This window comes from Xenopus laevis, chromosome 6L (genome assembly GCF_017654675.1).
Source record: "Xenopus laevis strain J_2021 chromosome 6L, Xenopus_laevis_v10.1, whole genome shotgun sequence".
NCBI lineage: Eukaryota > Metazoa > Chordata > Amphibia > Anura > Pipidae > Xenopus > Xenopus laevis.
The window spans coordinates 625996-698084 of record NC_054381.1 but is presented as its reverse complement, the minus strand read 5'-3'; the positions used below and the strand labels follow the sequence as shown (position 1 = coordinate 698084).

The window sequence follows — 72089 nt, the reverse complement described above, 5'->3', positions numbered from 1 at the left end:
TTCACTCTCTCATCAATCGCGTCTAGACTACTGTAACTCTCTTTTAATTGGCCTCCCCTCCAGAGGCTGTCACCTCTCCAGTCCATAAATGAACACTGCTGCGAGGCTCATACACCTCAGCAACCACTCCTCCTTTTGCCTCGCCATTCTGTCATCCCTGCACTGGCTTCCGTTACCTTTCAGAATCAAATTCAAATTAATGACATTTGACTTTCAAAGCACTTCACAACTCTGCTCCACCCTACATCTCTGAACTCATCTCTATATACTCACCACTCGCTTACTACGCTCCTCTAACTGCCCTTTGCTACTCAACTTCTTCTCTCATTACCTTCCTCACATGCTCACATTCAAGACTGCAAGGGCTGCACCCCTCCTCTGGAACTCTCCTCACGGTCTGTCCGACTTTCTCCCAACCTTTCTGTTTCAAAAAATCTCTGAAAACGCACTTCTTTCGAGAAGCCTACCCTCACTCTGCTTAACTACCAAACGCAAACACCACATTTTCACCACTTAACTCGATCTTGCCTACTCCCACACCTTGTGTATTACTCCCTTTCCCTTGAGACTGTATGCCTATGCATAGGGCCTTCCTCACCTTTTTGTACCTGTATTGACTGTGATGTTTGTTACTCCATATATTCTATATACGTAATTCATGTGATGTAGTTGTATAATCACATTTACTTTACAGTGCTACGCAATATGTTGGCGCTATATAAATACATGTTAATAATATATAACTGTGTAACTATGTACCTATATAACTGTTGTAACTGTGTAACTATGTAACTATGTAACTGTTGTAACTATGTAACTATATAACTGTGTAACTATGTAACTACGTAACTGTGTAACTGTGTAACTATATAACTGTGTAACTGTGTAACTCTGTAACTCTGTAACTATGTAACTATGTGACTGTGTAACTATATAACTGTGTAACTATGTAACTGTGTAACTATGTAACTGTGTAACTGTGTAACTATATAACTGTGCAACTATATAACTGTGTAACTATATAACTGTGTAACTGTGTAACTATATAACTGTGTATCTAATATAACTATATAACTATGTAACTGTGTAACTATGTAACTGTGTAACTGTGTAACTGTGTAACTATGTAACTATGTTACTATGTGACTGTGTAACTATATAACTGTGTAACTATGTAACTGTGTAAAATATGTAACTGTGTAACTATATAACTGTGTAACTGTGTAACTATATAACTGTGTAACTATGTAACTGTGTAACTATATAACTGTGTAACTATATAACTGTGTAACTATGTAACTATGTGACTGTGTAACTGTGTAAACTATGTAACTGTGTAACTGTGTAACTATATAACTGTGTAACTGTGTAACTATATTACTGTGTAACTGTGTAACTATATAAGTGTGTAACTATGTAACTGTGTAACTATATAACTGTGTAACTATATAACTATGTAACTATGTGACTGTGTAACTCTGTAACTGTGTAACTATGTAACTATGTGACTGTGTAACTATATAACTGTGTAACTATGTAACTGTGTAACTATGTAACTGTGTAACTATATAACTGTGTAACTGTGTAACTATAAAAACTGTGTAACTATGTAACTATATAACTATATAACTGTGTAACTATGTAACTATGTAACTATATAACTGTGTAACTGTGTAACTATGTAACTATATAACTGTGGTAACTATGTGACTGTGTAACTATATAACTATGTAACTATATAACTGTGTAACTGTGTAACTGTGTAATTATATAACTGTGTTAACTATGTAACTATATAACTATATAACTGTGTAACTATATAACTGTGTAAACTATGTAACTATATAACTGTTAACTATATAACTGTGTAACTGTGTAACTATATAACTGTGTAACTGTGTAACTGTGTAACTATATAAACTGTGTAACTATATAACTGTGTAACTGTGTAACTATGTAACTATATAACTGTGTAACTATATAACTGTGTAACTGGTGTAACTGTGTAACTATATAACTGTGTAACTATATAACTGTGTAACTGTGTAACTATGTAATATATAACTATGTAACTGTGTAACTGTGTAACTGTGTAACTATATAACTGTGTAACTATAATAACTGTGTAACTGTGTAACTATGTAACTATATAACTATGTAACTGTGTAACTGTGTAACTGTGTAACTGTGTAACTGTGTAACTATGTAACTATATAACTATGTAACTATATAACTGTGTAACTATATAACTGTGTAACTATAATAACTGTGTAACTGTGTAACTATGTAACTATATAACTATGTAACTGTGTAACTGTGTAACTGTGTAACTGTGTAACTGTGTAACTATGTAACTATATAACTATGTAACTATATAACTATGTAACTATATAACTTGTTAACTATATAACTGTGTAACTGTGTAACTATATAACTGTGTAACTATATAACTGTATAACTGTATAACTGTGTAACTATATAACTATGTAACTGTGTAACTGTGTAACTGTGTAACTATGTAACTATATAACTATGTAACTATGTAACTGTGTAACTATATAACTGTGTAACTATATAACTGTGTAACTGTGTAACTATGTAACTATGTAACTGTGTAACTATGTAACTGTGTAACTATATAACTGTGTAACTATATAACTGTGTAACTGTGTAACTGTGTAACTGTGTAACTATGTAACTATGTAACTATGTAACTATGTAACTATATAACTATGTAACTATGTAACTATGTAACTATATAACTGTGTAACTGTGTAACTGTGTAACTGTGTAACTATATAACTATGTAACTATGTAACTATGTAACTGTGTAACTGTGTAACTGTGTAACTGTGTAACTGTGTAACTTTGTAACTGTGTAACTATGTAACTATGTTACTATGTGACTGTGTAACTATATAACTGTGTAACTATGTAACTGTGTAACTATGTAACTGTGTAACTGGTGTAACTGTGTAACTATGTAACTGTGTAACTGTGATAACTATGTAACTATGTAACTGTGTAACTATGTAACTATGTAACTGTGTAACTATGTAACTGTGTAACTATATAACTGTGTAACTATATAACTGTGTAACTATATAACTATGTAACTGTGTAACTGTGTAACTGTGTAACTATGTAACTATGTAACTATGTAACTATGTAACTATGTAACTGTGTAACTGTGTAACTGTGTAACTGTGTAACTATGTAACTATGTAACTATGTAACTATATAACTATGTAACTATGTAACTATGTAACTATGTAACTGTGTAACTGTGTAACTGTGTAACTATATAACTGTGTAACTATGTAACTGTGTAACTGTGTAACTGTGTAACTATGTAACTATGTGACTGTGTAACTATATAACTGTGTAACTATGTAACTGTGTAACTATGTAACTATATAACTGTGTAACTGTGTAACTATATAACTGTGTAACTGTGTAACTGTGTAACTATATAACTGTGTAACTATGTAGCTGTGTAACTATATAACTGTGTAAATATATAACTGTGTAACTATGTAACTATGTAACTATTGACTGTGTAACTGTGTAACTATGTAACTGTGTAACTGTGTAACTGTGTAACTATGTAACTATGTAACTGTGTAACTGTGTAACTGTGTAACTCTGTAACTGTGTAACTATGTTACTATGTGACTGTGTAACTATGTATATGTGTAACTGTGTAACTATATAACTGTGTAACTGTGTAACTGTGTAACTATATAACTGTGTAACTATGTAACTGTGTAACTATATAACTGTGTAACTATATAACTGTGTAACTATGTAACTATGTAACTATGTGACTGTGTAACTGTGTAACTATGTAACTGTGTAACTATATAACTATGTAACTGTGTAACTATATAACTGTGTAACTATATAACTGTGTAACTGTGTAACTATATAACTGTGTAACTATATAACTGTGTAACTGTGTAACTATAGTATAGTATAGTATAGTATATATACTATGTCTGGGGCATGGCACGAGTGCTAACCTTTCCTAAGTGCGAAAATTTCACAAGTGCTTAGAAATGACAGTTAAACAAGACAGTTGGACAAGGCATTGACAAGGCAAAAGGAACCGGATTCCCCTGCAATCAACAGTGAACCATCTGGGTTAAGAAGAAAACTGACTTGTTTGTACCTGCTAGTTTGTAACTTCTTACTCCAAACATACTTTATCCTGCATTTCTCCTCCTTTCACTCTCATGCTTCATAAAACATTTTTCACTACCTCCCCCATCAAATCCCAGTTCTATACAAATCTCAGCCTCTCTCCTCTCCTTCCCTCTTCACACATGAAGTATATAAAGTTCTCTGTTTAGCTATTCCACAAAACTCCTCTTTTTCATACAAACGAAGGACTTATAAATCCCACTGTCACTTAGTCTTTCTTTCCTTTCTATTACTGGCAGCTGGGGACATTTCCCCAAACCCTGGCCCTTACCCCATCCCAGTTATATCACGGCCACGAGCTCCTTCTCTCCGGAGCAAATTCACACAGTACAGAACTCTTACTCCTATACCCAAAAACCCAGTTAATCTTTCCTGTGCTCTCTGGAATGTCAGATCTGTCTGCAACAAGCTCACCGCTATACACGACCATTTCATTGCAAATTCCTTTAACTACTCGCACTTACTGACACCTGTCTCTCTCCTACTGACACTGCCTCACCTGCTGCCCTGTCCTATGGGGGCTACACCTTACTCATACTTACTCATACTTACTCATACTTACTCATACTCCCAGACCTGGTAACAGACCTGGAGGTGGGGTAGGTTTGCTTCTCTCTCCCCGCTGTACTTTTAAAGTTCTTCCACCTGTTCCCTCTCTATCATTCTCCTCATTTGAGTCTCACTGCATTAGGCTCTTTTCTCCTGTTTCACTCTGCATTGCTCTTATATATCCACCACCAGGACCAACTGCACAATTTCTGGACAACTTTGCTGCCTGGCTTCCTTACTTTCTTTCATCTAACATCCCATCCATCATATTAGGTGACTTTAATATACCCGTTAACAACATTAACAACTCTTCTGTCTCTAAACTTCTTTCACTAACCTCCTCCCTAGGCTTATCTTTGTGCTCAGACTCCCCCTCTCACTCCAATGGTAATGCTCTGGATCTCATATTTACTCTGTTCAACCACCAATTTTACTAACTCCCCATTTCCCCTCTCTGATCACAATATGCTCACATTTCAACTCTCACTAACTCCCTCCTCACCCCCTGCTATTCCCCAAACACGTACTTACCGTGACTTGCAAGCTGTAGTCTCATCTCTCTTCTTCCTTGGACTCTCTTCACTCAGCCATCTCATGTCCTAATGTGGCTACTACTATAGTCCTCTCACCACTGCCCTAAATGAGCTGCTCCTATAAAAACTAAACGTTCTAGACCCAAACCACTTCATACCGTGACATACTGCTCATACAAAAGCTCCAAAGACATTCACGTGCACTTGAGCGTCGCTGGTGCAAATCCCGTTCAGAATCAGACTTTTGGAGCTACAAATCTGCCCTGCGCTCTTTTAACACCAGCCTCTTCCAAGCCAAACAAACTTACTTTACTTCACTCATTAACTCCCTTTCTAAAAAACCAGCACAACTTTTCTCCACCTTTAACCCTCTCCTTTCCCCTTCTCCACCCCCTCCATGCACATCTGTCTCTGCTCAAGATATTGCTGAGCACTTCAAAAACAAAATTGACACTATCAGAAGGGACATTACGCTACTCAACCCCCCTAGACTTCCACCACCCTCCCTCCACACTCCCCAGTCCCTCCTGTGCTCCTTCACCCCTGTCACTGATGAGGAATCTCAAAGCTTCTGGCCTCTTCTCACCTTACCACCTGCCGCTTGATCCAATTCCCTCAAAACTTCTCCGCAATACCAATCCTTGTCTAATCAAAGCCTTAACTCACCTATTTAATCTTTCGCTCTCAACTGGACTGTTTCCTTCTCAACTAAAACATGCACTTGTCACCCCCATTCTGAAAAAACCCTCTCTTGATCCCTCCAATCTTGACAACCTCCGACCTATCTCTCTGCTACCTTTCATCTCTAAACTACTTGAGCGCCTAGTCTACAACCGACTTACCTCATTCCTCTCTGACAATAACCTGCTGGACCCCCTACAATCTGTTTTAAGCCACAACACTCCACGGAAACTGCCCTGACTCGACTAACTAATGACCTCTTAACCGCTAAAGCCAACAATCATTTCTCACTACTAATACTGCTTGATCTCTCAGCCGCATTTGACACTGTAGATCACCCTCTCCTCCTCCAGTCCCTCCAGTCGCTTGGCCTTCGTGACACAGCCCTGTCCTGGTTCTCTTCTTACATCACCAATCGTTCCTTCAGTGTCTCCTACAATGGAGTATCATCTTCTCCCCTACCTCTTTCTGTTGGAGTTCCTCAAGGCTCTGTCCTGGGACCATTACTATTCTCCCTCTATACTTCCTCCCTTGGCAAATTAATAAATTCGTATGGTTTTCACTACCACCTCTATGCTGACGATACTCAGATCTATCTCTCATCTCCTGATCTCAACCCAGAACTCCTAACTCGCGTCTCCTCCTGCCTGTCCACTATCTCTACCTGGATGTCGCAACGCTACCTTAAATTAAACCTCTCTAAAACTGAAATGGTTCTCTTTCCTCCAACTAACACCAGTAGCATCCCGGAAGTATCCATCATAGTTAACAATTCCACTATCACCCCCTCTCCCCAGGCCCGGTGCCTTGGGGTTATCCTAGATTCTGCCCTGTCATTCACTCCTCATATCCAGTCACTTGTTAAATCATGTCACTTCCACCTAAGGAACATATCCAAAATACGATCATTTATCACCCAAGACGCTGCCAAAATTCTTATTCACTCTCTCATCATATCGCGTCTAGACTACTGTAACTCTCTTTTAATTGGCCTCCCCCTCCAGAGACTGTCACCTCTCCAGTCCATAATGAACACTGCTGCGAGGCTCATACACCTCAGCAACCACTCCTCCTCTGCCTCGCCATTCTGTCAATCCCTGCACTGGCTTCCGTTACCTTTCAGAATCAAATTCAAATTAATGACACTGACTTTCAAAGCACTTCACAACTCTGCTCCACCCTACATCTCTGAACTCATCTCTATATACTCACCCACTCGCTTACTACGCTCCTCTACTGACCTGCTACTCAACTCTTCTCTCATTACCTCCTCACATGCTCACATTCAAGACTTTGCAAGGGCTGCACCCCTCCTCTGGAACTCTCTCCCACGGTCTGTCCGACTTTCTCCCAACCTTTCTGCTTTCAAAAAATCTCTGAAAACGCACTTCTTTCGAGAAGCCTACCCTCACTCTGCTTAACTACCAAACGCAACACCACATTTTCACCCACTTAACTCGATCTTGCCTACTCCCACACCTTGTGTATTACTCCCTTCCCTTGAGACTGTATGCCTATGCATAGGGCCTTCCTCACCTTTTTGTACCTGTATTGACTGTGATGTTTGTTACTCCATATATTCTATATACGTAATTCATGTGATGTAGTTGTATAATCACATTTACTTTACAGTGCTACGCAATATGTTGGCGCTATATAAATACATGTTAATAATATATAACTGTGTAACTATGTACCTATATAACTGTGTAACTGTGTAACTATGTAACTATGTAACTGTGTAACTATGTAACTATATAACTGTGTAACTATGTAACTACGTAACTGTGTAACTGTGTAACTATATAACTGTGTAACTGTGTAACTCTGTAACTCTGTAACTATGTAACTATGTGACTGTGTAACTATATAACTGTGTAACTATGTAACTGTGTAACTATGTAACTGTGTAACTGTGTAACTATATAACTGTGCAACTATATAACTGTGTAACTATATAACTGTGTAACTGTGTAACTATATAACTGTGTAACTATATAACTATATAACTATGTAACTGTGTAACTATGTAACTGTGTAACTGTGTAACTGTGTAACTATGTAACTATGTTACTATGTGACTGTGTAACTATATAACTGTGTAACTATGTAACTGTGTAAATATGTAACTGTGTAACTATATAACTGTGTAACTGTGTAACTATATAACTGTGTAACTATGTAACTGTGTAACTATATAACTGTGTAACTATATAACTGTGTAACTATGTAACTATGTGACTGTGTAACTGTGTAACTATGTAACTGTGTAACTGTGTAACTATATAACTGTGTAACTGTGTAACTATATTACTGTGTAACTGTGTAACTATATAAGTGTGTAACTATGTAACTGTGTAACTATATAACTGTGTAACTATATAACTATGTAACTATGTGACTGTGTAACTCTGTAACTGTGTAACTATGTAACTATGTGACTGTGTAACTATATAACTGTGTAACTATGTAACTGTGTAACTATGTAACTGTGTAACTATATAACTGTGTAACTGTGTAACTATAAAACTGTGTAACTATGTAACTATATAACTATATAACTGTGTAACTATGTAACTATGTAACTATATAACTGTGTAACTGTGTAACTATGTAACTATATAACTGTGTAACTATGTGACTGTGTAACTATATAACTATGTAACTATATAACTGTGTAACTGTGTAACTGTGTAATTATATAACTGTGTAACTATGTAACTATATAACTATATAACTGTGTAACTATATAACTGTGTAACTATGTAACTATATAACTGTGTAACTATATAACTGTGTAACTGTGTAACTATATAACTGTGTAACTGTGTAACTATATAACTGTGTAACTATGTAACTGTGTAACTATATAACTGTGTAACTATATAACTATATAACTATGTAACTGTGTAACTATGTAACTATGTAACTGTGTAACTGTGTAACTGTGTAACTATATAACTGTGTAACTGTGTAACTGTGTAACTATATAACTGTGTAACTGTGTAACTATGTAACTATATAACTGTGTAACTGTGTAACTATGTAACTATGTAACTATATAACTGTGTAACTGTGTAACTATAAAACTGTGTAACTATGTAACTATGTAACTATATAACTGTGTAACTATGTGACTGTGTAACTATATAACTATGTAACTATATAACTGTGTAACTGTGTAACTATATAACTGTGTAACTGTGTAACTGTGTAACTATATAACTGTGTAACTATATAACTGTGTAACTATATAACTATGTAACTATATAACTGTGTAACTATATAACTGTGTAACTATGTAACTATGTGACTGTGTAACTGTGTAACTGTGTAACTATGTAACTGTGTAACTATATAACTGTGTAACTATATAACTATGTAACTATGTAACTGTGTAACTGTGTAACTGTGTAACTGTGTAACTATATAACTGTGTAACTGTATAACTGTGTAACTATGTAACTATGTGACTGTGTAACTGTGTAACTGTGTAACTGTGTAACTGTGTAACTATGTAACTGTGTAACTATGTAACTATGTAACTGTGTAACTATGTAAATATATATATATTTTCCTTCATTAACACAAGACACACTCCATAACAAGATGAACTCACCCTCTCAACACTTATTCCCCTGTAGAAAATGGAGTCTGACCACTTACAACTTACCCCCCAAACAGTGAGAAATATCAGCTGAGCCCTGTCTGATAGTGACTGATCTCTCCCTCCTCATGAGACTATTCACCAGCCCTCCCCAAGTACTAACATGACATTTTCTCCTCACAAACCCCATTATAACACAGTCACACACACACACACACACACGCACACACACACACACACAGAAAAGACCGAGTTCTCCCTCCTCACACGTCCCCACAAGTGACAGACCTTCCAGCCAGCACTGACTTTCCCTTCCCTCACACACAGACACTCCATGACCCCCTCCTCCATGTGGATCAGTCACAGATCACTTGTCCCTTCACACAGCAGCTCCTCCTCCCTCCTCCGACCCCACACAAGCCTGTGCCCCCCACACCCTCCTCTTCCCCCTGTGAATATGACACACTCTCCTCCCAACACACACACAGAGCTCCTCCTCTCCTCACACACTGGCCCCGCCCCTCCCTACAGAGCAGTGTATATGCAAATCAACCACAATTACTAGCGATGAGAAGCAGACTGACAGGAGAATCAGCCAATCACAGTTAAGCTTCAGAAACTGCTGCATGTGTGCACTTCCTGCTTCTGCCAGGAGTGTGTGTGATAAGGAAGTACAAAAGTCCCTGTAGCATTGTTGGGGGTTGGTGACCCCCCACAGGGGGCCCATGATGAAAGGACCCCATCTGCAAAGGGATCCATCTGAGGTGAATATCTCATCAACTGCACATGTTTTGTTAAACATAAACATACCTCCCAACTGTCCCTTTTTTGGAGGGACAGTCCCTCTTTTGACAGCTCATCCTGCATTTGTACTGGAAAGTCCCTCTTTTCTCTGCACTGAACAGCCAAAAAAAAACTAAAGTTTCTCACTTAATCGGCTTTTAGCAGAGAGCCCAGAACAGCTAACAGGTGCAAATAAGATATTTTGTAACAATTTTGAGACACAAAAAAAACAGTTTAGATAAGGAGAAATATTTTCAAACTTTCATAACCTGCCAAATTTTGTAAAATGAACATGGTAATTAGGGGGTGTGGTCACAGAAAGGGTGTGGTCAAAAAAAATTCCGCTGTTCTACATGCGGAAAAATTTTTTGTCCCTCTTTTTACTTCCAAAATGTTGGGATGTATGAAACATTTATATGGCAAAGCTAGTTATTTTTACATCAACTGTTACATTTTTGAATGTTATATGAAGGTAAACAACCCCTTTAACAACCACCCTCTGTACCCGATCCTGTAGCCAGTTTCCTATCCATGTGCAAACGACTTCATTAAGCCCAACAGACCTTAGTTTAGAAAGCAGTTGTTTGTGGGGCACAGTATCAAACGCTTTGGCAAAATCCAAATAGATCACATCTACTGCCCCCCACTGTCCAGAACCTTACTTACCACATCATTAAAAGCAATCAAATTCATCTGGCATGACCTATCCTTCATAAAGCCATGCTGATTGCTGCTCATAATGCCATTCATTAGGACAACATTTTGAATGTGATCCCTTAACAAGCCTTCAAATAATTTGCCCACCACAGATGTCAGACTTACTGGCCTATAATTGCCAGTCTTAGATCGTAATCCCTTAAATATTGGAATAACCACAGCTTTTCTCCAATCCATAGGCACCATACCAGATGAAAGTGAATCTGAGAAAATCAGAAATAGAGGCTGGTCTAAAACTGAACTAAACTCTCTTAGAACCCGGGGGTGTATGCCATCAGGCCCTGGAGCCTTGTTTACATTAATTTGTATTAAAGCTTTATGAATCATATCCTGAGTCAGCCACTGACTAGATTGAGCTGAGCCATTAGTGCAGTTATAAAGTGAGCCTGGGAACTCACACTCCTCTATTGTATACACTGAAGAAAAGAACTGATTTAACACATTTGCCTTATCTGTATCTGTTACAACCATACTGGTACCATTATTTAATGGAGCAACACTCTCGAGCCCCGTATTTTTCTATTAATATATTTAAAACATGTTTTGGGGTTAGTTTTAGCCTTCTAGTCTTTATTTCCTTTCTTTGCCTTCCAGATTGCTGATTTACAACATTTATTATAGTGTTTAAATTTATTAAGTGCAGCTTCTTGTATTTTTTAAATACATTTATCTTCTTTCCTATTAACTTCTTTACTTCTGTATTAAGCCACACAGGATGATTCTTGGAGCTTTTACATTTACTCCTTAAGGGAATAAATTGAGAACAGTAATGATTTAATAACATTTTAAATGACAACCATTTCTGTTCTGTGTTTTTAGCTGAAAACCTAATGCCCCAATCAATACTCTGTAGGGCAGCCCTCAAGGCACTAAAATTAGCTTTTCTGAGATTCCTGGTTTTTGTTGCCCCAGTATATATTGGTTTTTTGCACCAGACATTAAATGATATAACATTATGGTCACTATTACCCAGGGGTTCAATGACTTGCACATTCGCTATAAGTTCTGGCTCATTAGAGATCACTAGATCCACAATAGCATTTTTCAACAACCTCAACAACCTGTACCATAAAATTGTCATGTAACAGTTTATAAACTTGTTCCCATTAACTGATCTGGCAGTACTGTTGCTCCAGTCAATATCTGGCTAATTCCCCCATTATCATTACTTTACCCAAACTAGCAGCCTTTTCTATTTGCATCAGGAGCTTCTCCTCCTCCTCCTCGTCACTTACATTAGGGGGTCTATAGCGACTCCTACAATTAATTTGCTGGATTATTTACAATTGGTGAAGAACTCCACCCATAAGACTTCTGCCCCCTCATTTTCAAACATCACCTCCTCCTTTATATTAGATTTAAATCCTGCCTAACAAACAGACATACCCCTCCTCTAACTTGGTCATTGGTAACTATGTGTACCCCAACCACCAGGTGTTCCCCAGCTACTCCCAATAATCTGTCCACTCCTTCCACCACATGCAGAACCCTAACACCAGGCAAGCAGCAGACTGTTCGGCATGTAGGGGCCTTACAACAGATTCCCCTATTCACCTTTCTAATAATTTAATCCCCTATAACTAAAACCTGCCTTTCCTTCCTTGCACTCCCCCCACCACCCGTATTAGAGCCACTTCCCCCCCAGGGTGCTGGGAGTCAGCCTGCTCCATACACGCCAGTTCACAGCTTTCCTTCCCAGGATCTTCAGCCAAAATGGTGAATCTGTTGTTTTGGACAAGCTGTGGTCCAGCCCAGTGTCGGACTAGGACACCAGGGGCCCACCCAAAAACCTTTGACTAGGGGCCCACCAATTAATCTTAGAACAGGGGCCCACTCTTAGTAGTAATATAATTCAGCTCTTCACTCAACCTTTATTCTCCGAGTCTTTTATTTACATACTATAATCTATTATTCCATCTCTTTAGCCACTTTGTACTCATAGAAATAGGGAATGGCCATTAAATAGTTCACATGTCTAGCAGCATAAGGGCCCACGGACACCTTGGCCCACCGGGACTTTTCCAGGTATCCAGGTGGGCCAGTCCAACACTGGCCCAGCCCCCTACCCTTCTGTCCCCTACTTCCCCTCCTGACTGTCACAAACCTTCCTCCCTCATTAGCCTCCACTGCCCCTTCTCCTCCCCCCACTAAACCGGCCCCTGCCAGAAGTTGCTGTGTGACCTCCATTCCTCCGCCACATTTGCCCCTCAGTGCTGAAAGTTCACCTCAGAGCATACTTCCCAACGTTTGCGATCAAAAAAGAGGGACAAAAGGCTCTGCCACGCCTAGTGCGGCATAATTTTTGGCCACACCCGCTTTATGGCCACTCCCCCATAAGTCACGCCCATTTAACAAAAAGATTCACAAAAATGCAGCTTCACTTGGTATGTTTGTTACCCTTTAGATAAGACTCTATTCACTCCTTTATCCTGCCTGCATACCTTGCTGAGATCTACCCCTCCAATCACATTACTCAGCCTTCAAGTCTCAGTGTCTCTGTGAAACTCAATGAAAAAACAATATAACAGCATTGTCAGTGGTCAGAATATCAGATGCAAGAGTTAATCTGTCAAAGAAAGAGTTATAGAGGCAAACACGAGCCACTTCCCTAAAGCCACAGACCTAGGCACATGCCTTTAGCTGCCTATATATTAAAGAGGGATGTTCAAATTCACTGTTAGTATGACCTAGAGAGGGATATTCTCAAACAATTTGCAATTGGTTTTCATTTTTTTATTTGTTTGTTTTGAGTTATTTCGCTTTTTATTCAGCAGCTCTGCAGTTTGCAATTTCAGCAGTCTGGTTGCTAGGATCCAAATTCCCCTAGTAACCATGCACTGATTTGTCTGGAATATGAATAGGAGAGGCCTGAGTAGAAAGATGAGGAAAACAAAAGTAATAGTAAATGTGTAGCCTTACAGAACATTTGTTTTTAGATATGATCAAAGACCTGACCCCCATTTGAAAGCTGGAAAGAGTCAGAAAAAGCAGGTATTTAATTTAAAAAAAAACATAGAATATAAATAATGAAGAGCAATTGAAAAGTTGCTTAGAATTAGCCATTCTGTAAAATACTAAAAGTGAACTTATAGGTGAAGCACACATTTAATGCAGCCCTGGTAGCAGCTACATGCTAGGCAGGCAAATCATGGCTAATGATAACTGTAGAAAAATTATGATTAACGAATGTTTCATTAAAAAAAACGACCTTTTTCCTCAGTTTAACCAGCTAAATAGAGTCTAGTGAAGTGACATGAAATAGTTCTTTCTGTGCTCCTCCACGCAGCCCCTTCCCCACGCACAACTGCAGCTCTCTCCTGCTTCAACTCCCCAGACACTGAAAAGACAGACCCCTAAATGTGCATTTGACATACCCTTGCGGGGGGGGGGGTGAGAGTGAAAGAAGAAGGCGTGTGATGCGACTGTGTGAGATTGGGACTCATTTGTGAAGCAGCAGCAGCAGTGTTGGGAAGGATCGGGCACTTTTCCAGTGCACATTAGGAGCGCAGGCTGGAGAACTCTAGGTGCTCGTACAGACCAATCCCCCCGCTGCGCTGCACCAAATAAACCTACAATTCCCCACCACTGCCTGCGCTCCCTCCTCAGCTCACTGCCCTCTCTTCTCCGCGTCTCAGGAAGTTTATGATGACGTCACTGAAGTCTCTTCTCACAAGACTTCGGCGTAAAATGCAGGAAGAGCGAGAGAGACACAGGGATGCGGGACATTGAGTCCTACTATCTGGGATAGCGGGACAGACAGACAAAAACAGGACTGTCCCACGGAAAACAGGATGGTTGGGGGGTATGCCTTAGAGTCTGCAGTTCAGATTCCAAGATGAAAACCCAGCGACATCTCTCCTTGTCCTTATTATATAAAGGGAGAGCTATGGAAAGCATTTTAGGACATTGTCAAGAGAATGAGCGCTCCTGCGTGTGATCTCCTAATAAAGTCGTATTGAGACTCACCTCTTATTGTACTCACTGGTCTGAAGAGGTTGCAGTCTCACCTCCCTGCTGCCACATTTACTGTTGTGATCTCCCCCCTCCTGGCTCAGTCCTCCTTTTTCAGCCCTTCCCCTTAACCCTCTGTGACACCATCCGCATGAAGCCTGAGAAGGGGGGCTGAGGGCTGAGCAGGGAGGGCTGAGGAAGAAGTCACGAGGGGGAGATCACAACAGTAAATGTGGCAGCACAGAGGTGAGACTGCAGCCTCTTCAGACCAGTGAGTACAATAAGAGGTGAGTCTCAATACAACTTAATTATGAGATCACACGCAGGAGCGCTTATTCTCTTGATAATGTCCTAAAATGCTTTCCATAATCTTGGCCCCTCATGCCCCCCCCTGGGAAATATTCTGTGGAAGCCTCGGCACCCAGGGCTAAAACCAGATATTGGTGGGCAGAGAACTCCCTGGGAACTGCAGTAGTAGTGATTACAGTAACCAATGTAACAGAATAGGTAGTAACTGTGATATAGTATAATGTAATAAGTACAGCTAAATGACAATGATAACACAAATGTGCAACACAATAAATGCATGAATATATCCACTGTCACTTTAAGACAGGTGAGTGATCCCTCTGGGATCTGCAGGAATATATTAGAAATCCCAATGTAGAATGAGCAGAGTTTGTGTTGTAACAAGAGATTGATGCCCCGGGGTGAGTAAAGTACAAGATCTCACCAACTCCCAGTGACAGTGGAAAAGAAATTAACCCTGTGAGGCAGATACAGGGGAGGAGTCTGGCAGATTTAATCCACACTGAGCTTGAAATGCTGATATAGGAGGAGCTTCCTGAGGATCCACTGTACGTGTCACAGAGGCTGATGGGAAATCCACAGTCCAGATCGGGTGTACACGCTGGCAACTCACTACAGGGCTGAAGTCCTATCTATCCTACAGGGATTACTCCCCTAGCAATAGCTCAGCTGCACTAGTTCCACTCACTATGATGGCTGGAAAGGGTTAACTAACTCCCTGAACCCTGACTGTAGGATTCCCTATATGGATACTACAGGGCTGAGTCCTATCCAGGCCCAGACTGGTAATCTGTCCATTTGGGCAAATGCCTGAGGGGCCATTCTATCCTGCCTTCAAGTGGCTGCCAACTAACTTATTAGATGTGACACTGCATTTGTCTGCTATTAAACACTCACACTAACTGAGCTGAACTAACACAGAGAGGCCTCCTCATTAGCTTCTCTTTAACTCAATCCATCACCCCATCTGCTTCATCCCTCTGTGCTTGACTCCTCCCCCACTGTCTGATAGGAGCTCACACAGACTCCTCCCACTCACTGCTTCCTGTGACACTTATTTATCTGCTTCATCCACAGTGTGTCCCATACAGACAAACCCCAATGTTACGTTTCCCAGTGGAACAGGATAAAAAGCAAATCTTAGAAAATGTAAAATGGGGGTTTGACTGTAATTTAATAAGGGGAGGTCGGGAGCAGAGTTTTTATCTGGAGGACAGAATATGAAATTAACTTCATGTTATAGTCACACGTGTGACAGGGAGGCTGCACAGTTTTACTGGAGTGTCTTATACAATGTCCTATTTATAGGGGTTGTTCTGTGACCATATAAAGGCACAAGGCTGCAGGCTGAGTTATACAGGGAACTCTGAGTATCACTCATGTATTATAAGGAATAATGTACCCCCTACTGTAAATGATAAGGATATTAGAAGTCACTGAGGGGTTGTTCTGTGACCATATAAAGGCACAAGGCTGCAGGCTGAGTTATACAGAGAACTCTGAGTATCACTCATGTATTATAAGGGATAATGTACCCCCTACTGTAAATGATAAGGATATTAGAAGTCACTGAGGGGTTGTTCTGTGACCATATAAAGGCACAAGGCAGCAGGCTGAGTTATACAGGGAACTCTGAGTATCACTCATGTATTATAAGGGATAATGTACCCCCTACTGTAAATGATAAGGATATTAGAAGTCACTGAGGGGTTGTTCTGTGACCATATAAAGGCACAAGGCTGCAGGCTGAGTTATACAGGGAACTCTGAGTATCACTCATGTATTATAAGGGATAATGTACCCCCTACTGTAAATGATAAGGATATTAGAAGTCACTGAGGGGTTGTTCTGTGACCATATAAAGGCAGAAGGCTGCAGGCTGAGTTATACAGGGAACTCTGAGTATCACTCATGTATTATAAGGGATAATGTACCCCCTACTGTAAATGATAAGGATATTAGAAGTCACTGAGGGGTTGTTCTGTGACCATATAAAGGCACAAGGCTGCAGGCTGAGTTATACAGGGAACTCTGAGTATCACTCATGTATTATAAGGGATAATGTACCCCCTACTATAAAAAAAAAGGATATTAGAAGTCACTGAGGGGTTGTTCTGTGACCATATAAAGACACAAGGCTGCAGGCTGAGTTATACAGGGAACTCTGAGTATCACTCATGTATTATAAGGGATAATGTACCCCCTACTGTAAATGATAAGGATATTAGAAGTCACTGAGGGGTTGTTCTGTGACCATATAAAGGCACAAGGCTGCAGGCTGAGTTATACAGGGAACTCTGAGTATCACTCATGTATTATAAGGGATAATGTACCCCCTACTGTAAATGATAAGGATATTAGAAGTCATTGAGGGGTTGTTCTGTGACCATATAAAGGCACAAGGCTGCAGGCTGAGTTATACAGGGAACTCTGAGTATCACTCATGTATTATAAGGGATAATGTACCCCCTACTGTAAATGATAAGGATATGAGAAGTCACTGAGGGGTGAAAATAAACAATCTTTATAGAGACAGCAGCTCTTATATATTTCTGAAGAACTACTTGAAAAAATTCCAATAATTGCTATAAAAATATACAAGATATTAAGGAGAATTATACAATCAATGTATCATAAAAAACAATGTATGAACACAAATGAATAGCAGCAAAGACTGCACAAAATATGAGTAAAGATACAAATGTACATGATCAATCAGAAGAGTTTTATACAGTATATGTATTACTAGGTAATACTGTATGTGAAGAAAGGGGTATAAAAAGAGGATTAGAACAACACATCTAGAGTAGTAGCATGTTACATCAAATTCAGAGTTCATACCTAGATGTATCCTCATTTTAAGGTTGAAAATCCAGAACACTTCTCTCTTAGAAAGAATTTTTTACAGGTCACCTCCCCAGTTATTAAGATGTAATCTCTCTAACCCTCTCTATCTCTCTATACACTAAATACTGAAGCTGACAAGATCCCCAGAGTTACATGGATGGAAGTGCTTGGAAACATTAGTATCTGTAGAAATGACAGTCTTTTTAAATAATTTGTAGAAGTTCTATGGTCAACAAACACCACTCACTAAGGTGATATTTAAGTATATTTAATGTATAAAAATGTGTTACAGAAGATACATACAAATTATCAGATATTTAGCCAGTCAAATACTCTATTGACAGCCTACCAAAATAATACAAAATATGTTGTATAAAGGTTTTGTGTCTGTATTGTGTGAGAGTCAGGGTGTGTGTGTGTGTGTGTGTCCAGTGTTAGAGAGAGCAAACTTCTCTTTGTCCAGGGATATATTCAAAACCTATGAGATACACCTCCCCCAGCCTTCCCATAAGACATTCCATAGTTTTCCTGTAACCTAATCCCATTCCAGACTTGAGGAACAAATGGAGTATGGGAACCAATGTGTGAAAGATGTGTGAATGGCAAGTCATCAGTGCACAAATTAAACATATTTAAACTTAATTAATACTGGAATTTAACCATTTTTCCAATACCCAATATTTAACAGTATCTTTCTATGTATTAATATCAGAAAGATGTTCTCGAATTTTCTCCTTTAGCTTACGTGATGTTTTTGGCATTTCAAACATGTGATTAATTATATCACATTTTTGGTGTTACAATTTTTTTTTTGCCACATATGAAGTTCCCCTTTGTCATTAGCCATGTGGTATTTCACTCTTTTTTGGTATTTACCATACTAGGTGACAATATATTACTTAGCGAATACCCTGAACTCAGAATTTCATTTAATTTGTCATCTGTCCTCAAGATGGGAACATTTTTCTCAATGATGTGTTTAATCATAGGGTATTGTGGGCTCTACCGTATTAGATGGTAATGTTAAAATACCTCAGGGTTTTGACATACGTTTCTGAAGGAGAGAATTCCTAGGGGTTGCAAGTGCTTTCTTGAAGGGTTTTGTCAACAAACTCCTATTATATCCTATAAAAAGTAATGTCTCTGAGGTGGCAAGCTTCTGTAACAAAAGTGTGAAAATCAGAACATAATCACCAAATGATGGAAACAATGTGGCTACATCATTGTATCATAAAGAATGTGCAGCTAACACCCTATTGTGAGCCACCTCCTCACATCCCAAACATATTTTAAGAAATATACCAATGGGACCATTTTTATGTCTTAGGCGATTATGTTCCAATTGTAACCCTTTCAACACCCCTTTGTCTGTGTTACAGACACCCCTTTGTCTGTGTGGCGCTTACCTGATGACTGGGACAAACCTGAGCCACTCTGCAGTGATATTGGGAGAGACTGGGTACCTGGTACTTACTAGCACAGTGCCTCCACCTAGTGGGATCCGGGAATGCACCTACGGGTGGCCCCACTAGGAATACAATAATAACACACACACACAGTATTGTTTAAACTGAATAACGGTTTATATAAAATAAATGGGCACTTTATACATGCAACACTCCTAACCAGTGGCAATAGAGCCTCACTAACTAATTTGCTAGTGCAATCTGTCTAGCTAACTAAGAAAAAAGGCAAAGTCCTTTAATACACAGTCTCTTTATCTTCAGCGCTCTTTAGGGTACTGTCCCTTTAAACAGGTTACTCAAACAAATCCTCTTTGGATACTTTAGAGTCTCTCCAGGTGAGTCCAGCATAGTCAGACATACAGTGAGACTAGCAGCCCCTTTGGATGCTCAGATAGGAATCTCCTGCCAGTTGTTCCTCCAGTCTGGATTCCTCTCACACTCTCTGTCTCTCCAGGCACAGTATGTGGCTTCCCTGTGCCATCCTGATCCAAATGAATGTGGTGCAGCCTCTCAGCTCTCTGGTCCCACCAGCAGCTCTCTGGTCTCTTTCTCTGTCCACCATGCGGTTCTCTATGCCAGGCTTTCTTCTTTTGCCAGTCTCTGTGACTTCCTCTTCCTGCCAGCCACTCACTAGTTGCTGTGTCACTTCCTGTTGCACTGAGATCACTGAATAGCTGGTTGCTAGGTAACAGCTTACAGCACACACACACAGGCTCTGGCCTTCACAGGGATAAGTGCAATGATTTTGCACGGATTCCCTATGCAATTTTCACACTTTTGTTCCTCACCTCAGAGACAGATTACTCTTAGAGGATATAATATGAGTTTGATATAAGAGTGTAAAAATCTGACTGACTCTTTGTGCCCTCAAGGATAATGTTTTTGCCCCAATACAAGACTTTCAGATGGAGTTTCATTGGGGGATTCAAAAAATTGATCACCTTGATTAATATTGTGTAGTTAATTTGTATCAGTGGTATCACTGCCATACACAAACCTATGGAACTGGGGGGAAAGTAGAACAATGAGGCAAAGATTGAATAGGTTGCCGTGGGTTACCTCCCACATATAAATGTCGCCAGTGACTATAAATGATCCTTGTGGTGACAATGATAGTGGAATTCTGGGAGAAATTGGGAAAATACGTGAGAAATTTCATCTGCACTCAGTAGCTACTCTGTGTAAGAAACTGAGCTGCCACTGAAAGGGTTAAATAAAACACCAACCAGATGCTGAGTAACAATATAATGAGAGTGTGTAACATTAATCTCCAAGTGCTGTTACTGCAGTGATATCAGGGCCAGTGAGTAGAGCAGATATGTCCTACAGTCATGTGACCTGCTTCTCCTTCCCCCATTGGTCATTTCTCTCACTAATGATTCTCACCCAGGCATCATCATCATAAAGACAGAATACAGCATGAAGGGGCTCAGTGAATGTGACAGTGAAGGTGTGTAAGTGTCTGATTGGCTCACTCAGCTCATAAAAGGACAGATGTCCGGCCTCATAGTCCAATGAGATCCTGATTCTCCTGCAGGAAGAGACGTGGGGTAATTGTGTCCATTTACTGTCATGTACCACTGAATATCTGTTATTATTATTCCCTCTGTACAAACACCAGGACTTGTTATTTTTCCCATTACAGGACTGATCCCCTCCCCTCTCTATACTGGGATAGGCCACCCCTACCCTCCACTCCCCTGATTCACTGCCCTCCACTTCCCAGTAATGTCGCCCTGAGGGGAAACTCCTGCTGCTTAAAGTCTGCTCCCAATACTGAAATCTCTCTGGGGATTGTGGGTAATGTAGTTCTGTTAGTGAGTAGGAAGCAGATTTCCTGTCCCCTGATACAGATAAGTAATTATGAGCCGTGTTTATATCCAGTAACAGGTCTGTAGCCTCCTGCCCATAGATCAGTGTCCTTATACCCAGCACAATATGAGCCAATCCAGGGGCCATTATCCCATCTGTGCCCCCCTCATTATGTGCCCCCTCAGCCCCACACAGTGCAGCTCCATGTGATTCCTGTGCCAGTAAGGAACACAATGTATCACACATGTTACACATCTCCTCCATGTCAGGGATCTGCCCGACCAACTCTTCCCTCTCTGTCTCCCCCTTGTGGATTATATGAGACACAACATCCTCCTCCTGCATCTGACTCTCTGGCTCCAACTTCTTTCTGCCTGTTGTCAGATTCTGACTGTCTCTTATCTGTCTGTCTCTCTACTGGTAGTAATTCAGGTCCTTTTTCTCTTTCTCGAATGATTCTCACCCAGGCACCTTCCCTCTCTACCCAGAATGCAGCATGAAGGGGCTCAGTGAATTTGGCAGTGAAGGTGTGTAAGTGTCTGATTGGCTCACTCAGCTCATAAAAGGACAGACGTCCGACCTCATAGTCCAACCAGATCCTGATTCTCCTGCAGGAAGAGACGTGGGGTAAATCTGTCCATTTACTGTCATGTACCACTGAATATCTGTTATTATCTTCCATGTACAAACACCAGGACTTGTTGTTATTCCCAATTGCAGCCTGTCGCCCTTCCCTCTCTATACTGGGATAGGCCACCCCTACCATCCAGTTCCCTGATTCACTGCCCTCCACTTCCCAGTAATGTCGCCCTGAGGGGAAACTCCTGCTGCTTAAAGTCTGAGCAAAATCCTGAAATCTCTCTGGGGATTGTGGGTAATGTAGTTCTGTTAGTGAGTAGGAAGCAGATTTCCTGTCTCCTGATACAAATACATGATACCCAGTTGTATTTATATCCAGTAACAGGTCTGTAGCCTCCTGCCCATAGATCAGTGTCCTTATACCCAGCACAATATGAGCCAATCCAGGGGCCATTATCCCATCTGTGCCCCCCTCATTATGTGCCCCCTCAGCCCCACACAGTGCAGCTCCATGTGATTCCTGTGCCAGTAAGGAACACAATGTATCAGACATATTGCTCAGCTTCTCCATGTTGGGGATCTGCCCGACCAACTCTTCCCTCTCTGTCTCCCCCTTGTGGATTATATGAGACACAACATCCTCCTCCTGCATCCGGCTCTCTGAGTCCAACTTCTCTCTGTCTCTTATCTGTCTGTCTGTCTGTCTCTCTAGTGTTAGTACTTTATCTCCTTTTTCTCTCTCTGTAATGATTCTCACCCAGGCACCTTTACCATAAAGAGAGAATGCAGCATGAAGGGGCTCAGTGAATGTGGCAGTGAAGGTGTGTAAGTGTCTGATTGGCTCACTCAGCTCATAAAAGGACAGATGTCCGGCCTCATAGTCCAATGAGATCCTGATTCTCTTGCAGTACGGGATGTGGGGTAACTCTCTCCATTTCCTGTCATGTCTCACTGAATATGTATTATTATTATTCCATCTGTACAAACCCCAGGACTTGTTATTATTCCCAATCCAGGACTGAATCCCTCCCCGCTCTATACTGGGATAGGCCCCCCCTACCCCCCAATACCCTGATTCACTGCCCTCCACTTCCCAGTAATGTCGCCCTGAGGAGAAACTCCTGCTGCTTAAAGCCTGAGACCAATACTGAAATCTCTCTGGGGATTGTGGGTAATGTAGTTCTGTTAGTGAGTAGGAAGCAGATTTCCTGTCCCCTGATACAGATACAAGATTATGAGCCGTGTGTATATCCAGTAACAGGTCTGTAGCCTCCTGCCCATAGATCTGTCTCTTTATACCCAGCACAATATGAGCCAATCCAGGGGCCATTATCCCATCTGTGCCCCCCTCATTATGTGCCCCCTCAGCCCCACACAGTGCAGCTCCATGTGATTCCTGTGCCAGTAAGGAACACAATGTATCACACATGTTACACATCTCCTCCATGTCAGGGATCTGCCCGACCAACTCTTCCCTCTCTGTCTCCATCAGAGGAATAATATCAGCTTTTCTATTTTCTTCTCCTCTGAGCTCCTTCTGCATCTGGGTCTCTGTCTCCATCTCTATCACTGTTTCTCTGTCTCATTTACTCAGTTTCTCCTGAACATTTCTTTCTTCCTCCTTCTTAGGCTCCTCATTCATCACCACATTTACCTACAAGGGTTGAATTTGGAAAATTTTATTCATTTATCTGAATATAACAATCACCTCTTGCATCCTTATAGGCCCCTCCCTTTCTGTATAGGCCACTCCTCAAACATGCACATTTGCATAATATAAATGTATCTAGCACTACTGTTGTACCCCGCACTGTACCTGTATAACTGCATTTATATAGTGGGGGATACAACTGGGTGGTTGGGCTGCAGATGGGCCCCCTGTAAAAGATTTCTACATATGGGAGCCAGAGACACACCATTGTTACATCACTGAAACTTTGTCAGCTGTGACCCAACAAGACCAAGGAGAATAATCAAAGCATGATCAGTATTAGAGAAATAACAACTTGCTTATCAGTAAAACTAGGGATTAGTCAGTCCCCCACAACACAAACAATCTGGGGAGCAGAAGTGATTCCAACTCAGGTGCGAGGAGGGAGGGGTGATGCACCTGAGACAGTTATAGTAGAATTTGTGTTTTTACCAGTTTTGTAAATTTCCATCAATGTGGTAGAATTTGGATATGGATTTTGTTTTAATGAAAAAGGACCTCAATGTGACAGACCTGTGACAAGCATTGGAAATGTTGATTTGATTTCTTTCTAAATCCTGAAAGAATTGCAGAGATATTCAAGGTTCCAAGACCTTTGGTGGCAGCAGTGGGATATTTTAGAACATACATCCAGAGGGCAAAGAGCAATTTGGACCTTTTGTGAACATACAAATGGCACCAATTGTCATGAAATGTTTGGTAAGTTTCATGACATTTGGAGGCAGCAGTGGGATCATTCAGAACATACATCCAAAGGACAAAAACAATTTGGACCTTTTGTGAACACAAACATGGAGGAAGAAACAGCAACTTCTTCTTTGGGTTCTGCCTTTCTAGCAGAGATCCTGTGATGGATCCATGTTGGGGCCTGTTCTTTCTGCTGCAGATCACCTGCACTCAACTGGCTTCTCAGGAGGTCCTGGGCACAATGCAGCACCACCAATCACCTGCCTTGGATTTTTTCAGGATCCAACCAGAGATCAGAATTCTACAAACCAGTGGTAAATACATGCTACCTTCCCCACATTTGATGACAGACAGGAGGGCATTGATTCCTACCTGAGAACCTTTGAAATCAGAATTACAGAGAATTACAATGTTCCACAGGCAGAGTGGCCAGAAATACTGACAGGCAAGTTAACTGGCAAGGCAAGAGATTTTAGAAGAAACTGTCTTACCCTCAGCAGACTGACTATGAGAAGGTTGAGTTCTTTCTGAGATTTTTATGCCATTTACCCAGAGACATACTGCCAGGTCTTTAGAGCCTTAGACAAGGTACAGATACCCACTGGGTCTTTGCCTGCCAATTATGTTGCACCTTTCACCAGTGGGTGAGAAATAGTGGGGTAAAAACACTTGAGGGACTTCACCAGCTTTGCTTAATGGAGCAATTTCTAGAGCAATGTGCCCCTGAAGTTTAGTGTAGGTGTGGGATCAATCATCACTCATCCTAGACGAATCTGCTAGATTGGCACTGCCTCTCAATCTAAATCTAACCAAATCTTCACATGTTTCTCTGCCCTTAGAATTGATACAATAGTTGCTCTTATATTCCCCATAGATCCTACTGAGAAATGGACCAACTAATGGATCAGCCAATTGGAACCTGCCCCTAGATGAGTGAGCTGCTGCACTCACACTCACACTAATGTTGGACTCTGCACTTCAATTCTGGAAAACTGGTATTTGTCATATAAACAGTCATTGAATATAAATGTATTTTTAAGGATTACTGATTGATTATTGGCACTTGTGCCTTCTGTGATTTTACTGTTCACCTATATATATATATATATCAGTCCCTGATTATTTGTGAAATGTCCAGAGTTTCTCTTTGATCTCCTGCGCTGAACAGCCAGAAAAGGGTACAAAGTTTCTGAAATGTAAGTAAATAAGGGGCTTTTGGCAGAGAGCCCAGAATACTCAACAGATGCACGTTGATACATTCATAACAATTTAAGATAAACAAAGATACAATTGTAAATAATAAGATAAGCAGGTCTCTTGGGAGAACTGATTCTCGGCTTAAAGGGCAATTCACCTTCATTAGCAAAACTATTATAACACATAAAACATAACGCACAGAAATGTGTTTAAACTTACATAACCTGACAATTTTTGTAAAATGGACATGGTAATAAGGGGGTGTGGCCACTAAAATGACTGTGTCTAAACATTTTCACCGCACTACACCTGGTTTTGTCTCTCTTTCCATTTTTAAAATGTTGGGCCGTATACTTATGTGTATAATTCTTGTACACGTTTGAGCTAAATCTTACAATTAATAGTTGGTAAAGGGGAACTGTGTAGCTATAGAGAGAGAGAGAGAGAGAGAGAGAGAGAGAGAGAGAGAGAGAGAGAGAGAGAGAAAATTGAATTGTGTGCTTATAATTTAAAGGAATAGAAGCTCATTGCCTAGGAGATAAGGTTGCTATGTGACCAGTGAGAAAGAAAAGTCACATGGGCACCATCATGGGAGCAGACATGATGCCTAGTCAGATGACATATGTGGAAGTGACATCACAGTGTGTGGGAGATATTTGCACACTTGCTGGAATAGGTTGGCTTTTGATATATGTGTGTGTGTGTGTGTGTGTGTGTGTGTGTGTGTATATATATATAAAAGACAAGTATTTAGCAGCAGTCACTGTATCTTCAGCTTAACAAGTGTGGTTGGTGCAGCGCCTTTAGGGAGACATCCGTACAAATACAGAGTAGACAAGAAAAAGGCAGCACTCGTTATATCAAAAAGTGAAAAAAGTGTATTTGAGTTAAAAGTTCATTACAAGACCTGTTAGTGGCAGCACATCTCTCTGCCTGCGACGTTTCGGGCCTGCAGCGTGCCCTTTCTCATCACATAACAGGATAATGTCAGTAACACATGCCAAACATTTAAACATCTCAACAGGAAATGACATCAGGCTCATTAGCTATCAGCATTTTTAACCCATTCTCTGCCATCCCTGTTGTTACATAGAGTCATAAGCAATTCACCTCTGGGAATTCCAAAATCAAATCTAACACACCTACTTCATGTCATGCTGCTACATTGTATCACAGAAATAAATACAGATCATAGTCCCTATTTAACCCGGATGGTGCCAGTGTCTTCAACCTGTGAATCCACCACACCTCCCTTTGCTTTCATTTTAATTCCCTATTGCCTCCAAATTTGAGGGGTGGAATTCCCTCCAGAACCATGTATTTTAATTGGTCTGCTACATGACCAGCCTCTAGTAAATGTTTGGAGACAGGTAGTCTCATGTTTCCCAAATTGATGGAGGATTTATGTTGAGATATGCGTGACTTGACCATCTGTGTGGTTTCCCCAATGTATATGAAACCACATGGGCAGGTCAACGCATATATCACATATTTGGACACACACGTAAAATGTCCTCTCAATGATATCTTTTCACCCGAACTGGGGTGTATAAAAGCTTCTCCTTTAATAACATGTGAACATTGTACACATCCCAAACAGGGATACATCCCTAATTTTCTCCTTCCTAGGAAGGCATCACTCCGCTTGGATTGCGTTTTGACCTCAGACGAAGTGACCATACCACCGATAGTTTTACCCCTTCTGTATGACATGACTGGAGGAGCCACAAATTCTCCTATTTGAGGATAAGCTTTGCTTAGAATGTGCCAATGGCGGCGTAAGACTTTCCCTATGTTGTCACTGGAATTACTAAATTCAGATACAAACGGAATACGTTTGTTAGCCGAATCTGCATTCTTCCTGCCTGTCTGTTGTGTTACATTGCTCGCAATCTTCTTTTGTGCCATTTGAAGCACTTTCCCAGGGTATCCCCTATCCATAAATTTTTTGCACATTAATTGACGTTGTCTCGCCCTTTCTTCAGTGTTACTTACAATTTTGTCAACCCTCATCAATTGGCTAATAGGTATAGACTTTTTTGTATGTGGTGGATGGTTACTAATGGAAATGGAGAATCTGGTTACGGTCGGTGGGTTTTGTATATACTGATGTCTCTATCCCATTCATGGAATTCCTATACACAAGTACATCTACGAATTGTATCTTCTCAAAATCATAAGACAATGTGAATGAGATTGAAGGATGCATCGTTTGCAAAAAAACGTGAAACCGCGATAGGGACTCAGCGTCACCCCGCCACAGCAAAAAAATATCGTCAATGTAGCGCCACCAGGCAATCACATGCCTGGTGTAGTCTACATTGCAATATACATGCTGTTCTTCAAGTTTAGCCATAAAGGCATTTGCATATGGCGGGGCGACGTTGGACCCCATCGCTGTTCCACTGAGCTGCAAGTAGAACTGATCTTTAAAGGTGAAGTAATTACATCTTAAAATAATATTCAATGCCTCCAAAAAAATTGTATATGTGTATCAGTGTAGTTTGCCCTTTCCACCATTAGCCATGCACATGCATCAACCCCCTCTCCATGGGGAATTGATGTGTACAAACTGGCCACATCCAATGTGGCCAGTAGTACATCATCTGTAATTTCTGTTTTCAAAGTTTTTAATTTTTCCAGGAAGTGCCCTGTATCTTTAATGTACGAGGGGACTTCCCGGACCAATGGACCTAGGACTTTGTCCAGCATTATGGCCAAAGGATTGAAAACAGATTCAGTGGAGGAGACTATTGGACGACCCGGTGGGCAAACCGGGTCTTTGTGGATTTTAGGTAAAGTGTAAATTTTTGGGGCTTTTGGGGCTTTTGGGTTTTGTACTGTTAAGTACTTTTTTGAATTAGATGTAATTACACCATCATCGAGCATTTTATTCAATAGACAGTGTATCTTTCTCTGAATGGATGGTAAAGGGTCACATTGTAACATCTCATAAACATCTTTATCAGAAAGCTGTTTCTCTAACTCAGAGACATAATAATTAGTGTCTAATATAACTATGGCGCCCCCTTTGTCAGAGGGCTTCACAGTTATATCAGTTCTCTGGCCCAATCCAACCAGTGCCTGTCTCTGTTCTTTAGTAATATTAGACATGGTCCTATACCCACCAGTACCTGTAAAGTCCAATTCTCTGATATCCTTCTGAATGTTTTTAATATACATCTCTACTGCCGGATAGGTAGTCGGAGGAACATATTGGCTCTTATTGTATAACCCCCAGCTTCCAATATCAAGGGCATCCGTAGAACCTGCAACAATATCATCTTTATTAGGGTTAACAGAAAAATGAACTTTTAGTCTCAAAGCCCGAAAAAAGCGATACAAGTCAAGAAGATTGCGAGCAATGTAACACAACAGACAGGCAGGAAGAATGCAGATTCGGCTAACAAACGTATTCCGTTTGTATCTGAATTTAGTAATTCCAGTGACAACATAGGGAAAGTCTTACGCCGCCATTGGCACATTCTAAGCAAAGCTTATCCCCAAATAGGAGAATTTGTGGCTCCTCCAGTCATGTCATACAGAAGGGGTAAAACTATCGGTGGTATGGTCACTTCGTCTGAGGTCAAAACGCAATCCAAGCGGAGTGATGCCTTCCTAGGAAGGAGAAAATTAGGGATGTATCCCTGTTTGGGATGTGTACAATGTTCACATGTTATTAAAGGAGAAGCTTTTATACACCCCAGTTCGGGTGAAAAGATATCATTGAGAGGACATTTTACTTGTGTGTCCAAATATGTGATATATGCGTTGACCTGCCCATGTGGTTTCATATACATTGGGGAAACCACACAATTGGTCAAGTCACGCATATCTCAACATAAATCCTCCATCAATTTGGGAAACATGAGACTACCTGTCTCCAAACATTTCCTAGAAGCTGGTCATGTAGCAGACCAATTAAAATACATGCTTCTGGAGGGAATTCCACCCCTCAAATTTGGAGGCAATAGGGAATTAAAATGAAAGCAAAGGGAGGTGTGGTGGATTCACAGGTTGAAGACACTGGCACCATCCGGGTTAAATAGGGACTATGATCTGTATTTATTTCTGTGATACAATGTAGCAGCATGACATGAAGTAGGTGTGTTAGATTTGATTTTTGAATTCCCAGAGGTGAATTGCTTATGACTCTATGTAACAACAGGGATGGCAGAGAATGGGTTAAAAATGCTGATAGCTAATGAGCCTGATGTCATTTCCTGTTGAGATGTTTAAATGTTTGGCATGTGTTACTGACATTATCCTGTTATGTGATGAGAAAGGGCACGCTGCAGGCCCGAAACGTCGCAGGCAGAGAGATGTGCTGCCACTAACAGGTCTTGTAATGAACTTTTAACTCAAATACACTTTTTTCACTTTTTGATATAACGAGTGCTGCCTTTTTCTTGTCTACTCTCTCTATATATATATATATAAAACAAACAAGGGAAAGTTGTGCTCAACACTCATTTATAAAACCATTAGGCGGGGATGCAATGAGGGTGTGACCACAAAATACATATAGTCAAATACAAGAGTCCTCTGCACTCAACCCATTATCAATATATTTAAGACAGCGACATTTTAATTATACATTTTACAAAGGGACTAAGTTTTACCTGCAACTTACTTGCTGCTTTCAAAGTAAACCTCCCAAACTTGGCTGCCCTTTTATTGGCCACCAGTGGGATCACCTGACTATAGCTGGGAAGCAGCGAGTAAGTTGCAGGTAAAACTTAGTCCCAGTGTAAAATATATAATGAAGCAATAGAATTCTTAATGAATCAGATGAAAATTAAGGGTAGGACTGGCCAGATATGGGATGAGTTTATTATTAAATATATTGTAATATATGGACAAACAATCCCTGTTTTGTTTAAAGGGTAAGGCATTTTTCAGTAGCAGTAGCACAAAATGTCTCAATGTCTTAAATATATTGATAATGGGTTGAGTGCAGAGGACTCTTGTAGTTGACTATATATATATATAATTAACATGTATTTATATAGGATAGGGAGGAGCACATGTCATATGTTCAATATGGGACCAGTATTAAATGTATGTTTACAAATGCAAGAAATCTGACTGGTAAAATGGGAGAACTGGAGCTGGTGGTGTTGTAGGAAAAACATGATGTGATTGGCTGAAACATGGCTGAATGAGTCACATGACTGGGCAGTAAATATCAGTGGCTGTACTTTGTTTCCCAGGGACAGAGGCAATAGAAAAGGAGGAGGGGTATGTCTGTTTGTTAGGCAGGATTTAAATCTAATATAAAGGAGGAGGTTATGTTAGAAAATGAGGGGGCAGAAGTCTTATGGGTGGAGTTCTTCACCAATTGTAAAGAGTCCAGCAAATTAATTGTAGGAGTCGCTATAGACCCCCTAATGTAAGTGACGAGAATAAGCCCCTGATGCAAATAGAAAAGGCTGCTAGTTTGGGGAAAGTAATGATAATGGGGTATTTTAATTACCCAGATATTGACTGGAGCAACAGTACTGCCAGATCAGTTAATGGGAACAAGTTTATAAACTGTTACATGACAATTTTATGGCACAGGTTGTTGAGGAGCCAACCAGAAAAAATGCAATTCTGGATCTAGTGATCTCTAATGAGCCAGAACTTATAACAAATGTGCAAGTCATTGAACCCCTGGGTAATAGTGACCATAATGTTATATCATTTAATGTCTGGTGCAAAAAACAAAAATATACTGGGGCAACAAAAACCAGGAATTTTGGAAAAGCTAATTTTAGTGCCTTGAGGGCTGCCCTACAGAGTATTGATTGGGGCATTAGGTTTTCAGCTAAAAACACAGAACAGAAATGGTTGTCCTTTAAAATGATATTAAATCATTACTGTTCCCAATTTATTCTCTTAAGGACTAAACGTAGAAGCTCTAAGAATCATCCTGTGTGGCTTAATACAGAAGTAAAGAAGTTAATGGGAAAGAAGAGAAAGGCATTTAATAACTACAAATCTGTAGGGACAGAAGCTGCATTTAATGAATATAAACACTGTAATAAATGTTGTAAATCAGCAATCCGGAAGGCTAAGAAAAGAAATGAAGAGTTAATTGTGGTGGAGGTGAAAACTAACCCTAAAAAGTTTTTAAGGTATATTAATAGTAAAAAGATGCAGGTTGAGAGTGTTGCTCCATTAAATAATGGTACCAGTATGGTTGTAACAGATACAGAAAAGGCAAATGTGTTAAATCAGTTCTTTTCTTCAGTGTATACAATAGAGGAGTGTGAGTTCCCAGGCTCACTTTATAACTGCACTAATGGCTCAGCTCAATCTAGTCAGTGGCTGACTCAGGATATGATTCAAAAAGCTTTAATACAAATTAATGTAAACAAGGCTCCAGGGCCTGATGGCATACACCCCCGGGTTCTAAGAGAGCTTAGTTCAGTTTTAGACCAGCCCCTATTTCTGATTTTCTCAGATTCACTGTCATCTGGTATGGTGCCTATGGATTGGAGAAAAGCTGATGTTATTCCAATATTTAAAAAGGGATTACAATCTAAGCCTGGCAATTATAGACCAGTAAGTCTGACATCTGTGGTGGGCAAATTATTTGAAGGCTTGTTAAGGGATCACATTCAAAATGTTGTCCTAATGAATGGCATTATGAGCAACAATCAGCATGGCTTTATGAAGGATAGGTCATGTCAGACGAATTTGATTGCATTTTATGATGAGGTAAGTAAGATGCTGGACAGTGGGGGGCAGTAGATCTATTTGGATTTTGCCAAAGTGTTTGATACTGTGCCCCACAAACGACTGCTTTCTAAACTAAGGTCTGTTGGCTTAATGAAGTCGTTTGCACATGGATAGGAAACTGGCTACAGGATCGGGTACAGAGGGTGGTTGTTAATGGGACATTCTCTACTTGGAGTAAGGTTCTTAGTGGGGTCCCCCAGGGCTCAGTATTGGGTCCACTTTTATTTAACTTGTTCATTAATGACTTAGGGGAGGGGATTGTAAGTAATGTATCAGTGTTTGCAGATGACACAAAACTATCAGCCCAATTAATTCCATCCAGGATGTGGCACTTGCAACAGGATCTTGGCTAACTGGCAATCTGGGCAGCTAAGTGGCAAATGAGATTCAATGTTGATAAATGTAAAGTCCTGCACCTGGGATGTAACAATATCCACTTATACCCTTAATGGGACTGCACTAGGCAAATCCATAATGGAGACGGAGCTTGGAGTCCTTGTAGATAATAAACTTGTCTGTAGCAAGTAATGCCAGTCAGCAGCATCAAGGGCAAATAAGGTCTTGAGTTGTATTAAATGGGGCAGAGAGTCACGGGAGGAGGGGGTCCCACTGTATAGAGCACTGGTAAGGCCCCATCTAGAATATGCCCTACAGTTTTGGTCTCCATCACTCAAACAGGACATTATTGTATTAGAGAGGGTACAGAGAAGGGCAACTAAGCTGGTAAAGGGAAAATCTTAGCTATGAGGAAAGACTGGCCAAATTGGGGATGTTCATTCTGGAGAAGAGGCGCTTAAGGGGAGATATGATAACTATGTATAATATATAAGGGGATCATATAATAATCTCTCTAATGATTTATTTACCAGTAGGTCTTTCCAGCTGACACAAGGTCACTCATTCCGATTAGAAGAAAAGAGGTTCCAGCTAAATATTGGGAAGGGGTTTGTTACAGTGAGAGCTGTGAAGATGTGGAATTGTCTCCCTGAATCAGTGGTACAGGCTGATACATTAGATAGGTACAAGGAAGGGTCAGATGCTTTATTCACCAGTAGCTCCTCCCAGCAGACAGGAGGGAGCCAATGAGATTAGAGGAGGGAAAGGGGTGTTACAGGGAGAGCTGGGAAGTGAATCAGTGGTACAGGCTGATACATTAGATAGGTACAAGGAAGGGTCAGATGCTTTATTCACCAGTAGCTCCTCCCAGCAGACAGGAGGGAGCCAATGAGATTAGAGGAGGGAAAGGGGTGTTACAGGGAGAGCTGGGAAGTGAATCAGGGGTACAGGCTGATACATTAGATAGGTACAAGGAAGGGTCGGATGCTTTATTCACCAGTAGCTCCTCCCAGCAGACAGGAGGGAGCCAATGAGATTAGAGGAGGGAAAGGGGTGTTACAGGGAGAGCTGGGAAGTGAATCAGTGGTACAGGCTGATACATTAGATAGGTATAAGAAGGGGTTGGATGGCTTTTTAGCAAGTAAGGGAATACAGGGTTATGGGAAATAGCTCATAGTCCAAGTTGATCCAGGGACTAGTCCGATTGCCATTTTGGAGTCAGGAAGGAATTTTTCCCCTTCTGAGGCAAATTGGAGAGGCTTCAGACCTTTCTCTGGATCAACTGGCAGATAGGTAGTTAATAAAAAAAAGAAGAAAAAAAGGTTGAACTCGATGGACATGTGTCTTTTTTCAACCTTACTTACTATGTTACTATGTTACTATGTATATAGCGCCAACATATTGCATATTATACAACTAAATCACATGAATTCTATACATAGAACATATGGAGTTACATACATCACAATCAATACCGGTACAAAAGGTGAGGAAGGCCCTATGCAGAAAGAGCTTACACTCTAAAGGGAAGGGAGTAATACATAAGGTGTGGGAGTGGGCAAGATTGAATGATTAAGTGGGTGAGAAATATGGTACTGTATGTGGTGTTGCATTTGGTAGTTAAGCAGAGTGAGGGGAGGCTTCTCGAAAGAAGTGCGTTTTCAGAGATTTTTTGAAAGCAGAAAGGTTGGGAGAAAGTCGGACAGACCGTGGGAGAGAGTTCCAGAGGAGGGGTGCAGCCCTTGCAAAGTCTTGAATGTGAGTTTGTGAGGAGGTAATGAGAGAAGAGTTGAGTAGTAGGTCAGTAGAGGAGCGTAGTAACTGGTTGGGTGAGTATATAGAGATGAGTTCAGAGATGTAGGGTGGGGCAGAGTTATGAAGTGTTTGAAAGTCAGTGTCATTGATTCTGAAAGGTAACGGAAGCCAGTGCAGGGATTGACAGAATGGCGAGGCAGAGGAGGAGCGGTTGCTGAGGTGTATGAGCCTCGCAGCAGTGTTCATTATGGACTGGAGAGCTGACAGTCTCTGGAGGGGGAGGCCAATTAAAAGAGAGTTACAGTAGTCTAGACGCGATATGATGAGAGAGTGAATAAGAATTTTGGCAGCATCTTGGGTTATAAATTATCATATTTTGGATATGTTCCTTAGGTGGAAGTGACATGATTTAATAAGTGACTGGATATGAGGAGTGAATGACAGGGCAGAATCTAGGATAACCCCAAGGCACCGGGCCTGGGGAGAGGGGGTGATAGTGGAATTGTTAACTATGATGGATACTTCTGGGATGTTACTGGTGTTAGTTGGAGGAAAGAGAACCATTTCAGTTTTAGAGAGGTTTAATTTAAGGTAGCGTTGCGACATCCAGGTAGAGATAGCGGACAGGCAGGAGGAGACGCGAGTTAGGAGTTCTGGGTTGAGATCAGGAGATGAGAGATAGATCTGAGTATCGTCAGCATAGAGGTGGTAGTGGAAACCATACGAGTTGATTAATCTGCCAAGGGAGAATAGTAATGGTCCCAGGACAGAGCCTTGAGGAACCCCAACAGAAAGAGGTAGGGGAGAAGATGATACTCCATTGTAGGAGACACTGAAGGAACGATTGGTGATGTAAGAAGAGAACCAGGACAGGGATGTGTCACGAAGGCCAAGAGAATGGAGGGACTGGAGGAGGAGAGGGTGATCTACAGTGTCAAATGCGGCTGAGAGGTCAAGCAGTATTAGTAGTGAGAAATGATTGTTGGCTTTAGCGGTTAAAAGGTCATTAGTTAGTCGAGTCAGGGCAGTTTCCGTGGAGTGTTGTGGCTTAAAACCAGATTGTAGGGGGTCCAGCAGGTTATTGTCAGAGAGAAATGAGGTAAGTCGGTTGTAGACTAGGCGCTCAAGTAGTTTAGAGATGAAAGGTAGCAGAGAGATAGGTCGGAGGTTGTCAAGATTGGAGGGATCAAGAGAGGGTTTTTTCAGAATGGGGGTGACAAGAGCATGTTTTAGTTGAGAAGGAAACAGTCCAGTTGAGAGGGAAAGATTAAATAGGTGAGTTAAGGCTTTGATTAGACAAGGATTGGTATTGCGGAGAAGTTTTGAGGGAATTGGATCAAGCGGCAGGTGGTAAGGTGAGAAGAGGCCAGAAGCTTTGAGATTCCTCATCAGTGACAGGGGTGAAGGAGCACAGGAGAGACTGGGGAGTGTGGAGGGAGGGTGGTGGAAGTCTAGGGGGGTTGAGTAGTGGAATGTCCCTTCTGATAGTGTCAATTTTGTTTTTGAAGTGCTCAGCAATATCTTGAGCAGAGACAGATGTGCATGGAGGGGGTGGAGAGGGTTAAAGGTGGAGAAAAGTTGTGCTGGTTTTTTAGAAAGGGAGTTAATGAGTGAAGTAAAGTAAGTTTGTTTGGCTTGGAAGAGGCTGGTGTTATAGGAGCGCAGGGCAGATTTGTAGCTCCAAAAGTCTGATTCTGAGCGCATATATATATATATATGTAACCCTTTCTTGGCAGGAATATCCAGGGCCACACTGTGGTGTTAACACTATAGATCCCAAGCCTCACTTAGTGAGAGATTTGTGGGGTTCAGATAAGTTAAGTGCCTCCACTCAGGGCTAAAACCAGATATTGGTGGGCAGAGAACTCCCTGGGAACTGCAGTCGCAGTGATTACAGTAACCAATGTAACAGACAATAAACCAAATAATAGGTAGAAACTGGAATGGTAAATTGTAATACAAACAGCAAAATAACAATAACACAATGAATGTTAGGCAATTGTAACATGATTTTGGGCTATTTAGACCAATGGGGTTAACAACCAGCTTGTATACTAGAGCATGGGTTACATTTGACTCTTTTCAAATGGTTAGAGGACAACAAGGTGCTCCAGAATTAGTTATAAAGTAACTCACCAAACAGTGAAAGTGGTCCGGGTGCACTAGCCCCAGACCCCCAACTTCGGGAGCGGTACAGCAGAATGGGCCCATGACTAAGCACCCTGAAGGGTGTGAAACGCGTAGGGTGGATGGAGATGAAGCTATAATTTTTAACTGAATATCTCTGGTCTTGTGGATCCGTTTGAGTGCCGGTCAGCCCTGTTTCTTTATCTTCTACATTTGACTCTAACACTTAAGGCTGGTAGAAAAAATGTAAAAGTGGTGAACTACAACTCCCACAGTCCACTGTGTAGAAACTGAACAAAGAAATTGGCTCTAGGAGGTTCTTGCAAATCAAACAGAACAGAATATTTTATTTGTCAGAGACAAATGATCCACAGGTACTTACATTAGTACAGAGGCATTTGCAGAATATATTCACAGGCTAGGACAGTACATCAGAGCCAAGTGTATATGAATCCCCTGAGGATGTAGTCAAGGCAGTGCAGCACCTCCAGGCAGAAATATCTCACACATGGTCTGGATCTCACCCAGTGGAGGGGTCGGGAGGAGAAGCTAAAGCCTCACACACTATCCACTGTGTCCCTTCACTGTAGCAAATCATATAGCCTGGGAAGCTCCTCCCTGTTACACCTCCTTGTTATTTCTCTTTTCCCTCACTGTCTTATTCTCCTAGAGTGCCACTCAGTAGCCTCATTTATGGGGCCCCTGCTCCTGACTTCCACACTAGAGGTTCAGGTCCCTCTAGGGCAAACTGGCTTTATTGGGCCTTGTTGTACCCAGGCTCCCTGGAAACGTTCGGATGGGTTAGACACCAGGAGCCAAAGAGGAAGCTCCACCCCTTCTCACTCACTATACCAAAGTGTGGCAGGAAGTGGTCACAGCACCTCCTGGCCAATCACTGGGATATGTAAATTACAGTGCACAGATTTACCCCGTTATACGGCGCTGATCGAAGGAATCACAAGAGACGTTTAAAGCTCAATTTTCTTGCGGCTTTATTTGGCACATCTAGTGAACTTCTGGCAGTGGGTTGGTGAGGAAACCTACGTGTTTCGTGCCTTCTCAGACCCTGACGAAGTGCTGGGAGAGAAGGCACGAAACGCGTAGGTTTCCTTAGGTAGATTTTTTAATAAAATTTTTTTTTAGCGTTACTGTTCCTTTAAAGATCACAAGGTCAGGAGCAAATCCTTCTTGCTTATTGGCCAGGCTGTGTATAAAAACTCACTGCGATACAAGTATCTGCCATGTTTTTGGTTGTCCCATATGTCATAGGGTTATGCATTTAGGGAAAAGGCAAGTGAAGTTTCCCTAAATTCTGCCCCTGGAAAATCCCTTCTGGCCCAGCAAGGATACAAACATGGTAAAGAAGCAATATGCAATGTGTTTTATATTGTTATAACATCTTGTTCTATCAAGTCACAATGAGAAATGACGTTAGTAGTATGCAACAGAAATCATAAAAGATAATCTACTCATCATTTGGTGCATTTCTCTTAGCAAAGATTGAACATCAGTGACACAAGGTACATTCAAACCATTGTGATAAGGTAAAGCATATCCAACAAAAGGTTGAGAAGTATATCTAGGTTCTCCTAGAGAATCATAGGTGAGGGCACTAAGAGGCCTCCTCATTCTTTATCCCCTCCGCACATCCCAACCTGAGGTTGGGTTAACTGAATTTTGAGTTTGATTCAGGCCAGACTGGGTAGCAGGAACAAATTCAGAACAAGCTTCTCTTGCAGATGGAGTTTGGTCATCATGTGAGTTAGTAGGTGCAACTGTCAGCTGTTCATCATCATCCCCATTAACTTATGCAGGTGCATTACATTAATGTAATTTTGTGAATTCCCAACATCTGAGTCAGATACCTGAGGTATGGGTAAGAGATGATTTCTGTGCCAGGCTTTTCAATACCCCCTTGGACCTTTAATGCGCTAGACAGGGATACCAGGCAGTTTATCAACTAGAACATATAAGTCAGTATGCCAAAGATCAGCTAGTTTATGCTAAGCCTGGTTTCCTAGGTTTCTCAGTAACACTCCTGGAACAAGTTCATTGTGGCATCATATCTTCTCTTGCCTTGATTAGTTTTGGAAGCATTATCCTCAGCAACAGGCTCTAGACAAGTCTTCTTTCAATTGGCAACATATTGAGAGTGACTGATACTATCCATACCATCCACTGATACTCCAAAGTAAAGATCTACTGGTAGTCATGCTTCTCTGCCAAACATGAGGAAGTACTGTAGGGAAAATATCCAGTAGTCTCATGTCGAGTGCAGTTATAAGTGTGTACCATGGTACTAACATGGTTACTCCAGAATCTTTTTACTTTAACAGGGAGTGTACCAAGCATGTTTAGCAAGGTGCAGTTGAATCTTTCTAGTTGTGGAAATCCTTGCAGATGATACGGTGCAGTTGTGCTTTTGTAGAGATTGAGTAGCTGCAGACGCACTTTGATCAATTTACTCTCAAAATCACATCCTTGATCTGAGGGCAACGTAAGGAAATCCATACTCGGTAAAGAACTTTAGCAACAGTAGCAGCTTTTTATCCTTGGTAGGAAATGCTTGAGCATAGCAGGTATAATGATCAGTGACTTCCAGAATTTTTCCAACCCCTTTAGTATCAGGATCAATGCAGAGAAAGTCCATGCAGACAAGTTCTAAGGGCCTAGAACTTTTCAGATGTCCAGATGTGCAGCTTTTATGGTCAATGTGCTTCTTTGCAAACATCTCAGATACCTTCTGTAATAATCAGTAACATTTTCTCTAATTTTAGGCCAGTAGAACCTATCTTGAATCAAGCCATAGGTTTTCTCTGTTCCTAAATGTCCATGTTTGTCATGCAGGTTTCTTAACACAAACAAAGCAGATAACTCTTGGGAAGAACTAATTGGTATTGATCAGAGTGATCGTGGTATAGTAGCACCCTAGACAGGAGTCCACTATCTATTTGAAACTTCTCCCATTCTCTCAGTAGGATTGTGCTATCAGAAGACAGAGACTTCTTAAGATACTCCTGATCTTTTTGTAGAACAGCTTTTCTCAGGGGCCTGATGACTGGATCAGCTTGCTGAGCTCTGATCAAATCCCTTTTCTTCAAGGGGGCAACTGATCAATCCCTAGCAATGAAGGGCAGCTGTAAGCATCTGGAACACAATGGGGTCTGGCACCCAGTGAATCCACTATTCTTAAGTCTGAGAAGTTGAGTTTCCTTCTGTTTATAGCAGAAGTTAGACAAAAGGTGTGTATCCTTGATGTTGGAATTTCTTTCTACTCTTCATTATCAGAAGTAGCAGACAGCCCAGGTCTTCTAGATAGGGCATCAGCTCCCACATTTTTGGGACCTGGCTTATACTTTAGTGTTAACTATTAGTTAGATAAGACTGCTAACCATCTGTGGCCTGAAGCATCCAGTTGGGCTGTGGTGTGAACATTTGTTAGAGGGTTGTTATTAGTTCTAACTTCAAATGGTACTCCATACAGGAACCCACAACATTTCTCAGAAATGGCCCACTTAATTGGCAGAAACTCTAACTTGTACACTGGGTAGTTCTTCTCAATTGGAGTCAGTTATATCTGCCACTGGATGCAAAGCTCCTTGAAGAGGTACTCCAACCAAACAGTCATAGCTGGCATCCACATAGAGGATTTAGGGCTTTGTAGGATCTGCATAAGCCAGCAAAGGAGCTTCTGTGAGGCATTTCTTCAAAGCAGCAAAGGCCTTAGTACAGGCATCAGTCCACTTATCGCCTAAGAGTAATTTGGAATTTTTGGCAGCCTTCTCATCAGTCAAGGTGAGGGTCAGAAAGGCATGTAAGGGTTTTGCCAACTTGGAATATCCCTCTATGAATCTTCTATAATAGTCACAGAAACCTAGGAAGGACCTCAGCTCTGTGAGGTTACTTCAGAACACAATGTCATCAAGGTATACAAGACACTCTTGGGGACATAGGTCTCCTAATACTCTTTCCATAAGTCTTTGGAATGTGGCAGGGGCCTCGCAAATACATTGAGGCATTCTTGTAAATTGGTAAAATCCCAGAGGAAAAATGAAGGCACTTTCTCTTGATCCTCAGGGGACATGGGTACTTGATAGTATCCATATCTGAGATCCATTATAGTAAACCACCTACTGTCACTTCAATTGTGGGCAAATTGTATTGGTCAGTATGGTTCTATGGTTCAATGTATGGTAGTCCACACACAGATGAACAGATCCATCCTTTTTCCAAACCACCACAATAGGGGAAGCATAAGGACTTCTAGAATATGTCATTATAGTCTGATCTTTTATCTTTTTCAGTCACTTACACACTAGTCATGTGGGACTGACCCATGGGACCCATGGGTCAGTGTATTGAGATGGGCTCTTGTTCAGTCCGTAGAGTGATTAAACTGGCACATACAAGTAAAACAAACATAAGAGATTTATTGATACAGTCGCTGAGGGACCCTCCATAAAATGGCTCAGCAGTAATTCCAACATAACCAGATACTCTGAAGTCCAGGCACAAGTCAAAGAGCCTCCCCCCAAATGAAGCTTTATATATGTTTCCCCCACACAGGATATAAGAAGTATATACATTTTAGCAACTAACATACTATATATGGTACAAATACATCATTACTGCACTTAACATACTATATATGGTGAAAATCAAGCATTAACCAGTGTCACATTCCTTGAATTGCTAAAAGCTCTAAATACCATCTTTAAGGTGTTGTCCTATTCTCTCTATCTTCTGCTCTGTCAATCACTCATTTTCCTTACAGTCAGTTGGTTTGGGCCATCCTCGCACCCCTTTGTGGGTGTTGGGTAGGTTGAGCTCTCCCTCCTGCTGTCCCACCACCTTACACTGCCGGCTTCTCACTTCTGGCTTTATAGCCATGCGTCTGCTCACCCCGCCCCTTTTGTGACATCATGGGGTGGGGTGGGTCTATTAAGAGAAGCCAGAAGTCAGGCTCGAGGGAGCATGGAGGGAGGGTTAAGGTCGGGTAAGACCCAACCCACATATCACTATTACACACATCTTCAATGTCTCAGGGTGGCAGCTTCCTAGATCTCTCCCTGAAAGGCACTCTTGGCACATTCAACATCCATGTCATCAGTGGAGAACACATCTTTTCTGATTGAGCTCCTTAATAATCAGTTTATTTCAGCATGGGAGAGTCCCCAACATCAAAATTTAGAGGTGCATCCTTTGGTTCAACATGTGCAGAACATACTTCAGATTTAGAAGTAACTTCCTGAACAGACAGAGTAACTAACACACTTCAACTTCATCAAACTCAATCACTACAACAGACCAAGGGCTGTAATGAACAACCGAATCAAACATGGGAATCCCCTCTCACCAATCCTTTCTTTCTGGAATCAATTTCCAACCATACTTTGCCACTTGTTCAGATAGAGTTTCCAGAAAATAGCTTTGGGTGTCATATTCAATAGGCAGAGATCTGGTAACCTGTATCAGTTGTGTGTTTGACCAGCTGGAATTTCTATAGGAGGCTTGACACCATCTCTTTACTGTTATTATTATTATTAACATGTATTTATATAGCGCCAACATATTACTGCTGCTGATACAGGGAAGTAAGAGACATCAATGGTCCCTTATAATTGCAGACCTTTAGAAAAGCATCTTCAACGGCCTTCACATTAGATCCCACAATCAGTTGGCAGAAGACCTGTGAGCCATAGAAAGTCAAATATAAGCAACCACTTTGTGAGGACGCATATCTTTTAACAAAATGGAATAAAGTTACAATTTTTTAACCTCTATTGCCTTGGTCGCAGGAGTGCATGCATATTTATTCTGAAGATTTATATTGTCTATGCGACGGGTTCGGGGCACGGCACACGGGCCACCCGGCAGATTTGGTGAGTGACAAGCTCTGCTGATTTCTACTTCATTGACATTACATTGTACAATATTTAAGTGACGGGCCTGGGGTCTGGACACCCAGGTCATTCCTTTCCATTCGGTGAGGATTATTTTGCGGCTTGCTTTAAATTTAAATTTATGAAGTGTTGAGGTGTTTAACCCTGTATTAGCAAGTACAATCAGGCTGTTTAGTCTTATGGGCTTGTAACAAAATCAAAGCAGGGAGTGTTACTGGCCCCATTAGGCTACACTACTTCATTCCATCAGTTCCCTCCTATTCCTCTATCTCTATCCAGTCAATAAATACTTCTTTCCCTTTGGCTACTGGTTCAGAACAAGCAAAATACTTCTTTACACCCCAGACAGTCTCTTGCAATGACCGTAGACTAACTTCAGTTACTTTCTGTATGTTTCAGATAATTCAGGTGCAATGGTGTCTAGGCTAGTGAACAGGAGAGGCGCTGGAGGAGGTCACCACTCAAAATTAGGATATTTTCAATAAGTATGTGGCTCCACAGACATGGGACTGGATGAGCATTGTGGGTGCATAGCAGGAACACTAGGAGGATATAACAGACCATTTCATTGGATAAATACCATTTGGATAGATAATTGTAGGTATATTGTCTCTGTTAAGCTCAGACACATCACTTGTTTCAATCCTTATAAAGGTAAAAGTGATGATGTGACTATAGCAGAACCAGTCAGGCCTGGGTAACATAACAGTGTCTGTTCCAGAATATCATTTGGTAACTATACGAGAATATGATCAAGTGCAAAAGCACAGAGCAAATAAAGTCTTTCCTGCAGAGCTCACAATTTAACTCTAGTTGGGGTAATAACAGACACGGTGACTGAAATTCCACAATTGGATCTTAGCAGCACCTCTAAAAATGTAACCCTTCCTCGGCAGGACTATCCAGGGCCACATTGTGGTGTTAACACTATAGATCCCAAGCCTCTGCTGGGAAAGTGGGAAATTTGTGGGGTTCAGATAAGTTAAGTGCCTCCACCCAGGGCTAAAACCAGATATTGGTGGGCAGAGAACTCCCTGGGAACTGCAGTAGTAGTGATTACAGTAACCAATGTAACAGAATAGGTAGTAACTGTAATATAGTATAATACAATAAGTACAGCTAAATGACAATGATAACACAAATGTGCAACACAATAAATGAATGAATATATCCACTGTCACTTTAAGACAGGTGAGTGATCCCTCTGGGATCTGCAGGAATATATTAGAAATCCCAATGTAGAATGAGCAGAGTTTGTGTTGTAACAAGAGATTGATGCCCCGGGGTGAGTAAAGTACAAGATCTCACCAACTCCCAGTGACAGTGGAAAAGAAATTAACCCTGTGAGGCAGATACAGGGGAGGAGTCTGACAGATTTAACCCACACTGAGCTTGAAATGCTGATATAGGAGGAGCTTCCTGAGGATCCACTGTACGTGTCACAGAGGCTGATGGGAAATCCACAGTCCAGATCGGGTGTACACGCTGGCAACTCACTACAGGGCTGAAGTCCTCTCTATCCTACAGGGATTACTCCCCTAGCAATAGCTCAGCTGCACTAGTTCCACTCACTATGATGGCTGACTGGAAAGGGTTAACTAACTCCCTGTGCTCTGACTATGGGATTCCCTATATGGGTAAATATTCTATAAGTGAAACCACCAGCAACTTCTCAAACACATCTTCACTAGCAGGACTGTTACTATTCTGCTTTATTGTAACCTCAGATGTCATGAACTTTTATTTTGTGTTTAATCTGCTGTTAAATAAATTCAGATACAAAAGCTCAGCTGGGAAGTCTGTGTCTGTCTCTCACCTGTGTGATAGGAGCTGCTGCTACTGCCTAAATAGCAATTCCCCCCACAATACAGGGAGTCCTCAGGTGACACCCCACTTACTTACAGCTCATTCTTATAAACACAGACTATTACAGTAATGTAGTGTGGTTTACTTGACCTTTATTAGCATTACGTTTTAATAACCCCCGCTCCAATCCACTCGGCTGTGTGTTGTCTATTGCAGAGCAGAGAAAGGTCAAAATAAATACTATGTTAATAAATGTGTCTTGTTGCACTTAATATAAATGTATATGTTTCTACTTACATACAAATTAAACTTAAGAACAAGTCTACAGACTCTCATACGTAACCTGGGGACTGTCTGTATATATACTTGTCAGTGTGTGGGATAAATCTATTTAATCAGCATCTTAATCCCAGACATGCCAACATAATGACTGAATAAAATAGATAGGCATAGTATTCTCAGTCATGCCAGTATAATTATTACATACTATTGATATCATTAGAATATTAATTTAAGACATGTCAGTACAATTACTAACAAAAATTATTAAAGGCAATATAACTCCAGACATGCCGTTATAACCACTGAATAAAATGGATAATGGGCATATTCAATCCAGAAATGCCTGTATAATTACTACAGAAAATTTAATTACTACAGAAATATTATCTAATTCTCTGCTCAACACATAATCTAAAAATGCAGATCCGTTTGTTAAACCAGGAAGAAATGATCTGAATTGTTAGGAAGGAATATTACATCTAAGATTCTTCTAAAATCTTTTTAAATTTTTAAAAAATATATATAATTTCTGAGAGTTGGAGAGACCAACAGTTTTATTGTTGTTTCAGAATTCTTCTGATTCTCAGCAGATTGTCCAGAAAGTAAAGAGCTGAATGTAGATTTCTGTCATTATATCTGGCAATGGCCACTTATTAAAACCTTATGGTTATGGTGGAGAATTGAGGGAGATATTAAAGACTCAATTAACGTAGATATCTCATTGTGTCCGCAATTTGCATTATTAAATATGAAAGACTCACTTTTCTTTTTTGTTGGTTAGTAATGGCGGCCACTCGGAAATCAATTTTCTTATTCTGGATTAAAGAGGAAGCCCCTACATTTAAAGCTATACTCACATATTTACACAATTTATATATTATATATAAGAAACCATTCAATTTAGAATTGAAGATCTATCCTTTAGAAATAAAATTAAACATAGATGGTTCATTTATGTTGCAACTTTGGACGACAATAAAAAAGAATTTCTCCATAAACTTTTACAACTCCGTCTCCGTTCCACACAAGCTCCTCCCCTTCTGAGCTGCCGGCTCCCCCCTCCCTCCCAGAAATTAAAGGGGGACTCGTGACTGTGACTCATTTCCCTGCTGCCGCACATTCATTTCTATGTGATCAGTGAGGGACGTGAGTAGTGAATGTGCTGAATGTGCTGCTGCAGAATGATCCTGATTATCTAACGCCTGTTTCACTGATCACATAGAAATGAATGTGCAGCAGCAGGGAAATAAGTCACAGTCACGAGTCCCCCTTTAGTTTGTGGGAGGGAGGGGGAGTTACAGAAGGTGAGTGAGTATCAGAGAGAGAATGAACAGTTGAAATAAAAGTTACAAGACTACAGAGGCTGGACGTGGGGGGGATGTGGGTGGCTAATGGGACAGAAGGAGATCAGTACAGTAGGTCACTAAAATACCATAGTGGCTTCACATTTTATTTTGCCTGGATCCAGCAGCTTCATGAATATATACTTAATGGCTCTATCCAGGTACAAATACTATGTTCCAGGCCAACATTCCTTCATTTAACCAGTAACCTTCTGTGTGACACTGTATCAAATGCTTTAGCAAAGTCTAAGTAAATCACATCCACTGCCATCCCAGAATCAAGGTCTCTGCTCACCTTCTCATGAACAGAAATTAAGTTAGTCTGGCAAGATCTATTACACATAAAACCATGCTGGCACACACTCATAGTATTATGCAATGAAGTCCAGTATGCACCAATGCTTTTTAACTTTACCCTTTATATGATTGGAGGCCTTATTATACTAAGGGAGTTATTTACTAAAATTTTAGTTTTTTTAGAGGAAAAAAACGAAAAAAATTTGAGATTTTTTAAGCTCTGGACCCACAAAAAACTCGAATCTAAAAAAAACTGTGGAAAAAAACAGTTGAATTCAAGTAAAAGCCAATAACAGAAGTCCCTTTAACCATTTAAAGATGTTTTTTCCCCTACAGATTTTTATTTTTTTATGTGCTGGTGCATAAGAATTTGAAAAAGTTGCCCAATTTGAAAGGACACTCAAGTTTTTTTTTATTTGAGTTGAATTATTAGTAAATATGCCCAATTTGTGAATGGGAGTTAGGTTGAGTTTGTTTCTGTAAAAAAAAAATTAGAAACATTTGAGTTTTATTAAATAACCCCTTAGTGTCTAATCTTTCCCGATGGTGTTGTGTATAACAGGTTTACCCTCAAACTACCTTTTCATTAGAGCATTGTGACTGATAACATTTTCTTTAAATCTTTTGTCCAATTGAGAACATTCATTAAGGAATTCACTGTCTTTAGTACAAATTCTTCTTGCCATTAAACATTGGCCCCTTGGTATGTTCCAATTACAGTTGATATGATGGTTACAGGCCATTCCTGTCTGTAGCTTTAGGAAACAGTTTGCTCTCAATTGTACTTCACTCAACAAACAAGGCGACATTCACCAAGAACAGTTTTAGCCGTAAATTTGAGATTATAATATATTTAGTAAATTCCTCAATCAACCCATTATTCCGATGCACAGTTAATAGCACATCATCTCTATAATGAGTGTATAAAATGATAGTAGCCTTAAATGTAAATGAGTCCCATATAAATGCTCCCATACAGCCATGAATACATTTATATACGATGTGATACATTTACTCCTCATTGCCATCCCTGTATCTCTGTATCAGTCAGACACAATTATATATTAATGTACTTACCGTGTGTCTCACAGACTGTCCTTATTGACATTCCCTCTCATCCGTTGCTTCTGTCTCTGCTACTTGTGTTGAGTTTTCTGTTTTGTGCTGAGCTCTCACTTCTCATTGAATTTCTTGTTGGGGAAACTTCCTGACTGTGTAACATAAAATCACTTTCTGTTAGAAAATCTTCTTTCTGGTCTCTCAGTCTCTGTATCACTTTACTACTCTTTTGCTCTTAAAGTCTCCCCTTGTTTCTCAAGTCCCACCTGAATTAAAAAACATCCTGGAGCAATGAGGCCCCTGTTATTGTCCTGACTTACTTGGAAACCTAAAGGGTCATTTACAACCAGCGCTGCTGTTTTTGCATAAGAAAGTGTCCCTACATTTCCATATAGTTGTACATGTTATTGGCCAATAAATACAGAAAGTGGTGTAACTAATCAGCAAATACACACTGGCTCCTACTTCTCTGTTACTATCACTGCCGCTGCAGCTGCTCCTCATTCATTACTCTACAGTGGAAGAGATAAGGAGAGATCTCAGAAGGGAAGGGGCTTCATGTTAGACCAGGAAGTAATGAAATGAGCTGCAAATGTCAACTGATTATGCAGAAACCACAGCTATTCGAGGGGACCATTTAGATCAATATGAGAGATAGTAAAAAAGTGTACTTTAAAGCTATCTAATGTATCAGCCTGTACCACTGATTCACTTCCCAGCTCTCCCTGTAACACCCCTTTCCCTCCTCTAATCTCATTGGCTCCCTCCTGTCTGCTGGGAGGAGCTACTGGTGAATAAAGCATCCGACCCTTCCTTGTACCTATCTAATGTATCAGCCTGTACCCCTGATTCACTTCCCAGCTCTCCCTGTAACACCCCTTTCCCTCCTCTAATCTCATTGGCTCCCTCCTGTCTGCTGGGAGGAGCTACTGGTGAATAAAGCATCCGACCCTTCCTTGTACCTATCTAATGTATCAGCCTGTACCACTGATTCACTTCCCAGCTCTCCCTGTAACACCCCTTTCCCTCCTCTAATCTCATTGGCTCCCTCCTGTCTGCTGGGAGGAGCTACTGGTGAATAAAGCATCCGACCCTTCCTTGTACCTATCTAATGTATCAGCCTGTACCCCTGATTCACTTCCCAGCTCTCCCTGTAACACCCCTTTCCCTCCTCTAATCTCATTGGCTCCCTCCTGTCTGCTGGGAGGAGCTACTGGTGAATAAAGCATCCGACCCTTCCTTGTACCTATCTAATGTATCAGCCTGTACCACTGATTCACTTCCCAGCTCTCCCTGTAACACCCCTTTCCCTCCTCTAATCTCATTGGCTCCCTCCTGTCTGCTGGGAGGAGCTACTGGTGAATAAAGCATCCAACCCTTCCTTGTACCTATCTAATGTATCAGCCTGTACCACTGATTCACTTCCCAGCTCTCCCTGTAACACCCCTTTCCCTCCTCTAATCTCATTGGCTCCCTCCTGTCTGCTGGGAGGAGCTACTGGTGAATAAAGCATCCAACCCTTCCTTGTACCTATCTAATGTATCAGCCTGTACCACTGATTCACTTCCCAGCTCTCCCTGTAACACCCCTTTCCCTCCTCTAATCTCATTGGCTCCCTCCTGTCTGCTGGGAGGAGCTACTGGTGAATAAAGCATCCGACCCTTCCTTGTACCTATCTAATGTATCAGCCTGTACCACTGATTCACTTCCCAGCTCTCCCTGTAACACCCCTTTCCCTCCTCTAATCTCATTGGCTCCCTCCTGTCTGCTGGGAGGAGCTACTGGTGAATAAAGCATCCGACCCTTCCTTGTACCTATCTAATGTATCAGCCTGTAACCCTGATTCACTTCCCAGCTCTCCCTGTAACACCCCTTTCCCTCCTCTAATCTCATTGGCTCCCTCCTGTCTGCTGGGAGGAGCTACTGCTGAATAAAGCATCCGACCCTTCCTTATACCTATCTAATGTATCAGCCTGTACCCCTGATTCACTTCCCAGCTCTCCCTGTAACACCCCTTTCCCTCCTCTAATCTCATTGGCTCCCTCCTGTCTGCTGGGAGGAGCTACTGGTGAATAAAGCATCCGCCCCTTCCTTGTACCTATCTAATGTATCAGCCTGTACCCCTGATTCACTTCCCAGCTCTCCCTGTAACACCCCTTTCCCTCCTCTAATCTCATTGGCTCCCTCCTGTCTGCTGGGAGGAGCTACTGGTGAATAAAGCATCTGACCCTTCCTTGTACCTATCTAATGTATCAGCCTGTACCCCTGATTCACTTCCCAGCTCTCCCTGTAACACCCCTTTCCCTCCTCTAATCTCATTGGCTCCCTCCTGTCTGCTGGGAGGAGCTACTGGTGAATAAAGCATCCGACCCTTCCTTGTACCTATCTAATGTATCAGCCTGTACCACTGATTCACTTCCCAGCTCTCCCTGTAACACCCCTTTCCCTCCTCTAATCTCATTGGCTCCCTCCTGTCTGCTGGGAGGAGCTACTGGTGAATAAAGCATCCGACCCTTCCTTGTACCTATCTAATGTATCAGCCTGTAACCCTGATTCACTTCCCAGCTCTCCCTGTAACACCCCTTTCCCTCCTCTAATCTCATTGGCTCCCTCCTGTCTGCTGGGAGGAGCTACTGCTGAATAAAGCATCCGACCCTTCCTTATACCTATCTAATGTATCAGCCTGTACCCCTGATTCACTTCCCAGCTCTCCCTGTAACACCCCTTTCCCTCCTCTAATCTCATTGGCTCCCTCCTGTCTGCTGGGAGGAGCTACTGGTGAATAAAGCATCCGCCCCTTCCTTGTACCTATCTAATGTATCAGCCTGTACCCCTGATTCACTTCCCAGCTCTCCCTGTAACACCCCTTTCCCTCCTCTAATCTCATTGGCTCCCTCCTGTCTGCTGGGAGGAGCTACTGGTGAATAAAGCATCCAACCCTTCCTTGTACCTATCTAATGTATCAGCCTGTACCACTGATTCACTTCCCAGCTCTCCCTGTAACACCCCTTTCCCTCCTCTAATCTCATTGGCTCCCTCCTGTCTGCTGGGAGGAGCTACTGGTGAATAAAGCATCCAACCCTTCCTTGTACCTATCTAATGTATCAGCCTGTACCACTGATTCACTTCCCAGCTCTCCCTGTAACACCCCTTTCCCTCCTCTAATCTCATTGGCTCCCTCCTGTCTGCTGGGAGGAGCTACTGGTGAATAAAGCATCCGACCCTTCCTTGTACCTATCTAATGTATCAGCCTGTACCACTGATTCACTTCCCAGCTCTCCCTGTAACACCCCTTTCCCTCCTCTAATCTCATTGGCTCCCTCCTGTCTGCTGGGAGGAGCTACTGGTGAATAAAGCATCCGACCCTTCCTTGTACCTATCTAATGTATCAGCCTGTAACCCTGATTCACTTCCCAGCTCTCCCTGTAACACCCCTTTCCCTCCTCTAATCTCATTGGCTCCCTCCTGTCTGCTGGGAGGAGCTACTGCTGAATAAAGCATCCGACCCTTCCTTATACCTATCTAATGTATCAGCCTGTACCCCTGATTCACTTCCCAGCTCTCCCTGTAACACCCCTTTCCCTCCTCTAATCTCATTGGCTCCCTCCTGTCTGCTGGGAGGAGCTACTGGTGAATAAAGCATCCGCCCCTTCCTTGTACCTATCTAATGTATCAGCCTGTACCCCTGATTCACTTCCCAGCTCTCCCTGTAACACCCCTTTCCCTCCTCTAATCTCATTGGCTCCCTCCTGTCTGCTGGGAGGAGCTACTGGTGAATAAAGCATCTGACCCTTCCTTGTACCTATCTAATGTATCAGCCTGTACCCCTGATTCACTTCCCAGCTCTCCCTGTAACACCCCTTTCCCTCCTCTAATCTCATTGGCTCCCTCCTGTCTGCTGGGAGGAGCTACTGGTGAATAAAGCATCCGACCCTTCCTTGTACCTATCTAATGTATCAGCCTGTACCACTGATTCACTTCCCAGCTCTCCCTGTAACACCCCTTTCCCTCCTCTAATCTCATTGGCTCCCTCCTGTCTGCTGGGAGGAGCTACTGGTGAATAAAGCATCCGACCCTTCCTTGTACCTATCTAATGTATCAGCCTGTAACCCTGATTCACTTCCCAGCTCTCCCTGTAACACCCCTTTCCCTCCTCTAATCTCATTGGCTCCCTCCTGTCTGCTGGGAGGAGCTACTGCTGAATAAAGCATCCGACCCTTCCTTATACCTATCTAATGTATCAGCCTGTACCCCTGATTCACTTCCCAGCTCTCCCTGTAACACCCCTTTCCCTCCTCTAATCTCATTGGCTCCCTCCTGTCTGCTGGGAGGAGCTACTGGTGAATAAAGCATCCGCCCCTTCCTTGTACCTATCTAATGTATCAGCCTGTACCCCTGATTCACTTCCCAGCTCTCCCTGTAACACCCCTTTCCCTCCTCTAATCTCATTGGCTCCCTCCTGTCTGCTGGGAGGAGCTACTGGTGAATAAAGCATCTGACCCTTCCTTGTACCTATCTAATGTATCAGCCTGTACCCCTGATTCACTTCCCAGCTCTCCCTGTAACACCCCTTTCCCTCCTCTAATCTCATTGGCTCCCTCCTGTCTGCTGGGAGGAGCTACTGGTGAATAAAGCATCCGACCCTTCCTTGTACCTATCTAATGTATCAGCCTGTACCACTGATTCAGGGAGACAATTCCACATCTTCACAGCTCTCACTGTAAAAAAACCCCTTCCGAATATTTAGGCGGAACCTCTTTTCTTCTAATCGGAATGGGTGACCTTGTGTCAGCTGGAAAGAGCTACTGGTAAATAAATCATTAGAGAGATTATTATATGATCCCCTTATATATTTATACATAGTTATCATATCACCCCTTAAGCGCCTCTTCTCCAGTGTGAACATCCCCAATTTGGCCAGTCTTTCCTCATAGCTAAGATTTTCCCTTTACCAGCTTAGTTGCCCTTCTCTGTCCCCTCTCTAATACAATAATGTCCTGTTTGAGTGATGGAGACCAAAACTGTAGGGCATATTCTAGATGGGGCCTTACCAGTGCTCTATACAGTGGGACCCCCTCCTCCCGTGACTCTCTGCCCCATTTAATACAAGTCAAGACCTTATTTGCCCTTGATGCTGCTGACTGGCATTGCTTGCTACAGACAAGTTCCTTGTTAGGAAGATTTATTCTCCCTCAAACTGCTCTTGACTGATGATGTTCTCTTAACTTCTCTTCACTTGACTTTATCACATCTGATGAACAAAAATTCCTATGTGAGAATGTTATTTATTGATTTTTGTTCTGCTTTTAATCCTATTATTCCCCAGAAACAAATAGATAAGCTGAGGAACTAGGACTTAGTGTATCACTTTGTAATTGGATTTTAGATTTTTGTAACAGCCGGGCCACAATCAGTCAAGATTGGTAGTAGATATCAAACTTGTTGAAACTGAGTACTGGTTCCCCACAGGGTGTGTCATTTCCCCGTTTTCGATTACGTTAATGACACATGACTGTGTTGCCCAATTTAATTCTAATTATGTCATCAAATTTGCCTTCAACACAACGGTGATAGGACTAATCAGGGATATTAATGAAACTTACTATAGAGAGGAACTTGATCAGCTGGTTATTTAGGGGCATCTAAATTTCATTGATTACTCAGCAAGTCCAGTTGTTTTTAGATTGACCTATACTAGATATACTATGACCTGGATGAATGAAAATCTTCATAGTCTTATTTAGGGGCAAATTCACTTAGATTCGTAGTTGCGCCAGGCGTAGTTTTCACCGCACTTCACCACACTTCACCAGGCGTAGTTTCGCCAGCGCTCCGAAAAATTCACTAAAACCCGAAGTTGCGCTCAGGGGTAGCGTAAGGTTGCGAAGTTGCACTAGCGTTGATTCGCTAAGTGAAGCGAAGTTACGCTAGCGAAGGCTAATTTGCATACGGCGCCAAATTCAAATTTCAATGGAGGAATACGTAGAATCACTACAAATGCCAAGAAAACCTTCAAATCATCAAATAAAATGTTTATTTTGCCCTACACATGTGCCCACTGTCTAGGTAAGTTGCCATGAGTCAGGAAATGTAGGGGGGAAGGAGGGGAGCCCCAAAAAAATTTCGATCTTTTTCAGCCTATCACCCATAATGTAGAAAACACGCCAGCGTTTTTTTGGGACTTAGAAAAAATTTTGACTTTTTTTGAAACAATCCCTATCTACTCTATTGCGCTTCGCCTGAGGTGGCGAAGGAAGTCTAGCGTAAAAGGTAGCGTTCAGTACACTGCGCAAGTTAGTGAATTTGCGTAGTTACGTCACTAGCGAAAATTCGCCAGGCGTAAGGGTGCGAAGTAACACTAGCGAATCTACGCCAGCGTTCGTTAGGGAATTTGCGCAGTAACGAAAATGACAAACGCTAGCGAAGTAACGCTAGCGTTCGGCGCTTCGTCGCTTAGTGAATTTGCCCCTTAGTGTGTGGAAAATAATTTGGCTCCTAATGTTGGAAAAATAAAAAAGTATGTGATTATTGACTTTGGGAACATAAGATCTCTCTATATAAATGGTGCCATAGAAGAGAATGTCTAAACATTTGAGATGATGTAGCAGAGTGTTCACTCCTCAGCCTTAGTTAGTAAAGCACAACAATAGCTTTTCTTTATAAGAAGACTGAAGAAAGTGAATGTTCCTAGATGTGTATTGATGCCGTTTTATAGGGGAGTAATTGAGAGCGAATTAACAAACTCTATTATGGTCTTGTATGGAAACTGCAGCGGGCTGATCACAAGAGAACTGCAGGTGAGATTATTGGAGAGACTTTGTCATCAATTCCAGAAATCTTCAGTAAGTGATGTACAAGGTAATCAGTGTAGTAACTGTATCAGAGAAGGTGGGAAGACACACAGAGGGCAGAAGAAGTGCTAATTAGCTTTTATTTTATGTCCACACAACATGTTTGGGGCTACAAAGGCCCTTTCTCAAGTGTTTACAGGGGAGTCAAAACAGAACATTTAAAGGTCAACACCAGAATTCCACCCCCCCAATTCAAAAGTGAAAACATTTAACCCTCGCTGGTACTGTCTCTGCATGTCCATAAGTGCAGTGTATATGGAACCATATTGTGAGTCCAAATAGAAATCCAAATTCCAAACAGGCGCCTCGGTGACAAGTGAACTAAAAAGAAATTCATATCATTGTACAAAAGACAAAACAGAATCTGCTGAGGAACTGCTCCAGGCTTTAGTAAGCAAATGATTAGTTACATATTACATAAAGGAATTAATGCTCCAACTATCATTCATGCCTATAGGGCTCATAGTATTCATTTGTGTAATCCCATAGGCTTCTCTCTGTGACAATATCGTTTTGGTATTTCCCCCTCTCCCAGGCTGATGTACCTTCTCCACAACACACCATTTTAGTTGCTTCAGATTATGACATGAGTTCGAAAAACGTCTGGATACTGATGTATAGTGATGGGCGAATTTATTCGCCAGGCGCAAATTCACAGCAAAAATTCGCTGGCGTTAAAAAACGTCAAAAACAAGACGCCGGCACCGTTTCACAAATTTTTCGGCACAAATTCGCCCATCACTACTGATATATCTGTGGCCGTACCAGGTATAAAGTTTCTAATATTCCCCCTGTGTTCCTTTATAGGCTCTGTGACGGCTCTAGTGGTCTCTCCAATATACACTTGTCCGCAGGGGCATTTCAACATGTATATTACGTCATTTGATTCACACGTGACATAATCATTCAATTTGATTGCTGTTCCTTTTGTCGGGTGTCCAACTGTATTCCCCTTAATAATGGAGGTGCAGCAAATACGATTTAGACACGGGAAGGTCCCTTTTTTTGGGTTACTTAGAAATAGACTTTGCTTTTTTCCAACTAAGTTGTCTGAGGGGCAAAGCTTGTCCTTCAGGGACCGACCTCGAGTTTAGGAAAATAAAGGGGGAATTGCAAATAAGGGTCCACATTTTTTATCATGCTGTACAATAGGCAAATATTGTTTAATGATGTGCTCTATGTTTCTGAATTCTTTTGATACAAATGGAATTCTATTTGGCTTATCCATCACAACCTTTTTATATGCCATCTGGCAAGAGATATTGCAGTATTCGAGCTCACTCGAGCTTTATATCTTGGCCTGTGAGATTTTTAAATGAACAATTTTGTCTTTTAAAAATGAATATGGACTTTTAGAGGAATCCAAGTCACAGTTTTTTAACGCTGATCCCCTTAGAGATCATGATAGAAATCACGGTTTTTAGTATAATTCATGCACTTTATTGATTGAAAGGTCTATGTCAGTAATCAGTATCACTATAGAATATACATTATGTACATTTGTTTGTGGATATATTTGAGCACAATGGGATGCCCTTTAGAGTAGAGGCTGGTAGGAGAGTATAAAATATATTTACACAATATTATAAGGACAGCACATTACACTATTTGTATATCACACAACATTGTAATAAAATAGAACATTATATTTATATAGGCCAGACTGTAAAATTGTAATATATGTTGTTTTTCTTTGCACAATATTTATTCTTTAGTGTTTAGAGTTTACAGCAATATGATTATTGTATTTTATGTTTATATTCTTGTGGGTGTATAAGTATTGATTGCTGTACATAGTTACATAGTTACACCTCATCATAAAAAGCAATCAAATTCGTCTGACATGTCCTATCCTTCATAAAGCCATGCTGATTGTTGCTCATAATGCCATTCATTAGGACAACATTTTGAATGTGATCCCTTAACAAGCCTTCAAATAATTTGCCCACCACAGATGTCAAGCTTACTGGCCTATAATTGCCAGGCTGAGATCGTAAACCCTTTTTAAATATAGAAATGACTTGAGCTTTCCACCAATCCATAGGCACCATACCAGATTAAAGCAAATTTGAGAAAATCAGAAATAGAAATCATAAATTACTTAGAACCCTGGGGTGTATGCCATCAGGCCCTGCAGCCTTGTTTACATTTATTTGTATTAAAGCTTTATGAATCATATCCTGAGTCAGCCACTGACTAGATTGAGCTGAGCCATTAGTGCAGTTATAAAGTGAGCCTGGGAACTCACACTCCTCTATTGTATACACTGAAGAAAAGAACTGATTTAACACATTTGCCTTATCTGTATCTGTTACAACCATACTGGTACCATTATTTAATGGAGCAACACTCTCAACCTGCATCTTTTTACTATTAAAATACTTTAAAAACTTTTTAGAGTTTGTCTTAGCCTCAACCACAATGTACTCTTCATTTCCTTTCTTTACCTTCCAGATTGCTGTTTTACAACATTTATTATAGTGTTTAAATTTATTTTATATTTATTAAATGCAGCTTCTGTCCCCACAGACTTTTAGTTAATGTCTTTCTCTTCTTTCCTATTAACCCAGTAAATATCTGGGTAATTAAAATCCCCCATTATCATTACTTTACCCAAACTAGCAGCCTTTTCTATTTGCATCAGGAGCTTCGCCTCCTCCTCGTCACTTACATTAGGGGGTCTATAGCGACCCTACAATTAATTTGCTGGACTCTTTACAATTGGTGAAGAACTCCACCCATACGACTTCTGCCCCCTCATTTTCTAACATAACCTCCTCCTTTATATTAGATTTAAATCCTGCCTAACATACAGACATACCCCTCCTCCTTTTCTATTGCCTCTGTCCCTGGGAAACAAAGTATAGCCACTGATATTTACTGCCCAGTCATGTGACTCATTCAGCCATGTTTCAGCCAATCACATCATATTTTCCTTCCAACACCAGCAGCTCCAGCTCTCCCATTTTACCAGTCAGACTCATTGCATTTGTAAACATACATTTAATACTGGTCCCATATTGAACATATGACATGTGCTCCTCCCTATCCTTAACCCCCAGCCAAATCTCCTCCCCATTTTCCCTTTCCTTGCCCACTATCTCATGTAACCTGTCTTCCAGATTGGTTGCGCTTAACCTAACTGTAGAGGTCACCCCAGGTGTGTCTTTAAAGTCTGAATATTTTGGCTGCTGTCAGGAATCCAGATTTATTTTCACTGCAGGGGTCTCATTCACTTGACTGTAAGTTAAGAATGGGTTGCACCGTATTGTCAGCACCTCAGTCCTTGTCATTGGGGTTGGCATATTCCAGGTCATGGCACAACCTCCATCTCCATCCCATTGTGTGGGACTGTTACAGGAACCTCAGCTTCAATAGATTTACAGGGCTCATTCTCTATATCTGCACCATTGTCTTGTTCTTTTACCAAGTTACCATGGCTGGTCGGGGGGTCCTTTTAACCCCATACACACAGGAACTAGAGTACAGGTTGTACCAGCTTCAGCACTGTAGCCTTTCACATTGGAATGTTAGACTGGTAGACTGGAATAAATGAATGGGCAAACATATGGATTGACATATAGGGTGGATTACATAGGGCCCATGGCATCAGTTATCTCTTCTGGGACCTGGTACAGTAACTTTGATTATATCTGGGTTCCTGGTGGTCTCCTAGCAACCAGCTGAAACCCCTTCAATTTCTGGTGACCCATTAGGGTTTGATTAATGATTAATGAATCCACTGTGCAATATGTGTGTGTATGTAATGTTACAATCTACAACAAAAACCCACCAAGGCTCTCTGAGGTGGCCAAGCAAATACATTACAGGAAGCCAATGGGGACATATAGTGGTTTATATTAGTGGTTTATATTTCTAAATCAAGCGCTTTCATGCAGGGCCAGACTGGCATGCTCACTTCAGGTGTGGGATTGGTTATCTGGAAACCCATTAGCCAGAAAGCTCCAAATTATGGAAAGGCCAGCTCCCATAGACTCCATTCTAATCAAACAATCCAAATGTTTAAAAATGATTTTCTTTTTCTCAGTAATAATAAAACAGTAGATTGTAATTGAGCCAAACTAAGATATAATTAGTCTTTATTGGGAGCAAAATCAGATTATTGGGTTTATTTAATATTTACATGATTTTCTAGTAGACTTAAGGTATAATGAACCAAATTTTGGAAATATCAGTTATCCAGAAAACCCCAGGCCTCGAACATTCTGGATAACAGGTGCTTTACCTGAATACATGCGTGACATTGGCGACCAAGCTCCCCCACCCGCACAAGCTAAAAAGAAAATATTTCTGGCCAGGGCCCCCAATAAAATTAGGGGGGGGGGGAAGGTGGTCAGGACCTCCGATAAAAACTTAAAAAAAATTTGGTGACCAGCCCCCCCCCCAGTTAAAAAACCATTGGTGGCCCACTCCCTCCAAGTAAAAAAAAAATTGATGGCCGGACCCCTGAGTAAAAAAAAAAACATTGGTGGCCAGGGTTCCCCATTAAAGGTAAAAAAAATATTGGTGGTCCGGGCTTTCAAAGAAAAAAAAATATCATTGTTGTTCAGTAGAAACGTTTCCAATTTGACAGTTACAGATTTCAGAAGTGCTGACACCTACTGGTTACTTTTCAGAACTGCAGAGGAGCCGCAGTCACTTGAGACATAGAGGCGACATCTAGTGGTGATTGTCAGCAACAACAGCCTCATTAAATCGACAATATCAGGACAGCAGAGAGGCCCATGCGGCCCATTTACATTACAGAGACAGCGGCCCAACTGATATTTATCTGAATTCACAGATGGACACTCCGGGTCTGCTTTTACATTCACAGCCAGTTAATGAAGCAATTTGTGTTAGAGATAAAAACCTCAGAATTCTCCCACCAGCTCCACATTCCTTTTTCCTATTTCATCTGTATCTGCAGTTCCTGTCACACTAGTCAGCTGTGCGGTTTTACAGTTTTACCCTTCACTTGCCTCACACTGACTGTCCCAAATGTAAGACTATAGGAAAATTAATTAAATAATATAACACTCTTATAATGAGCTTTAGCCCAATATTTGCTCTGGATGAGACATGTTATTGCCAGGGGATGAGCCCTCACAATGATGTGGAGGCAGGGTGTTGTGTTTTATTATTGTGTATGGAATGTACAACAAATGGGAGGCAGTGGTTCCTGCAACTTAAATTTAGAATTTATTTATTGAAGTGAATAATCCACAATGAAAAATTTAAAAATTATTATTCTTGTTCATGTAAGTGGGTAATCTCTAATAGGCAAAGGGCTATGTTGTTGACAGGCAGTCTTTGGCATGGATTGGAAAGTCCTCTTGTGATTGGTCAACTTTGACCGATATGGAAATGAAGGAAATTTGGTGGGTTGTTCTCTCCCTATGGTTATACGGGATAGGGAAGTTGAGGCTTACTAGGCACAGGTCAACACATGGTAATGTGTTGGAATGTCAGATCTTATCATGGAAGGGATTGGGTGATGTCAAATTGTCATAGAGTCTAGTCAAAAGGCTATGTGTCTTACAGCTCTTGTGATAGATGGGTGTGGGTCTTCCTATTCTTTTGTATGGAAGGAGGAATCTATAATAGGCAAGGGGCAATATTGTTGACAGGCAGTCTTTGACATGGATCGGAAAGTCCTCTTGTGATTGGTCAACTTTGACCGATATGGAAATGAAGAAGACTTTGCCGTTTTTTCTCTCCCTATGGTAATACGGGATAGGGAAGTCGAGGCTTACTGGGCACAGGTCAACACATGGCAGTGTGATGGACAGAAAGCTCTTGTAATACAGATACATTCCATCCCCCTCCCTACACCAATATCCCTATAGCCAGACATACACTGACCAATCAGTCTACATCCAGCTCTGCGTATATGAATAGAATTGGGGACCCACAGAAAAGCGGGTATTTTGCTGATTGGCAGTTAGGACTAGTAGATGTGGATATGGGTGCTGTCAGGTTACGGGTCTCAATATCAGTAAATTTGACTTCTTTAATCCTACTTTCCCCCCTGACTTTGGATGATGTTACTTCCAGTTTGGGGTGACAACACTTGTTGGGTCCAGGCTTTAAATATTGGATTCACACAGGACTCGACAGGTACTGGTTTGGGTTCTGCAGAATTTTTACTTGTACTGCTCCTGAGACATTCAGTTGAGTTGTGTAGATTGGCCCTATTAATTGGGATATTAAAAAGTTGGAATGAAGCCCCTGTCCCAAAAGCTTACAGTCCATGTATAATTAAGTTATGCCCTGGGCACTGTCCAATTGATTTGTCCAGGCCCGGATTTGCGGCAAGGCCGCATAGGCCCGGGCCTAGGGCGGCAAAAAAATAGGGGCGGCATGCCGCCCGGCCGCACTATGGGGACGCGTGCGTCCCCATTCATTTGCAGCAGCTGCGCCGGCGTTTTTTCGCCGGCGCGCTGGGAAGGAGAGGTGAGGTGGGCGCTAGGACCGCGCGGCCGCCTGGTCGGACCGCGCGGCCTAGGGGCGCGCCTCTTAGAAATCCGGCGCTGGATTTGTCTCCTCACATTCAGAGCCTGAGTCCTGTATAGAATGCCAGTCTGCATATGGGTGGCAATGCCCTTATTAAATATGTCACCGCAGGTTCTGGATAGTGATATATTCCCAGCTGGTCACACATGTTGTGTTTTCCTACTTTAGACAAACCTCCCAACATTTAGGAAACAGAAAGAGTTACCAAAAGATTTGGCGCGTGTATCATGGCAAATTTTTTTTGGCTATGCCCCTAATTACCATGTTCATTTTACAGAATTTGGGAGGTTGTGAAAGTTTGAACACATTTCTGTGGGTTTTATATGTTATTACAGTTTTGCAAATGAAGGTGAATTGCCCTTTAAGCTGTGAGTCTTCGTTCTTATCTAAAAATGTTACAAAAGTATGTTAAGTATCTATTCTGGACTCTCTGCCAAGACCCAATGAAGTTAAAAACTTTGTATCTGTTTCTGGCTGTTCAGTGCAGCAGATCAAAGAGAAACTCGGAACTTATCAGACAGCGGGTTGAGCTGTCAAAAGCAGGACTGTCCCGCTCAAAACGGGACAGTTGGGAGGTATGCTTTAGGGTGACTGAGAGAGGATGAAATTGTGAGGTTACATAGGAAAACGTTTCTGCCCCGGGGGTAATTCATTGGAGTAACAGAGGCAAGAAGGGGCATTTATCTGTCATTTCTGCACAGAGTTATTCCAGCCCCTCTGACCTAAACCCATATTTTAGTGTAAAGAGTACAAATATCTGCTACATTGATTATAAATTTTATTCCCTGATGTCACTGGCCCTTTAAGTAAGTGCCCCTAGAGTAGATGCAATTTTAGCCCCCAGTGCCCCCTACAGAGTTTCCCATGAGGCCACAGTGGCCCAACAATCATGGGAATCCAGAAACATTACTGTCTTGTACCACTTAGTGGCCCATTTATCAAATTACACTTAGTAGCCCGTATTGTAAACATAAATGAACCCCTTTTACTTATCACACAGTTTCCAACATCAATGGGCAACACTCACTCACCATAACATTCATCAGCCACTCGAGCCCCTCACTGCTCATTCCACAAGGATTCCCACTACTAGTGGGGCACAAACGGCTCCTTCAACCACAGGCTGATATTTGCCATCAAGCCAATGGGTTTCCCAGCATTCCCTGGGCCTCCTGTGCCAAGTATTATGAGTGAGAGGGGTGCTGGGCAGAACACGGGGGGGTATAAACTTGCCAGTCAGTAACTTTCAGTTCCAGCTCAGGACCCACTATACACACAACCCATGTCACCAATATCATAATAATAATAATAATAATAATAATAATAATAATAATCCAGTCCTCTTCTCTTAGCTGCACAAAGCCCAAATGACTCCACTGGGAAGAAGAACCTCAGCATTTCCCAGAACTCTCAATTGAATTCCTAAATAAATTCAGCTTATTTCCCCTTTGAATGTGACAATGAGGGAACACGTGGGCATCACATTCACTTGGGCAAAATCACCGCCGTTACTTTTGCACGTTGGAACCAAACATGAGCAATGGGTTCAGGCTCCAGAACTGACCTTCATTAGTTCCAACCTGCAGTGCAGTGTCACACAATGTATAGAAACAACTGGCTCAGACCATTGCTGGACACAGGGTTCCCTCAGGTGCCAATTAAAGGAGAACTAAAGCATCAGAAGGAATAAGTTGAGAAATGCTGTAACTGTGTTTGGGGAATTAGTTCAGCCCAAAACCACCCCAGATTCTCACTATCTCACAATGGATTCCTCTTATAGATAAATATATATATATATATATATATATAGAATAAGCACTTTTGCCATTTCCATACATTTTTTACTACTCTTCTAATGTGAACGTTTTTCACTAACATTGCTGTGCCGAGTGTCTGCTTGAGGCTGAGGGCGAGAGAACTATACGGAGCAGAATACGGAGCAAAATACGGAGCAGAATACGGAGCAGAATACGGAGCAGAATCTGGAGACAAGACCAGTATCAGTGACTAAATCCCAGGAGTGGCCACTGCTGGGGGGAACCAAGATACTGGCAGCCCCCCATATTCCTCTTTCCATAGAGACACAAGAACAAGAACATAAGGATCATGGAGTCAGGAGTCGGCAGGAACAGCACAAAAAACGTTACTCATTTTGTTCATTTCATTCCATAATATTTATCCAGTTTCCTTTGTTTCTGTCATTTATCTCTCCGTAGCCAATCACAGCATAGATACAAGACTCCGCCCCCTTATCATAGGGTCCCTAAGAACCCAGAGGTCCCATTATAGCTGAATGGCTCATCAGAAACACAGTGGCCAACGACCTCTGGGGTCCATCGCTGGATGTTGACTCTGGAGAAGGAATCGTCTGCTGGTCTCACAATGACTGGACTCTTGGAAGCCACCGATGGATCCTCATCAAAGAAGTTAAAGGGGCGCAGTAGGAACCCAACAGCATTTCCTGGGGTTGTTGTGTTGGGGATGTCTTCTGCATGAGGGATGTGTAGGAAACCCACCGTCACCCAGGCAACCAGGTCCTGATCAGATAAAAGGGACCCTTTTATAAACACGGTCTGGGATACTCACCCCCAAATCTGTTTTCAGGGGCATTTATTTACAATTATGGCACTGCCTTTAACTTTGTGTAGCTGAAAGTAGCCAAAGTAGCTGAGACCCAGTCTGAAGGTCAGTTAGGAGGAGATTTGGGGTGAGTGTTTATTTGTACCCTGGGTACCCCTGGAACTATAGCAGGGTGACACCCCAATGTTTCTATATATCTGTAACCTTGTTATGAGCTAAGGGGGCCCAGTCTGAAGGTCAGTTAGGGGGAGATTTGGGGTGAGTGCTTATTTGTACCCTGGGTACCCCTGGAACTATAGCAGGGTGACACCCCAATGTTTCTATATATCTGTAACCTTGTTATGAGCTAAGGGGGCCCAGTCTGAATGTCAGTTAGGGGGAGATTTGGGGTGAGGGATTATTTGTGCCCTGGGTACCCCTGGAACTATAGCAGGGTGACACCCCAATGTTTCTATATGTCTGTAACCTTGTTATGAACTAAGGGGGCCCAGTCTGAAGGTCAGTTAGGGGGAAATTTGGGTTGATCATTTATTTGTACCCCGGGTACCCCTGGAACTATTTTGGTGACTGTTACAGCAACACAACTAATTACCTTGTTGACAATGTCTTCGTTGTTGTGAATAAAATTCTCAAAATAAACCAATGGGTCCCAGGGTTCATTCTGGGCGTAGATGCTGCTGCTTGTGGGTTCAGCATTACTGTGGCGCGTGACTGCCAGGCTGTACCTACAAAGAGAAAACAGCAGAGGGATTTCGTTATTTCTGGGACAGTTATTATTTTAGGGGGGTAAATGGAAAGGAAAGGGGCAGTACCTCTAAATTAATGTAGTTTATGTATCTGAGCTACTGCTTCTTTTCCCTATGAGAACCTGTGAGTAATATTCTATATAAGCAAGAAAAACAGTTGTATCCCCCAGAAGGATAAACTCGTAGCTAAATGAGGGGGGCTAGTGCCTGTCTAGTGGATCTAATGTTAAATTCTGTCCTGGGTGTGACACTGATAGGGCCCCATCTAAATGGGAAATAAACTATATTTACTGTAACTTGCCTCCCTCCAGCTGTGGTGGAACTAATACTAGACTTGCCTACTACAGATAATTAAAGTGGGGTTGGAGTCCCCATGGTTTGAGCTAAAAGGAAGGGTCAGTTACCTGGACCAAGATATTCCCTTCTCTTCTTTCCAGCCTCTGGGCAGTATTTGGTCACCATTGGAGTTGTACTGGATTCTGTAGCTTTTTGGGTGCCCCCATTTGTTCATCTTATTGGGATTCATGAAGGTTAAGTACTTGGGGAGGGGAGAGCCAAATCTGAAGGCTGCGTGTCTCTCAGTGGACTTCAGGTGATGCTCCAAGCGGTGCTGGAATATAAAGTCCCCGGGGCTCCAGGGGTTGGAGATGTTCTCAGCCTTGAGTCCCACTGTCTCAAAGCTGTTCTCTGTCCCTAGGGATAGTAGCACATTTCACTACTAAGGTTAGACAGTTTGGCATATTAAATGGAACTCCCATCCTGGTACCATGTGACTGTCTCTACTTCCTTAACCTTTGTGAGAGAATTTCCTGATGCTCATGTGACTGTCTCTACTTCCTTAGCCTTTATGAGAGAATTTCCTGATGCTCATGTGACTGTCTCTACTTCCTTTGCCTCTATGAGAGAATTTCCTGATGCTCATGTGACTGTCTCTACTTCCTTAGCCTTTATGAGAGAATTTCCTGATGCTCACTCAACTTTCTCTACTTCATTTGCCCCTGTGACAGAATTTCCTGGTGCTCATGTGACTGACTCTACTTTCTTTGCATGGGGTTGTGCCAGTGTTGGACTGGGACTCCAGGGGCCCAACCAAAAACTGTAGACCATCGGCCCACTCTCAGTATTATTATTCGTCTTCTCCTTGCTCAACCATTATTCTCCACTGTCTCTTTTCTTTATATAATACAATCTATTATTTCATTTATTTAGTCTCTTTTTTTCTCATAGAAACAGGGAATTGCCATGAAATAGGCCAAATGTTTATCAGCATGAGGGGCCACTGACACCTGGGCCCCCCTGGAGTTTTCTTTGTATCCCAGTGGGCCAGTCCGACACTGGGTTGTGCATTTCCTGGTGCTCATGTGACTGTCTTTACTTCCTTCCTCTTTATAAGAGAATTTCCTGGTGCTCATGTGACTGTCTTTACTTCCTTCCTCTTTATAAGAGAATTTCCTGGTGCTCATGTGACTGTCTTTACTTCCTTCCTCTTTATAAGAGAATTTCCTGGTGCTCATGTGACTGTCTTTACTTCCTTCCTCTTTATAAGAGAATTTCCTGGTGCTCACTCAACTTTCTCTACTTCATTTGCCCCTGTGACAGAATTTCCTGGTGCTCATGTGACTGACTCTACTTCCTTTGCACGGGGCTGTGTATTTCCTGGTACTAGTGTGACTGTCTCTACTTCCATTTCCTGGTGCTCACATGACTGTCTCTATTTCCTTTGCCTGGGGCTGAGCATTTCCTGGTGCTCGTGTGACTGTCTCTACCTCCTTTCTGGCAAACAGCAATGCTATATTTAATTTTAGCAGGGACTCTGTGTATAAACTAAGGATTAGAGCTATAAGAGGGTTGTTTATGAGCACAACTGCACAACATGCAATTTCAAGCACAAGACACCACAAGTTTTTCACCCACATTGTTTTTTCTCTGCAGGAGAAGAAAATGGGCAATGGGCAGATACCCAAAATGGGAATATGGCTGCTGTACATAAGTGGTAAACTACAGAATACTTTAAATTAAAAATATCCCCTGCTTGCAGGTAACCCTAATACACTGGTTTATTGGCAATAAAAATTAAGTAAACCCTGCCTGCCTGTGTAAATAGAGTGTTGGATGAAACCTATTAAGACACAGGAGCTCTTTGCAGATAGTGGCCAGGCTGGAACTGAACTCAGAACTCTAGTCCTACATGACCAACAATGGGATATACCTTACCTGCAATGTCAAGGTCCACCTTATAATGAATTAAGTGAGTGTGCAGGTTCCCCAGGACATTATTATTGACTTTGCTGCCATAGACGGCCCCATTTGGTGTGAAGAAAGTTGCCTGGATGTAGCCTGTAGGGTGAACCTTAACCTCTATCACCCCATTCTGGTAGAAGATGAAGTCCCATATGTAATCATAGTTATCGACTGTAGAGCAGGTTCTCAGCACCAGGACATGGTTCTCAAGGCCACCATAGAAGTTATGGGCCCCCCTGTAGTTACTGTCGAAGTGACGGCGTAAGGGCACTCCAGTGGGGAGCTCAAAGATGCAAATGGCATTCTTATAACGTACTGGTTTGTTTGTGTCATAGAAGTGATGGACATCCTGGTAAGTGGCAACCTCAGGGCAGTCAATGCCTTTGGCCAACTCATAGTCATCTGAGCCCATGCCCCATCCAGTGTCAATAGATTTGGTCTGCATTGCAGCGGGGGTGACCCCACTATAAAAAGCAATAGCCTCTTGGATGCTCACCTCATAGGCGATGCGTTCGTTGTTATACTGTATGTCATAGAGCTGCATCCCGGCCGATGTACTTGAACGGAAAGCAAAGCTCCAACCAGCGTACTCCACATAGTTACCCATGACCCGGTAGCGTTTGCCCTGAGGCTCACACACTTTTGGGCCATGTACATTTGATTTGGTCTTGTACTCCCCACGGGGTATAAATGTGGAGTAGGGATCACTGTCCATATGCACCGGCAGGCGGAGCTTGGACATTTGGTTACTTGCATATTTCCTAACCAGTTCCTCAACACTGTCAAAATATTGTCCATTGTACCAAATCTTTTCTACTGCCCAATCCTTGGGGTCCAGGGAGCGATGATTGAGCAGGATCTCAATGCCTATAGGATGGAGAAAATACCCTTCCACGTACTTGTTTATCATTAGCCATGACCTACGCTCCCCAGATTTCAGGCCTCGGGGTGCAATGTCGATAAAAGAAAGGCATCGTTTGGTGCAGTTGTAGTAGGAAAATCCAGAAGTCTCCAGTAGAATGTGATTCATTTCCTTCATAACCTCCAGCATCTTCAGGTGAATAAAATAATACTCTGTGGTGGTGACTGGCCGGGATTCAAACTTGATTGTCTTGTTCCCCCTATAGACATTAGGTCTGTAATAATTGGGGTGGGGAAGTGGGCCCACAATGTATTCTGTGACATTGGGATTAGGCTGGTCTGCAAAATAGATGACCACTTTGGCCTCTCTCAGAGGTTTGGGACCATTTTGGTCCAGAAAGCTGAGCACTTGCAGTTTTTTGGGCATGTTGAGCTCCATCATGAAAATTGTGTTTTGTTTCAGTTTATGCTCAGTGGATCCTAAATTAAGAATATCCTGGTCCATCAAGAAGCTCTGAACAGAGGTCATTTCAGGAGGGGTAAGGTCAGTAAATACGGAGGCTTTGTATCTGCCTCTATATGTGGGATGAGCACTGCTGGAGGCAAACAAGAGACAATGGCCAATGGCCACCCAGACAAGATTTACTGGCCACATATCCAGATGGATTCACTGATACCTAGAAATGTGAGAACAAATTATTGGACTTTCATCAGAAATATACAGTACCTGATGGAAGATTTCATGGTTAGTCATTGGATAACTGATGGAAGCTCTAAAGCAATGGTTCTAGAACTTTGTTGGTTTAAGTCCCCCTTTTAGGGCCAGTCATCAATCATTGGTTTATCAACCATCAGCTATAGTCCCAGCAAATAAATATCACCCTAAATCCCACCTTATTAACCTTCTTAACCTTCTTCCTGGCTTTCAGGGTTATCTAGGACATTATACTCAAACCTTCCTCTAATTGTCCTTCAGGCCATTGCAGTTCCAATATAGTCCCTTTATTTATATATTGCCATTATACTCCACTTCTACTTATTGTATTATCCAATGATAAACTCAGTATTCCTCTATTATACACAACATAATTACATATTTCAGTTGGGTTGAAGAAAGTCCATCAAGTTCCACCCAATGTACTTGTAAAGTCTAATCATGTCCCCTCTCAAGTGCCCCAACCTTGTCAGTCTCCCTCAGAATTTAACTCTTCCCTCCCTCTAACCAGTTTAGTTGCAGAGATATTTCCTGCTAAAGGACCTTGGGCTGATACAGAAGCACAAAACATATTGTACAACTTTTCTTAACTACTTTCTTAGTTAAGCTTTAACTCTCCTTTAAATTCATTTTGTAAGCTCTGTTCTACATAAAACCACAGTAGTACAACTCATAGTATATAATAGATGGGGAGCAAGTAAAATGCTGTCAGATATTATTCAGATTTTCTGGCCAATAAATCAGGTTCAAGAGCCCCTCCCCCTAGGGCCAGACTTCCAGCCAATATTTGTTAAGTTAAGACCAGTGACCTGCTGACCCCGGGGATTACACAATGAATGGAAATTGGATTGTTGGTCAGTGACTTGTGTGAGAAACTAGAGAAAGGGCCCCACTCTCAAGCTATGACTCCCCTGTCTTCCCACCCACTGACTAATGACTCCTCCCTCTGCCTACTGGCTCCTCCCATTGACCAATAACTTCTTGCTCTACCTTCTGACCCCTCTGAATACAGATTTTCCCCCCTAACCCTACTGACTTTTGATGAGGCAAATTGAGCCTGTGCAACTGCCCCAGCCCCTCCCCACCATTTATATTCCCTCTACACAATGTTATTCCCTGCACCCCCTCCCCAGGGTCCTGCACCTCTTCCTGTGTGTATGTGAGTGTGTGAGTGTGTATAAGTGTGTGAGAGTTTGTGTGCGTGTAACTGTATATATGTGTGTATGAGTGTGTATGAGTATGTATGTATGTGTATGAGTGAACGTGAGTGTGTGTGAGTGTGAGTGTGTGTGAGTGAGTGTGTGTGAGTGTGTATAAGTGTGTATAAGTGTGTATGAGTGTGTGTGTGTGAATGTGTGTGAGTATGTATGTATGTGTATGAGTGAACGTGAGTGTGTGTGAGTGAGTGTGTGTGAGTGTGTATAAGTGTGAAAGTGTGTATAAGTGTGTATGAGTGTGTGTGTGTGAATGTGTGTGAGTATGTATGTATGTGTATGAGTGAACGTGAGTGTGTATGAGTGTGTGTGTGTGTGAGTGTGTGTGTGTATGAGTGTACGTGTGTGTGAGTGTGTGTGATTGAGTGTGTATGAGTGTGTATGAGTGTGTGTGAGTATGTATGTATGTGTATGAGTGAACGTGAGTGAGTGTGTGTGAGTGTGTGAGTGTGTATAAGTGTGTATAAGTGAGTGTGTGTGAGTGTGTGTGAGTATGTATGTATGTGTATGAGTGTGCGTGAGTGTGTGAGTGTGTGTGTGAGTGTGTGTGAGTATTTATGTATGTGTATGAGTGAACGTGAGTGTGTGTGAGTGAGTGTGTGTGAGTGTGTATAAGTGTGTATAAGTGAGTGTGTGTGAGTGTGTGTGAGTATGTATGTATGTGTATGAGTGTACGTGAGTGTGTGTGAGTGTGTATGAGTTTTGTTTATATAAACTATAGTAGTACTTATCTGTTATCTACTGTGTATCCTGTGCTTGAATGGCTGCCCCCATGGCTACACAGCAGCTTGTTTATATAAACTATAGTAGTACTTATCTGTTATCTACTGTGTATCCTGTGCTTGAATGGCTGCCCCCATGGCTACACAGCAGCTTGTTTATATAAACTATAGTAGTACTTATCTGTTATCTACTGTGTATCCTGTGCTTGAATGGCTGCCTCCATGGCTACACAGCAGCTTGTTTATATAAACTATAATAGTGTTTCTGAAGCAAACAGATCAGTTGTACAAATGCAGGGCAACACTACATTATATTTTCATTACTTTAAAACACTGTTCCTTTAAATCTCTACAAACAGTCTGTCTGTTATTGCATGGGGGGGGGTGGGGTTTTCCTGTATTGTGTAAGTGAAGGGTCACCACAAATATAGAATGAAATCCAGGAACATTCACTAAGATATGAGAAGTGCACTAAGCGGGGGGGAGGGGTTAGACCACGCCCACGTTCCCCTCATTTACCCTTATTCAGGTTCAGGTCCCTGGGACATTTAGTAGAATAAATGCAGTGGCCTCATTATGTTTCTATGTGTCACACAGCAGTATAAATGCAGTATAAATCTATTATTACTGTACATAATACACAATATAATGGTATATATATATATAATGAGTGGCCAGTGATGGTGCCCGGCTGTGTATATAGAGTAGGACACACAATTGTTTAGGGAATGTGATTATTATACAAGTTTCCGTATAGATGTAATGATTTAATGGTGTATTGGTGCCAGTCTGTCCGTAGATTGTGCCAGGCTTGTGGGTACAGCTGGGGGGTTACAGTTCAGCAGTTTCAGGGAACAGTCCATATATATAAAAATTAGTGATGGGCAAATTTATTCACCAGGCGCAAATTTGTGGCAAATTCCTGCATTTCGCTGCTGGTGAATAAATTCACGAAACTGCGGCGAAAACCCAAAATGGATACAGACACCCACAATGAGACGGCCGTGTCGTTTGCCAAATTTTTCGCTGCTTTGCAAATTTCACAGGATATTCACAAATTTTTCAGCGAAGCAAAACGGGACAAATTGGCTCATCAATCATAAAAAAATAATAAATTCGAATTCTTGGCAGCCACTTATGTAAATCAGAAAGGGAACCGCTCTTATCATAAATGCAGAACAGGGTTTGATCCTTTCTGCCAATCACATACGTTGTTTCCAGAAGGGACCAATCATACGATAGGAAGTCTGTTATAGGGACTAATCCAGCCCTGAATTGTAACTGGGCCAATCACAGCTAATACTGCTGGGCCAATGAGGAGTCATTTAGTGAGCATGCCCAGTTTAGTCTGTGTGTAACACCCGGGCAGGACTCTTGGGAATAACAAGGTGTATTACACAGGGACTTTATTATATGGGAAGGAACAGGGAATAGAGACTGGTTACAATTAATGTGAAACACATTTATACACAAGATTCTGTTGCGCTGCTTAAGTGACGTACATGGAACTATCAATGTCCTATTGTACATTTTACTCAACCCACTAAGTGAATCTTTTTTATTTTCAGTTTAATTCTCCTTTGGGAACTTTTATCTCGTGGGCCCCTCAGCACATTCAGGATCCGCTTTATCTTCAGTTACAGAATAGAATCCGTTCAGGTAAAAATACTGAATATCAAGTTGGTTGGACAGAGACAGGTGAGTGTGATCAGGTGATACAACAGGTGATACAACAGGTGATACAACAGGTAATGGGGATGTACAAGGGAATGTCCGGGGGACAGAGAGTTAATTTGGGGGAGACATAAAGAAAAGGCTGTTTATACAGGTGACTGGGGACACAGGGGTAACTGGTCCGGATGTGGCAGAAGTAACAAAGAGGGTTAATAGTTAGTTGTTGGGGAGCAGAGACAGAGGGGTTAAATAGAGACAATAATAATAATACTAATAATAATACTAATAATAATACTAATAATAATAATACTAATAATAATACTAATAATAATACTAATAATACTAATAGTAATAATACTAATACTACTAATACTAATAGATATAAAGTTGTACTTACACAGTTACCTGCTGGTCTCTCTGTTCTCACTGCCGTGTGATGTCTCTGCTATTTCTCATTAAATTTCCCAGGTAAATATTTTCCTTCCAATAACAAATAATTCTGATCATACAATGAATTGGGTCCCATGACTTCAGCCTGTTATTAACCCTCTCCTCTCTGCAACTTTATCACATACATTGGGACAATGATATAAAATGCAATGGAGTAACTAGAGGTTACTGGGCCCCGCAGCAAATTCATTTTAGGGCCCCGAAACAAATCCAAACATTGTCCATTTTTACAAATATAAGTTGTAATTGCTCA

The 72089-nt window shown here is 41.6% G+C and overlaps 2 protein-coding genes and 1 long non-coding RNA gene across 5 annotated transcripts; 1 reads left to right on the top strand and 2 right to left on the bottom strand.

Moving 5' to 3' along the window:
- Window positions 1-21548: 21548 nt before the first annotated feature.
- Window positions 21549-47661, bottom strand: LOC121394787 (butyrophilin subfamily 3 member A3-like). Of its 2 annotated transcripts, none has more exons than XM_041566815.1 (3): window positions 47285-47661; window positions 23456-23691; window positions 21549-22579 (listed from the first exon to the last, which is right to left on the bottom strand). In XM_041566815.1, the coding sequence occupies exons 2-3, from the start codon at window positions 23596-23598 to the stop codon at window positions 21724-21726; spliced, it is 999 nt and encodes a 332-aa protein (XP_041422749.1). In that variant the 5' UTR covers window positions 23599-23691; window positions 47285-47661; the 3' UTR covers window positions 21549-21723. The 2 variants fall into 2 exon arrangements, with proteins under 2 accessions (XP_041422749.1, XP_041422751.1); XM_041566817.1 differs by lacking the exon at window positions 47285-47661 and adding an exon at window positions 28767-28964.
- On the top strand, window positions 23703-25477 carry LOC121394790. The gene is made up of 2 exons (XR_005962016.1): window positions 23703-24749; window positions 25310-25477. It is a non-coding gene; the product is annotated as an uncharacterized LOC121394790 (long non-coding RNA).
- A 14766-nt stretch (window positions 47662-62427) lies between the features above and the next one.
- Window positions 62428-71886, bottom strand: LOC108705560 (amiloride-sensitive amine oxidase [copper-containing]-like). Of its 2 annotated transcripts, XM_041566810.1 has the most exons (5): window positions 71784-71886; window positions 66174-67738; window positions 64364-64652; window positions 63806-63938; window positions 62428-63170 (listed from the first exon to the last, which is right to left on the bottom strand). In XM_041566810.1, the coding sequence occupies exons 2-5, from the start codon at window positions 67714-67716 to the stop codon at window positions 62886-62888; spliced, it is 2250 nt and encodes a 749-aa protein (XP_041422744.1). In that variant the 5' UTR covers window positions 67717-67738; window positions 71784-71886; the 3' UTR covers window positions 62428-62885. The 2 variants fall into 2 exon arrangements, with proteins under 2 accessions (XP_041422744.1, XP_018097942.2); XM_018242453.2 differs by lacking the exon at window positions 71784-71886 and having other exon boundaries at window positions 66174-68208.
- Between the last annotated feature and the right edge of the window lie 203 nt (window positions 71887-72089).

Bases quoted from the DNA above. Each gene is read 5' to 3' on its own strand.
- LOC108705560 (XM_041566810.1), bottom strand. From the start codon at position 67,716: ATGTGGCCAGTAAATCTTGTCTGGGTGGCCATTGGCCATTGTCTCTTG. The intron at 64,653-66,173 runs GTAAGGTATATC...TACTATCCCTAG, and splicing joins GGTGGACCTTGACATTGCAG to GGACAGAGAACAGCTTTGAG. The intron at 63,939-64,363 runs GTAACTGACCCT...TTCTCTTTGTAG, and splicing joins AAGGGAATATCTTGGTCCAG to GTACAGCCTGGCAGTCACGC.
- LOC121394787 (XM_041566815.1), bottom strand. From the start codon at position 23,598: ATGGAGACAGAGACCCAGATGCAGAAGGAGCTCAGAGGAGAAGAAAAT. The intron at 22,580-23,455 runs ATTGTGTTCCTT...TATGTCTGATAC, and splicing joins ATGTGTAACATGTGTGATAC to ATTGTGTTCCTTACTGGCAC.